Source organism: Heterocephalus glaber, unplaced genomic scaffold, assembly GCF_053883595.1.
Source record: "Heterocephalus glaber isolate CG9 unplaced genomic scaffold, H.glaber_assembly_v1.0 deba00000470, whole genome shotgun sequence".
Taxonomy (NCBI): domain Eukaryota; kingdom Metazoa; phylum Chordata; class Mammalia; order Rodentia; family Bathyergidae; genus Heterocephalus; species Heterocephalus glaber.
Genome location: NW_028258145.1, coordinates 27841327 through 27913415, shown reverse-complemented (window position 1 = coordinate 27913415; position 72089 = coordinate 27841327). Strand labels below are relative to the sequence as shown.

General features: G+C 39.8%; 1 protein-coding gene and 2 long non-coding RNA genes across 9 annotated transcripts; 2 read left to right on the top strand and 1 right to left on the bottom strand.

Annotated features, from left to right (window-relative positions):
* The first annotated feature begins 15471 nt into the window (after positions 1 to 15471).
* Positions 15472 to 21235, top strand: LOC110349101 (uncharacterized). Its single transcript, XR_015448556.1, has 3 exons — positions 15472 to 15661; positions 15952 to 16070; positions 20002 to 21235. It is a non-coding gene; the product is annotated as an uncharacterized LOC110349101 (long non-coding RNA).
* Positions 15904 to 38959, bottom strand: LOC110349100 (uncharacterized). 2 transcript variants are annotated; one of them, XR_002394857.2, is made up of 4 exons: positions 36817 to 38959; positions 36440 to 36632; positions 33949 to 34002; positions 15904 to 16038 (listed from the first exon to the last, which is right to left on the bottom strand). It is a non-coding gene; the product is annotated as an uncharacterized LOC110349100 (long non-coding RNA). The 2 variants fall into 2 exon arrangements; XR_002394858.2 differs by lacking the exons at positions 15904 to 16038; positions 33949 to 34002 and adding an exon at positions 34027 to 35257.
* Positions 38713 to 49978, top strand: Pole4 (DNA polymerase epsilon 4, accessory subunit). Of its 6 annotated transcripts, none has more exons than XR_015448553.1 (4): positions 38713 to 39670; positions 40142 to 40326; positions 40696 to 40737; positions 45125 to 49978. XR_015448553.1 is itself a non-coding variant. In XM_004844652.4 (4 exons), the coding sequence occupies exons 1-4, from the start codon at positions 39458 to 39460 to the stop codon at positions 45136 to 45138; spliced, it is 354 nt and encodes a 117-aa protein (XP_004844709.1). In that variant the 5' UTR covers positions 38713 to 39457; the 3' UTR covers positions 45139 to 49978. The 6 variants fall into 6 exon arrangements, 2 of the variants coding, with proteins under 2 accessions (XP_004844709.1, XP_087060452.1); XR_015448552.1 differs by having other exon boundaries at positions 40142 to 40350; XR_015448555.1 differs by having other exon boundaries at positions 38713 to 39678.
* The last annotated feature ends 22111 nt before the right edge of the window (positions 49979 to 72089 follow it).

Sequence of the window (72089 nt, the reverse complement as noted above, 5' to 3'; positions counted from 1 at the left end):
TCTCTGAGGTATCTCCATACTGATTTCCACAGTGGTTGCACCACTTTGCACTCCCACCAACAATGGAGAAGGGTTCCTTTCTCTCCACACCCCCACCAGCATTTGTTACTGGTTGATTTCTTGATAGCAGCCATTCTTTCTGGGGTGAGGTGAAATCTCAATGTTGTTTTCATCTGCATCTCTTGAATGACCAGTGATGTTGAACATTTTTTCATATATTTATTTGCTTATTTTATTCTTTGTCTGAGAAATGTCTGTTCATTTCGAATGCCCATTTTTGAATTGGGTCTTTGAATTTGGGAGGTCTGATTTTTTTCAATTCTTTTTATATTCTAGATAGTAGAAATTTGAAGTACAGCTGCTAAAAATTTCTTCCCACATTGTAGATTGTCTCTTAGCTCTGTTGGTAGTTTCTCTTGCAGTGCAGAAGCTTTTTAATATGATGAGATTCCAGTTGCTGATTCTTTGTGCTAGCAGCCGTGCTACTGAGGATTTTGTTCATAAAGTCTTTCCCTATGCCAGTGTCTTCAAGAGTTCTACCTAACTTATCTTCCAGCAAGTTTAGTGTATCTATCTTAATATTTAGATCTTTAATCCACTTCAATCTTAGTTTAGTGCATGGTGAGAGGTATGGGTCTAGTTTTAATCTTTGGCAGGTTGAAATCCAGTTTTTCCAACACCATTTGTTAAATAGGCTATCTTTCCTCCAATGAGGGTGGTTGGCTTGTCAAAGATGAGGTGGCTGAGTATGTCTGGAGTTGTTTCTGCATCTTCTCATCTATCCCACTGATCTTCAGGTCTGTTTCTTTGCCAGTACCATGCTGTTTTTAATCACAGTAGCTTTGTAGTAGAGTTTCAAGTTGGGGATTGTGATGCCCCCAGCCATGTCTCTGTTGCCTAGAATTGCTTTTGCTATTCTAGGTTTCTTCTGTTTCCAAATGAATTTTTGGATTGTGTTCTCTAGTTCTGTGAAGTATATTGTTGGAATTTCAATTGGCATTGCATTGAATCTATATAGTAGTTTTGGAAGTATGGCCATTTTCACTATATTGGTTCTTCCTACCCAGGAACAAGGAATATCTTTCCATTTTCTTATATCTTCTTCCATCTCCTTCTTCAGAGTGCTGTAGATTTCAGTGTAGAGGTCTTTTGCTTCCTTTGTTAGGTTGATTCCTAGATGTTTCTTTTTTTAGATGCTATTGTACAAGGAATTATTTCCTGAATTTCTCTCTCAATGGGTCTGCTATTTGCATGTAAAAAGGCTATTGTTTTTTGAGTGTTAACCTTGTATCCAGCTACTCTACTGAATCTGTCAATTAGGTCTAGAAGACTTTTGACTGAGTTTTTTGGCTCTTCTATGTAAAGTATCATATCATCAGCAAATAATGACAGTTTCACTTCTTCCTTTCCTATCTTTACTCCTTTTATTTCTTTCTCTTGTCTAATTGCTATGGCTAATGTTTCCAGAACAATATTGAACAGGAGTGGTGATAGTGGGCATCCTTGTCTTGTTCCTGATTCTAGTGTGAAAGTTTTAAGTTTTTGACCATTTAGTATGATGTTGGCTGTTGGTTTTTCATAAATAGCCTTAATCAGGTGGAGATAAAGACCTCCTATTCCAATTTCTGTAGCGTTTTTATCATGAATGGGTGTTGGATTTTGTCAAATGCCTTTTCTGCATCTATTGAGTTGATCGTGTGGTTTTTGTCCTTGACTCTGTTAATATAGTGTATTACATTTATTGATTTATGGATGTTGAACCATCCTTGCATCCCTGGGATAAATCTGACTTGGTCATGGTGTATGATCATCTTGATGACACTCTGTATTCTGTTTGCCAGTATCTTGTTGAGGATTTTTGCATCTATGTTCATTAGGGAGATTGGTCTGTAGTTCTCTTTTTGGGTTGGGTCTTTCCCTGGTTTTGGAATCAAAGCAACACTTGCTTCCAGGAATGGATTTGGAAGCCTTGCTTCCCTTTCAATTTCCTTGATGAGTTTAAATAGTAATGGTGATAGTTCTTCTTTAAATGTCTTGTAGAATTCAGCAGTGAAGCCATCAGGACCTGGGCTTTTTTTTGTTGGTAAGTTTTTTATTACATTTTCAATTTCACTTACTGTAATTGGGGTGTTTAGAATTTCTATATCTTCTTCATTTAATTTTGGCAATTCATATGTATCTAGGAATCTGTCCATTTCTTCTGTGTTTTCCATTTTATTAGAGTACAGGTTCTCAAAGTAGGTATTGATGATTCTCTGGATTTCTGCTGGATTTGTTATGGCTTCACCTTTTTCATTCTTAATTGCATGTATTTGAGCCTTTTCTTTCCTTTTTTTGATAAGGTTGGCTAAAGGTTTACCAATTTTATTTATTCTTTCAAAAAACCAACTCTTTGATTCATTGATTTTTTTGTATCATTCTCTTAGTCTCCATTGCATTGATTTCTGCTCAGATCTTTATCATTTTCTTTCTTGTACAAGCTTTGGGTTTGTTATGCTCTTCTTTTTCTAGGAGCTTGAGGTTCTGCATCAAGTTATTTAACTGAGATCTCTCTGTTGTCCTAATATGGGCATTCACTGCTATGAATTTTCCCTGTAGAACTGCTTTCATTGTGTCCCACAGATTCCTGTATGTTGTACTGGCATTTTCATTTACTTGTAGAAACTGTCTAATTTCTTCTTTAATTTCCTCTGGGACTCATTGGTTGTTTAGGAGGGTGTTGTTCAATTTCCATGTGTTTGTGGGAGTTTTGTGGTTTCTTATGTTATTGATCTCCAATTGTATTGCACTATGGTCTGATAATATACAGGGATAACTTTGATTCTTTTACATTTACTTAGATATGTCCTATGAGCTAGCATGTTATCTATTTTGGAGAATGACCTGTGTGCAGCTGAAAAGAATGTGTATTCTGATTTTGTGGGGTGGAACACTCTGAAAACATCTATTAAGTCCATTTGTTCAATAGGTTCGTTTAGTTCTAGAATTTCATTGCTAATTTTTTTCCTAGTTGATCTGTCTATTTGTAATAGAGGGGTGTTGAGGTCCCCTACTACAATTGTATTAGTGCTTATTTGGTTTTTCATGTCCATTAATATTTGTTTTGTATAGTTGGGGGCATTTGTATTTGGTGCATATATATTTAGGATTGTCATCTCTTCCTCTTGGATTGTTCCTTTCACAAGGATGTAGTGACCATCTTTGTCTCTCTTAATTAGTTTTGGTTTGAAATCTACTTTGTCTGCAAATAAGATTGCTATGCCTGCTTTTTTCTGGGTTCCTCTTGCGTGGAGAACTGTTTTCCATCCTTTTACTTTCAGTCTATGGATTTCCTTTTGAGCTAGGTGTGTTTCTTGTATACAGCATATTGCTGGGTTTTACTTCTTAATCCATTCTGCCAGTCTATTTCTTTTGATTGGTGAATTGAGGCCATTAACATTGATAGTTATAATTGATAGATATTGACTCATCCTTGTAATGATGTTTTACTGTTGTTGGCTCTTTTCTTATTTTCCCCCCTTTCACTTTAATGTCTTACCTTGCATGGTGCCTTCTCTCTGCTGGGCCTCATGGAGTTGTGACCTTCATTGTCTTTTTCTAGGATATTGCTTAAAATTGTTTGGAGTGCTGGTTTGGTGTTCATGAAATTTCTCAGGTGTTCTTTGTCATGGAATTATCTAATTTCCCCATTGATTTTGAAAGATAATTTTGCCAGATACAACAGTCTAGGTTGGAAGTTATTTTCTTTTAGGGCTTGAAATACTTCATAATCCAGGCTCTCCTTGATTTGAGGGTTTGTGTTGGGAAATCTGCCTTGATTCTGCTGGGCTTTCCTTTGTAGGTGATTTGTTTCTTTTCTCTAACTGCCTGTAGAATTTTGTTCTTCTGTTGGGTTTCTGGGATCTTGACTATTATATGTCTAGGTGTAGTTTTTTTGGTCATGGCTGGATGGAGTTGTATATGCCTCACTTATCTGTATGTCCAACTCTCTACCTCTGTCTGGGAAGTTATTTACTATTATTTCTGTGAACAGTTTTTTTATGTCTGTTGTACTTTCTCCTGTTTTTTCATGGACTCCTATCAGTCTATGTTACTCTTCTTTGCATCATCTAGCAGCTGTTGGATTGATTTCTCATGGTCCCTTACTATCTTTAAGAAATCTGTTTTCATGGTCCTTAATCGCAAACCTGTCTTCTATGTCTGATATTCTGTCTTCAGATTCTCTTAGTCTGCTCTGCATGTTTTCAATGGAGTTTTTAATCTCCTGAATATCTGTTTGAATCTGCTTCATGGATTCCATTTCTTTCTTATGTTGAGCGATCATGTTTTCCATTTCTTTCTTATGCTGGGCATTCATGGCTTCCAGCATGTTTCTGATCTCATCTATTTTCTTATCTGTTTCTGCTCTAGAGCTTCTAATCATGTCTTTCACTCTGCTCACCATCTCTGTATTTATCTGGGAGATTATTTGTTTTGGAATTTTCTAGAGCCTCATGCTTCTGCTTTGTTACTTCCTGTGCTATCAGTTCAGGGTGTCCAAGTAGTTGCTTATCAGAGTTTTCCACCTCATTTCCCCCAGAATTTCTTTTTGGTGGTGTGGAAGCCTGCATTTGTGCCTTGCTTAAGTGTCTTCTCATTTTTGTTTTTGGAACTGTCATTGATTTAATTCCTGGGTTGATATTTCAGGATTGCATAATGTAGGTATCTTTGTTGCTTGTGTTTAAAACCCTTGTGGAATGATTGCTTTTCAGAGGTGTCTTCTAGATATGGCTTGTGTTTGGGTTTTGAGACTCTAATGACTCTGGAGCTATTATATTTTTCTTATACCAGGAAGGAAAACTAATTAGATCAATCACAACATGTTAGCCCAAATGATATAGTCAGCAATACCTTAGCATCAAGCACAGCTTAGAAAATGACAATTTGTGGTGGTTATTAATCTATCACTTTTAATTTTGTGAGTTAAATTAAAACCAAGGACCAACCCAACATAGGTTTATAATGAATAAACTCTTCAGTATAGCATCTTTCCCCTTCAGGGTGGGGAGCTAAAAGGAGTTGGGGAGGGAGGGACAGGTAGAAAGAACAGGTAAGATTAGTGGTGAGGCTAGAAGACACAGAAAGATCACACAAACTCTAAGAAGTTGTTAAAGGCAAGAGAAAATGGCAGAATGAAAGAACAAAGATGTGAATAGAATCACCTAACAGCAACAGGGAGGCTAGATACCAAATTTACTTTCCTTTAAACCTAATGATAATCAAGAGAAGGAAAAAGAGAAGAAAAGAACAGTAAGGGAGAAATCCGAATTCAGTAGAGAAAGGAACAACTGGGGAGATGAGGGGCAATGTGGGACAGTGAGAGAGAGAGAGAGAGAGAGGGGGGGGGAGAGAGAAAAGATAAAGAAAAGAAAGAAAAGTAAAACGTTGAAGAGAAGAAAAAAGTAAAAATTAAGAATTAAAAATAAGAAAAAAATTTTTTTTTTCTGTTTTGCAAATAGCAATAGAAATTATGGGCCTCCTTCAGGGTATGTCCCTGCTGTCACAGTAGGCAATATAGGAATCCCTGTGCATATACAAGCCAATGAGTCTCAGCAAGCCAGCAGCAGACCAAGTACAGTGGTCTGATGTGCCTTTCTTGTAGAGGTTGTCTTTACTTTTCTGCTGAGCTTCAGTTTTCTTCCAGAAGCCTGAGAAGCCCTCTTTCTGTTACTAACTTCTGCTCTATCTTGTGGCGCTCAGGACAAGGGTCTTTATAATCTCCTGTGCCTCTGCAGTGTGGGACCAGTTGGCAGTAAATCCAGAAGGTAGGCGGTGCACGGGGGCGGGGGCGGGGGGACGGGGACGGGGAGCGACTGAGTGTTGGAGGTGCCCGCGCGGCTAAGCGGACCTCACCGTGCCGTGGGCGTGGCCCGGGACGGCCGCAGGAACCCCATGCTGCTTGCCTTGTCTCACCAGGGCCGGTCGCTGGTCGCCAGCTTTGAGAGCGTCGGGTGGGGGTTGAGGTTTTTTTTTTTTTTAAGATGGTATAATTATAGTACAGTTGTATATTTATGATTAAGTACAGACAAAAAATTGCTCATGCAGGTGAGAGACGGACCAGTTGATGAAGTACTACTGTCCTTGGGTAGGCACAGGACAGGACCCAGGGCACAAGCAGAGGGACTGTGCTAGGAACACAGCTTGTCCTTCCTAGCAGGAGGGGAGGCAGAGGGGTGAGCACAAATGGGCATGGGTAGAGTGTGGGTTGCTCCAGAAGGTCGAGAGTTTTCTCAGGTCTAAAAATTTATTAACTCAGAAACAAACTTTCATTATAATCTTGTCTTCAGCCCTTTCCTAGTCTTCATTTTGTGGACCCAGGTGCAGTCGCTTCCGCCTACTAAGGGGTCTTGTCTCTAGCGTCCCCTGGCTGTCTGACAGCGTTCTCAACTCATTCCTGCAGAAGGGCTCAGGCACAGCAGCCGGCACCCCGAGTTGGGACCCTCCAGCCTGAGTCTGGAGGGTACTTGATGGCTGCCTGTTTGGGGAGCTACTCGTGAGCAAGTGATTTAAAGCTGGTTGTTTCCATTAGGAAAATCAGGATAATGATGCTACTTACCCCCCCCCCCCATGCCCATTTAGAGAATTAACACCAATAACAGGTGCCAAGCACTCGGCACGTCAGGGCACACGAGTGTGAGTTGTCATTATTTTCACCTGTCCTAGCTCTGCGTTTCCGGATGAACGTTTCACACTGCGTCTCCGCTCTAGAACCCCAGTGGCTCCCTGCTGCCCTCCTGCTCAGACTCAAACGTCTTCACCTGTTAAATCAAGCTTTCCCCGTCTGGCCCCAAACTTCTCTCCCGTCTCAAGTCCTAGCTCGTCTCTTCCACGTTCCTTATTTCAGACGCAGAACTCTGCAACCCATACCGTTTTTTTTTTTGTTTCAACGATTTTTTAGAAAGCACTCCCACCCAAACCCCAGCCTGGCGAAATCCTACCCATTCTCCCAGGCTCAGCATAAGCACTAAGTTTCCCTGCAGCCCGTCCCCGACCTCGGCACCCAGGCTCCGATCCCGGCCGGCTCCTTGCTTCCAAGTGCAGGCTCCTGTTCGTCCTCCCACAGGGCTCGAGGCTGTTTGGGAGCAGGGGCTTCATTTAGTTCTTTCCTTTATTCTCGGTGCCTGAAACAGTAGCTGGCACAGATAAACGCCCGGAGGAATGACGAAGTTAGCTCTTCCCTCCGAGGCACCCATCTCCTACCCCACTCTTAGCCTTGAACATTGAAGTATCTGTTGATAATCGGTCTTCTCTACCACGCCATGAATGCCGCGGGAAAAGAAACGTTCTTTCTATTTCTCCTCACGGCACATAGCAGTGACGCAATAAATGTTTAAAGCTTTAAAAACAGAAGGAAGAGAGACCCTAATGAACGTGGAAACCCCGCCGATCTCGAGGTGGCCTCCAGGAGGCGCCCGCCGCCCACAGGTACCGGGAGCGCGGGGCCGCGGCTCAGCCTGGCCAACGACCGAGCAGAGCACCCCCAGGTGAGAGGTTCCTAGGCAGGGGGCGCTGGGGGTGGGAGGGGGCGCAGGATATCCGAGCCGCCTCCCTCAAGGACGCGCAACTTGCGTCAAGGATGCGTTTCCTTTCTGCTCTTGGGCCTCGCTGCAGATAAGTTAGGAATCTTAATAGAAGAGAGGAGAGGGGCTGCCCCTTGGGTGACCCCTAAGCCTCTGGTGCTAGCTGGTAAAGGAGGCACATCTCTGCTGGCGGCTGCGACAGCCCTAACATGTGCGTGTGCAAAATGTTCTTTATCTGTCATAATGATTGTAACAGCAAGTGCGATCCTAAATGCGCTCTGTGTATGGACTCAAAGGTACATAATAAGGTAAAAAATAAAAATCCCCATTGTACGGTGAGGAGACTCGGGACAGAGGTTGAATAATGCACTGAGTGGCTCATTAGTAGTAGCAGAGGCTTGCTATCTGTACCGGAGTCTGCAGGCTCCCTGCTATCCAGCCTCCCTCCGTCTCACTGACTGTGTTGCTTAATCTCCACTGACAATTTGACCTGATCAAGAGACTTCTAGAGAGGTGATTAGGTTGTGAGGGCACTGACTCACCATGGACTAACACCGCCCCCCACCCCCACGAGCTCATAGCTGAACTGCCTGTTAGACTGTAGGGCCAAGTTGGAAGAAGTGGGCGTGGTCACGTGGGGTGTGACCTTTGGAATTGTCTCTGGAGCCTGACCCCTTCCTCTCCAGGGATCTTCCCCTGAGCTCTGTTCCTTGATGCCTTGAGACAAGCAGCTTTCCTTCACCACACCCTCCGTCCATGCTGTTTCTGCCTGTGTGTTGCTTTTCTCTTGTTGCTGAGACAAAATACCTGACACCCAAAGTTAAAAGGGAAGAGGTTTATTTGGCTTACAGTTCATAGATGTTTCATCCATAATCAGCTGGCTCCAAGACAGAGATGGCACACAAGCATCACAGAGGAGAAACAACATGGCACACACAAACAAGGCAGCAAAGGTAATGAGAGAGAGTTTAACAGCATCTTTCTGCCTCTTTTATCTTATTTAGATTATCAGGGTTAGGGCATTTCCAACCTAATCATTCATGTGTAATGGCTTAGTAATCACATGCCCATAACCCCAGCATCACACATTCCAGATTCAACTACCTCTGAAATAGAAAGTCCCACCTCACCTGCATGAGGCTTTGGGGGGACATATAAACACAAACCATAACAGACTGGAAGCCAGTTGACCATGGACTGAAGTCTCTGAGTGTGAGCCAAGATAAACCTCTCCTCCTTTATGTTGCAGGAGATATGTATTTTGTCCCTGGAACAGGAAAGCTAACACCTGAGTGACTTCTAGCTGTCTAGCCAGCTAGTGCTCAGCCACCCTGATGCCCACTGTTATGATCTACTCTGTGTTGGGCTGAGCAGATGGAGGGAGAAAGCTGTCCCCAGCTGTCAGGTGAGACCACAGTTTTGGGAGGACAGTGTGGCAAGTGGGAATGATGAACAGAGTATATAGTAGCTTCCAAGGGGAGATATGGAAGGACATACTAGCCTCTTTTCTTTCCTCTTCCTTTTCTTGCCCACTTGGCTTATTTTGGATCCCATTCTTATTTGCCTTCCTTTTGGGCAGTCAATGCTCTGTCCTTAGTGCTGCACACCTGCTCAGGCCCCAGGCCCTGTAGGGCTCAGGTAACTCTCACTCCAGTCTTGTCCTTGAATTCCTGAACAGTGGATTGGACCTTTGTCTAGTGACCAACTTCTCTTGGGCCACCTATCTGCTTAGATTTCTGAATATTATGGAACATGCTCCATTTGCTTGTGGGACTGTCACCAATGAGACACCTCACCCCATCCTCCCATGTTTCCCATCCCCTTTCTGGCTCCACTACTAATAGTCATAGCTTGCTTGGTCCTCAACCAAGTCTGTGTCCAGCCCAGCCTTTCCATCTGCTCCACCTCTGGAACACTGCTCAAACAGCTACTAGACTGCTGGCTCGATCACACTTCTACCTCTACTCCAACTGCTGGTGTCTAGAAGACCTGCAGACTCCAGATTCTTTCCTTGTCTTTGGATCAGTCATTCTCCTGCTGGCTTTGGTTCTTTCCCCACCAATCCTGGATACCATATAGGCTGGTTACTTGAGACCCCGTTTTGTTTGCTAGCCCCTTGACTTTTCTGTCTCCTTATAAATATCTGCATTGAAGACCCCTCAGGTTGGATCAGCTGGGATCTGGTTTCTCTACCCTTCACCTGGGATGCTCAGGGATGATGCAGGAATTCATGCAGCTGGTGAGTTGGTATCAGGCAGGACCAATTACTTGATTTGTAAAGTGTAGAGTGAAATGAACATACAAGGCCCTTGCTAAAAAATTTTAAGAATTGCTATTCTGCTGTAAAGAAGGATAAATGTGAGTCATTTGTGGTGTGCCTTGAGACTACATTATTGAGAAACAAATCAGATATGTGGGCTTAAATATCACATAGTTTCTCTTTACTAGAAACCTAAACTGCAAAGAGCAAAATAAAAGATAGATAGGAAGTAGGGAGATAGATCTTTTTCAAATGGGAAGGGGTTCGAGAGATGGAGGGAGGAGAGAGGCAAGGGAGGGAAAGAGGATGGAAAAAGAGTTGAGATGTGTTGTGTATATGTACCAACTCAAGCAATGTAATCATTATGTAATGCAAGCATGTACTAATAAAAAATAAAAACTGAAAAAATTTTTCAATTTTTATCTATTGGGAGAAAGATGGTGACAACATGACATTAAAGCAAGTGAGGAGTCCTTCTAAGCATAAGCATGGTAGACAAGACAGAGAATCTCTTTTGCCAGTGATCCTTCCCAGGACTGGCGTCCTGAGCTATACATGGGATCAGATCTGGATTTCAATGGAGAAGATAGAGGATGGGGAAGGAACCAGCAGATTCCTTTCTGGTCCTGAATGATTAGGTATTTTACATGTTGTCTTAGTTTGCTTCTACTACTATAACCAAATACCTAAGATTGGGTAATTTATAAAGAACAAACATTTATTTTCTCACAGCTTTGAAAACTGGTAAGTTCAAGATCGATGCCTGGCAGATCTGGTGCCTGGTGAGGGCTCCTGTGTTTCCCTCATGTTGCATCCTCACATAGTGGAAGGGATAAAAAGGCAAAAGAGGTGAGCAAAGCCCTAGTACCTCTTTAATAAGGTTGGTAATCTTGTTCATGAGGGATTTGCTCTCAGAGCTTAATCATATTTGAAAGACCTCATCTTTTAATGCTATTATATGATATTGGCAATTAAGTTTCAGTATATAAATTTTGGGGGATACACCTTAACCACAGTGCACACATTCCTGGATCCTCTGGGCAGCTTTTATTTTCTCTATTATAAGAGATGAAGGAAAGGCTCAGTAAGGTTAAACAGCTTGTTCAAGGTCACACAGCTAGTGTGGGTGGTGGCAGGTATTAAGACTAGGTTGGTGTGAGGGCAAAGTTCCTTAAATTTCTTTTTCCCAAAGGAACAGAGCTAGGTAGTGATAGTTATTCACTAATCAATTTCAGCCCTCCCTGCTCCTCCCCTCCCCCTCCCCCCATGGCATCGATTATCTCCTGGGAAAATTTAATCTCATCCTTAGAACCTGCCAAGTGGACACATCTGTTCGACGATGAGAAAAACTACACAGTTTTTCAAGAAGCAAAAATTGCTCAGCTATTCTCTGACAAACTATATTGACTTGAGCCTCACCTTTCTATCTCTGGGGTAGCAGTGGGAAAAGATTCTTTCTCCCTTGCTCAGCACTTGCCCTTGGCTCCCATCACCCGTAGGCAACAGCCACCATTTCTTCCCCATTGAGACCTTTAACACCACTGGTCCTAGGCACAGCAGGGCTCATCTGTGTCCTGTCTCTTTTTTTGGCCCTTGGATTTTGCTTCTGCTGTTACTCCCTGATTTAGGAGATGTTTGGAGGTGAAGTCAGTAATGATATGAAGGCATTTTTATTTAGATGAGTTAAAGGCATTGAGATTATGTTTATATTTTAAGAATATTTTTTATAATTGTACTATGAAATATTAATCGATGAATCCAAAGGACATTTGAGATTTGCCTTCAAATAATATGGAAGGGAAGAAATAGGCGAGAGTTCAGATAAAAAAAGACTGAATGTGGATTCATTATTGCTGAGCCTTGGTAATGGGTATATGTGTGCTCGCTGTACTATTCTACCTACTGTTGCATTTATCTGAATCCTCCATTATAAAATAAAATTTTTAAAATAGCATTGAAACAAAGGATAGTAAACTCAAGAGCTCTGTGTATATGAGAGTGGGAACAGGTAGAGCTGGGAAGAGGTTTCAAATTGGTGAATGCAAGAAGGTAAAGTGGCATGACATTTCTGCTTTTCCAGACAATAACTCTTCCCTTTGCAGTGACAGTTAAGCCAGTAATAATGGGTTCCAGTTTCCAGCTGTTTCTACTCCGTGTTCCAGCCTCAGAGATTCTAGGCAGTTACTCCTCTTTGGCAGTCTGGGTCCCAGCTGTGCACAGCCCCTCTTCCAAGCTACTAAATTATTAAAACTCCAATCTCTTCCCTTTGTTCTCCAGCCCCAGAAGTGCTGCTTCCTACAGTCACTGGCTCTGTGTCTACTTGGTATTTCCTTCCCCTTTTAGCCTGTTAAGCTTCTAGTATCTGCTTAACAATTGCTTAGATGGGATTCTCTCTATTAAAATAACTGACATGGTTCTTGTTTTCCCAGCTGGGTCTGCCTGATACACATCTCTTGGAGGCTCTGTCTGAGAAGCACATCAGGGTGTAGCCTCACCTTGCTGGGCTGCTCTGAGAAACCCAATCTCAGAAACTCTGACATAACCCCAACAAGTCCACTTCTATTGCAGGGAATTCACTCATCATGGGAGAGTCTCTTAATCTAAAGCAATGTTTATAAGCATGGAAGGAAAGTTTAATTTGAGAAGGCCAGTAGGGATCCTAGATCTTTTCATCCCAATCAAAGCTGTCAGAGCCAGTTGGCATCAGAGCTTGTCAGGTGTCCCCAAAGCTGCCTTCTGCCCAGCAGCCTTCCTGTCAGCAAGGAAACCACACACGAGTGAACAGAGCCCCTAGAAACCAGCCTGAAACTCAGCTGCCTGACATGTTTGTCATTATCAACACTGCCAAAGTGCAGCATTTTTCGCAAGGATTATTCTAAGAAACTTTTCCTGTCCCAAGCCCCTGCTGTCTTTTGTTTCCCAAACAGAATACATCCATTTGTGAGAAAGACATGCACTAGCAGGCTTGACAAGCCCTAAAAGTAGTCACTTACTTACTCAACCACAAATAAGGTGGACTGTCTGCTGCATGGGTACCAGGACTAGCATCCTTGGTGCAGTCCCACTTACCTTTGCTAGACCTAATGTCTTCTGGTTCTCAAAGCCCTGACCAATGTTCACTGAGTCTGTCCACCTTCCCTGGGAAGCAGTACCAGGAAGCCTGCTCCATAGCTGTCCTTCCTGCTACCTGAATTGATGTTTGATATCATCACCATGCAAATATTAAATAAACTCCCATTTTATCACACAAATGTGATAAAAGGACTCATTCACTTATTCACTGAGTACCTGCTATGTGCCAGGCACTAGGGATTGAAGCTCATAATAATAATTCACTGGTGGTGGATGGAGCCAATGGGTACTCAGGTAGGATGTTCAGACAGGGCATTCTGAGGAGGGACACATCAGCTGTATTCCTGTTATTTATTGCTATGTAACAAACCACTCCATGACTTCCTGGCTTAAAACAATGACAACAATTATTTTGCTTGTGAAACTGCAACTTAGGGAGGCCTGGGAGAGGGGCAGCATGGTTCCAGTTTTCAATAAGATAAGTTCAAAGTCTTTGAGGACATGTTTTATGTTTTAAAGCCATCACCAGCTATGACCTATGGAAGAAATTAGGCGAAGGGCATTTCAGGAAGAGACCAGCATGTAAAGGCTCTGAGGGTGGAAAACAGTAGGTGTGTTTAAGGAAAGGAAAGGGCAGCAAGACTGGGGCACAGGAAGCAGGGTGGGGGCATGTCTGAGATGGGGTGAGAAGTGAATGGGAACCATATCAAGCTGTTACAGAATGGGTGCAGGAGGGTATTGGAAAACTGAAGATTTATATTCACATCTTTAAAGGACCACTCCAGACGCTATGCAAAGAATGGACTGAGTTGAGGTAGAAACAGAGAAAACCAATTAGGACATTACTGGAGTGATCCCAAAGAGAGATAATGATGGCTTGAACAAGAATGTTGACACTGGAGATGAAGAGAAGTAGATAGGGTTGAGAAATGATGGGGATAAATGATTTTACTAATAGACTGATGTGTGACTAAAGGAAAGAAAGGCAGCTAACAGAATGAAGGACTCCAGGCTTTAGGCTTGAGCATCTATGTGGATAGTAGAGCCATTTCTTTTTTCAGGAGACCGGAAGAGAACATGTTGATATAGTAAAAGGGGTAAAATTGAGCAGTTATTTTTAGACATGTCAAATTTAAGATATAATAGTGGAAAGGAATAGATGGATACATGAGCTTGAAACTCGGTGACTTTGGGGCTGGATATATATCTGGGAAGTATCCACTTAGGGATGACTTTTAAAGCCATTGTCCTGGATGAGATCACTTAGGAAGAAACTAAAGTGGACAACAGACTGTGAAAATTGAGCTTTGGAAAAGGCAACCTGCAAAGGAAACTGAGGAGTGGCCAAAAAAGATTAGAAGGGAACTAGGGTATTAGATGTTATAGAAACTAAGAAAGGAGGTTTAGATAAGAAGAATTGGTCCAAGTGATGCTTAAGGCTCCTTCAGATCTGAATTTCTGTAACTTTATAAACGTCTAAAATTCTTTCAAGCTAGGAAATTCTGTGACTCTATTGCATTTTTGGGAAAACAAACTTCCTGAAGAATCATTAGATCTTTAGAGACTATAAAAGTGACTTCGTAGCAACAAGGAATTTTGTTTTTTGGTCTAAAAGTAACCATGGTTAAGGTCAAGCCTAGAACAACAATAACAAAAAAAGTCAAGCCCAGAACAAAAACGAAGACCTCCGAGGGAAGCTAGGGTGACAATGTAAGTGGCAAAATATAAGTGGAGTATCTGATCTCTTTTACTAGGGCTGGCTCAGCCATAGCAGACCCAGACCAGGGGTTGGGGAACAAATAGCAGCACTGTCTCTAGACAGGGACATGTATGGACCCTAATCCTCATTTTCTGTATTCTTGGGCACTCTCAGAACCTCTACTGCATGTGTTGAATTGACCTGTGGTTTGAGAATGCCAAGATTTGGACCAAATGGAGTAATCTGAAGGCTTGGTGCTGGGCCCTGGTCCAGGGGGCCAGGCAGATGATATCATTCTTGCTGGTTAATGTGGATTGTGTAGGATGGCGGCAGGCCTCCTTTGTCCTTTATAGCCCTTGCTACTGATTCACAGGGTTGTCACCGCACACCCCCCCTCAGGCTCTATAGCACACATCAGGAGTTCTCCAGGGGCAGCTGTGTCTATTTCTGCTAAGGGCTTTTAAGACTGTTACTTTGCAGTGTCAACAGGGTCTTCTAACCAATGTCCTTTCTCCCCTCCCACTGACATGGGGATGCTGTGCTTTCCCAGGTCAGTCTTAGGCTGTGTCTCAGATGAAATGGGCATTCCTGTGTGAATGTGACTGTTTTGCTCTGCCCATGTCTTCTTGCCTTTTCTCCCCAGTGGAGGTGGTGTGCAGAAGCAGAGGTCCAGGCAATATTGAAAGATAACATTCTATGAATGCAGTGATTATGGCCCAAAGAATTCAGAAGAATATATGGTTGGGAGAAATGTTGCTCTATATTAACATCATACAGTTAAAAATGAAAAATGGATTATCATTAACATCTTCCTTCTGGGTAGGGGTTGTATGTTTTGGTCATCATGAATGAAGCACAGAAAAATCCTTTGAAGGAGTGATTGCAAGCCAGTTGCACAGGTGCCATGATGGCTGACACCACATCACGAGGAAACCAGTCTTAAGTGAATGACATTAAAGAACTGCAGAAGCAAAAAATAAAAGCATAACAAAAACAAAAAACGAAGACCTAAACCCAAGACTGTATTGTTCCAGTACAAACAGATGCCAAAGACCCATGGCATTGTGAGCAGTAAGTGTTGCTGTTGTCTCCTTGAGTGAGAGATAAAAAAATATGAGCAAGAACAGATGTTTCCTGCATCTTAACAGAGAGACTTGGTGTCTGGACTCTATGAAAAATTATCTCATAGAGTGATAGAACAATAAGCAAATGTGTAAGTACCTTTTCCCCACTGATTAATCTAAATCTTCATTGATAAATGTTAGCACCTTATAGGAGCCTGTACATTTCGAACTATATTTTAGAATCAAATTGTTTAGATAAAGTCCTTGCAAAAATGTTTTTTTCGGGGCTCTTTACAGCAGGATGGCCTGGATCATTGGTGATCTTGAAAACGCTGTCTGGTTTTCAAATGTCTTGAAAGCGCACTGGTGGTGATAAAGGCTTCACTGGAGAAAATAAGAGGAGTGAGATGAAAAAGGTGAGAGACAATGAAGGTAGGTGATTATTAAAAAAAACTTATGTATGAGAGCAAAGAAATGAGTCAGAAGTTGGAGGGGTGAGCAAGTCAAGAGTGTGATTACTTTAGATACATTCATGTATTGTGGTACCATAGGAATGGTCCACCAGAGGGGTGAAACTGATACTGTAGGAGAGATAGGGAGAGTACGTGGGTACAGACAGACACACACAGGTGTGTGGGTGTGGGGGTGAGAGCTCAAGGAACTCTCTTCCCAATGAGAGAGTTCTCAAGGAACTCTCTTCCCCTTTTTCTCTGTGGAATAGGAGCTAAGGTCATCAGCAGAGCTAGTGGGCAGATTGTGGAAGGGTTTACATATTTGAAGAGTGAGGAGAAAGTGTCATATAATCATCTGGGTGAGTAGGTGAGTGAACAGACCAGGGAAGGTGATGGGCCTCCCGGCCACCCTGATGCCCATTAGAGGTGAATGGCATAACCAGGCAGACTAGCTAGTTTTGTGGCTGTTGATATTGTTGTCTTTTTCTCTATCCATATATAACTGCTTAGATGACAGTGTATAGAAACTGCTTAGATGACAGATATAGAAAGTTTTATTAGTGCATATTACTTATACAGAATAACAGTGGGATTCCTTTTGGAGTATTTGTACATGCATATAACACTCTTTGATCATTCCTATTTTCCATTCCCAACCCCCTTCTTCTTTACTAACAGTCTCCTATTTTTGTCATTAAAAAAAACCCTTATTATTCTTTCTAGATCCCACATAGGAGAGAAAATCTGTGATATCTGACTTTCTGAGTCTGTCATACTTCACTTGGCATGATGATCTCTAGTTCCATTTATTTCCCTGCAAATGACATGATTTTATTTTTCTTTATAGCTGAATAATATTGATATATCTATATCTATCTATCACAGTTTCTTTATTCATTCATCTGTTGACAAGAATCCAAGCTGTTTCCATAGCTTAGCTATTATGAATCAAACTGCAGTAAACATGCATATGCAGGTGTTTCTATAGTATGCTGACTTTAATTCTGTTGGGAATTTACCAAGGAGTGGTATAGCAGGATCAAATAGCAGACTGAATAGAATTTAGGTTAAACTGAATAGAATTCAGTTTAACCTGGGTTAGTGTGTCAGTTATCAATGTACTGCCTCTCACCTCCAAATTCACCTTCATTGTTTGCTTGTGACACTGAACATTCTCCTTGGTCAGATGGCACATTATGCCTCATCAGGAGGAAACTGGAAGGAGGGACATCTCTAAGAAGAGTGTGCTTTTCTTGAGGCTTGATTTGGTAGTGTACAGTGGCCAGCAGTCTCCCTTCCCTTAGGCATCTTTTCCTAGGGCCCCAGATGAATCACCAGCAAGTCCTGTCGTCAGGCACCTCAATGACTTCACTACCCAGTGAGTCCCAGCTGTGTCCTCTCCAGCAGAGTCTGGGTCTCAGTCCTGCTGGAGGTTGTTCTTCCATTCATTCCACCCTTGCACTCTCTCCCTCAGCCTAGGGTATAGTGGCTGCCTCTTATTTGTGCTATTCTTTTATTTTTTTTATAGTTTTCACTCCTTGATAGCCAATTCCCCATTATAATTTATTATTTATATTAATCTTGCTTTTCTCATTTAATTATAGGGCAATTTGTGTCTCAATTGGGCCCTGACTGGTACAGTTGGGGTTATGAGAGAGAGGGAAGAATTATTGAAGTGATGTACATCATTTATTTCTTTTCTTTTCTTTTTTTTTTTTTTTGGTCCTGGGAATTGAACTCAGGACTTTGCGCTTGCCAGGCAGGAGTGGTGCCACTGAGCTAAATACCCAGTCCTCACTCCTGTATTTTTATTGTGTCTAGTAGTACATAAACATGTACAACTGTCTCTTATCTGAAAAACAAAATGAATGAACCTATATCCGGCCTTTTATTCTCCTTTAGTTACTGCTCAGTTTACTGTTCCTCAAAACAATGGACTCTAAACTTTATTGTAGTAGCATGAACTATTGTTCCCAACTCTCAATTTCCTCCTTGATAGAGGATGACACAATTCTGCCATCATGTGCTTGCTCATCCTCCTGGAAGGGTGGTGCACATGTCTGCTCCACTGACTGGAGTCTTGGCATTTGCTTTGATCCGTGGATCAATGGTGGAAATGACAGAGTATAAGATTTATGAGACAAGGCATATTTGCGTTCAACCTCTCAACCTTCTGCTCTCCACCATGTGAGGAGTGGGCTTCTCTGCATACCTGGGACCCAGAATAGGAGGACAGATGGGGCCAGCTGAGGTTCTGCTCTCTGAACATGGCTTTGATCACCCTTCCACTCTTTCCCCTGGCACCATTTTAGTTTCAGAAATAAAAGAAAGCAAAAAAAACCCCTCTAATATTTAATTATACCTTCAAATTTTGAGTTTCATTCATATTTAATCTTTAGATATAAGGAAATAATTTTTATGTAGACACCAAGATTTCAAAGAAATGACAGCTGTGGAGCAAGAGAAAGATGAGCCTTGGAAGGACTTCAAGAATCCTGGCATCTCAGGGAAGGTCATCAGGAGGCCTATTTATATGAGTAAAATTGGTAGAGAGGATGTTAATAATGAGGCTGGGCCCTAGTATACACTTGTACTCATTTACAAGAATGCCATAAAAATGTGCCATAAATGGGGCAGCTTAAACAACAGAAATTTGTTGTCTCGTAGTTCTAGAAGGAGACATCTGAAATTAAGGTGTTGGTATAGTTGGTTCCTTCTAAGGGTTGTGAGGGAAAGGTCTCTCCTTGGCTTGTAGATGGCTATCTTCTTGTTTATATGGCATTCTTCCTGTATGTGTGTCTATTTCCACATTTCTTCTATATAGGGACACCCAGTCATATTTGATTTAAGCTCATCCTAATGACTTCATTTTAACTTAATCACCTCTCTAAAGAACATTCAAATAAGGTTACATTCTGAGTACTGGGTGTTAGGACTTCAACATGAATTGGGGGGGGGCACAATTGAGTTCATAATAACTAGTATTAATGTTCCTAAGAAACGAGAGAACAAAGCCTCCTCCATATCTAAAGTGGAAAGAATCTTCTGAATATACAAGGAACTCTCTTTCTGTAGAAAAGAGTTGGAGTTCTTTCTACTCCAGGTCCTGAGGAAATTTATTCTAAGGTTCCGAAGTCAGGAGAAAAGATAGAATAAAAGCAAAAAAGTTATCACAGAAGGAGCTATGATTTGCCAGCTTCCAGCAGCAGCAAGAGCAGTGGGTACACAGGCCCCTGTGGCTGAGGTTGCTCTGGTTACCCTTTTCAGGGGTGGCAAGGGCACAGTAGAGGCATAGTGGATTCTGAAATCAGAAGTACACAGTCATCGTCTACTGGTGCTCATGCTGCATGGTTTTTACAATCTTGGCAACTGTGATCAAATTTTTATCCCAATTGGGGAGCTGACCTTGCCAGCTCAGGGGAGAGTTAAGTTCTGTAGGAAAGAAAAAAATTTAGAGAAATGCATTAAATAAGTTGGTGGGAGATGGTTTTGTTCATCTTGTGGTCTTTGACAATGGAGCACATAAAGAACTGGAGTGGGCAAAGAACTGGGTAGGAAATCTCATTTATTTCTCCCATTGGGGTTTTTGTTGGCTTCTTCCTTGCTAACCTGACCACCTTGTAATGTATTAATCACTTGCCATCATTGATGTTTTTGTACATGCATATGTTGAAGTTTTAATCCTCAGTGTGATTATATTTGGTGATAAGTTTTCTTTAAAATTTTATTATTTATAATTTTCTGTTTAAACTTCTGGTGACAAATTCTTAATGGAAGTGATTAAGGTTAAATGCAGTCATAAAGTTTGGCTCCAGATCCCCTAGGATCAGTGCTTTTATAAGAAGGGATACCAGAGAGCTCTGTTTCTGTCCTCATCTCTCTTTTCTTTGAGTAGGTATAAAGAAGAGGTCATGTTAAGACACAGTGGGAAGACAGCCATCTGTAAGCCAAGAAGAAAGCCCTTACCAGGAACCAAATTGGCAGCGACTTGATTTTGGATTTCCCAGCATGTAGAATTGTGAGCAATAAATTTCTGTTGCTGATGCCACCCAGTCTATAGAATTTTGTTATAGCAGCCCAAATGAACTAAAACAGCTTATTTAAATTATGTCTCCTCCATTAGAAGCAGAAACTATGCATCTCTGTTTCCCCAAATACTACAGTACCTGTCATGGTGGCTCTCACATGGCAGGCACTCAATCAATATTTGTTGAATGAATGAATGCCTGGTAAATCAATGACATGGTAGGTATTATTATGTTTATTTTACTTTATTTTTGGTGATGCTGGGGATTGAAACTATTACATTCATTTTAAAGTGGAGAAAATTGACAGTTATGAAAAGATATTTAATACTCAATCTATGGATACAAATAGCATTTCCTAGGTGAAAGCTAATTGAAAGTGGACCAGTATCAAATAACAGCTTCAGACACAAACTACATTGAGTTGCTTTAGCTGGTCAGTTAGGAGGGTTGTATTTCCTCTGATTTATGTCTAGTGTCCTCTCTGTAATTAGGATCAGAGATCTGTCAATCTGTATGTTTTTTACCTTGTAATTCAATACTGTCAGAGTGAGCGGACAAATACCAAGATAGAATAATTTTGTTGCCAAAGGCAACATGGGGTATTAGAGGACAAGTACTTGGCTGTCTCCAGTAGACCTCACAGGGTGGCACTACCTGTGAGCAGGGTCAGGTATTTGTCTTACAGGTGTAGAAACTGGGTCTTTCAGCACAGTGAGCACAGATTCATCTCTCAGCTTTAAATCTAATTAGATAGGCTCAGAGAGCTGATGCATGAAAATAGAATGCCAATTTATTGATTCATAGGAGGATTGGAACTGCCTGTGTCTGGAATACTTGTCTCTGCTTGCACATTCTTTCACTGAAGACAGACCTCCAAGGAAGGCAAATATCAGAAAGTTGCTTAGTGAGCATGGAATCTGAATGAAGACAGCTATATGAGTCAAACATTTTATGGCATTGAGTTGGAAAAGCCTGACACTGCCATTTTTATTTTAAGAAGTCTTTCCAATGATAAGAGTATGCATAGCTATTGGCTAAGGCACCATCTTCAGAGGTCAGTTCTTCAGAGGGCAGGGTTAATGTTCCTTGTCACCCTACTCCTTATTTTATGCTTTCATGTTAAACAACCCTGTTTGGCTCTTCTAATTGTTTTATTTGCTAAGCTTTCAGGCTTATTTTTTTTCTTTAAGATGACCTTTTTTCTTCTCTGAAACTGTATTGTGTAGCTGTAGAGCTTAATTCTCAGAAGATAGCCTTGTTTACTGTACACTTACCAAATTTTCCAACGGTCAGAGGGATAGGTGACTTCCTGTAGTTCTATCCTACTTTATTCAAGAGAGATATTTGAGAACATCTAACAAAGACCCTATGTCCTATCTCTGCACAATGTGAAAATTACTTATTTTCTCTATTTACAGATAATCTTCAACTTAATTACCACTTATTGATTTTTAAATCGTCTTATTCATTAGTCCTGAGGCATAAGATTCCATGAGGATAATGCAAATGGTAATCAGGAAAATGATGAGGCACAGTGCTTTTCTTTCCAGTGGTAAATCCTTATAAAGTTACCCTTAAGTTATACAGAGTCACCAAAAACTGTCTTGCTTGATCATCTGGCTATTTATTATCCAGTAAAAGATTAGTTTACTACTCGATGGTTTTAGAACACCCTTTCTCCCATTTGGAAATATTCTTCAGCTCTGAAAAGCCAAATCATACCCATTGTCCTGGGTCTAGTTCTCCACCCTGGCACTTTCTTTTTAAATTTTATTTTATTGGAATCCTGGCACTTTCATTGATGTCCACCTTCAGCTACTACATCACCTTTTCAGTATCTTTGCACAACTGACAGGTTGCATCATAGGGTCTGCTGCTTTGGCTTGCTTGCCAATTGTTCACTATAGGCTGTTCCTACCTTGGGAAACTTAAAGAGCCTGCAGGGCCAAGATCATTTTCCCTCTCCTTGTACCTCACAATCTGTCTTGGCTGGAGCAAACAGCCTGTGTGGGAGGTGTTGAAGTAGGAGTGGGTGAAGACCCCTGAGGCTAATCTGAGAACATTTCATTGAAAGGGAGAGTTTTAACCAGTGTTTTAAAGGTTCTAGAAAAGAATCTGCTCCTCAGGAAATTATACTTTTTTCTTAAGTATGTGAGGCCATTCATGTTTTGCTAAGCTAGATATATATGGAAGCTAAGTTATATTTTAAAAGCTTTCAGGTGACATGGAAACCACTGCATATTAGAAAAATCAGAGGAAATCTAGTCCCAACCATGTTTTCTTTATTTTTTTGGTTGGGGGAGGTTGAGACAAGATCTCACTATGTAGTTCAGGCTGGCCTCAAACTCACTATATAGCCCAGGCTGGCCTCAAACTCATGGTGATCCTCCTGCTTCAGTCTCTTGAGTGCTGGGATTACAGGTGTACACCACCACAGGTGTCTGTAACCCTATTTATTCTATAAACAATTGATTTCCTATTACAAAGCACCATGTTAGGGTTTGGAGATACAGAGAGGAATAAAGGAGTCCCTGCTTTCTAGGAGTTTGTGATTTCTTGCAAGGATCCCAAAGAAATGGCTCATGGGCCCACAGGGCCATATAAAAATGAGATGTTTTTCATGAAAACATCCAAATTTCCAGAATTTCTTGAGAAATTGGAAATTCTAGTAACCTGAAATTACATTCCCTATGGCTGCTTCATCATTTCTATCAGGAGCTGGCAAGCTTTTTCAGAAATGGACAGCTAGTAAATCTTTTTAGGTTTTTGTAATCCATGTGATCTCGGTCGTGATTACTTAATTGTGGCTTTGTAGGACAAAAGCAGCAATAGAAAACACATAAATGAATATATGTGGTGATGCTCCAATAAAACTTTGTGTACAAAGAGACAAAGAAAAAAGGCAGTGAACCATAGTTTGCTAGGCTCTGGTATGAATCATCAGTGTGGCCCAGGAAGGTGTAAGGATCCACAGTCTCTGGTTTAGGAGCAAACCTTATGGACATAGGTGGCAAGCTTAACAGTGAGATGTGCTGTCGGGAGGGGATTTTATATCTGCCTGGAAGATCAGACCTATGGCTTTAGTGAAGGTAAAACTTCGGTAATTTCTACTTTGCAGGGTAGGACACTGGGGTACAGTGAGGTGCTGTGACTTCTAAGCCCTCTGGAGAATGAGTTGCAGACCTGGACTAACGTCCTGTCAGTGGCTCCCTAGAGTAGCATTTTGTCACTTTCCATCTCTATATGTGGCCTCAAGGACTTCTATCAGGCCCACCCTAAATTTCTAATGCCATCCTAGCTTGAACCTTATTGCCAATTTTTTAAATCTTCCAGCTGAATCTTTTAATTTAGCAATAGGGATTCTACACATTTGGAATATTTAGAAGTTAGCTCTGCATGGCTGGTAAAAAAAAGTTTTGCCAAAAGTGACAAAACAATAACTGAAAGGGCTTCATTTTATTCTTTCAAGATTTCAAAATGTAAATCATTCTGGGTCACAATACTTACAAAGGTCACAAGAAGCAATATTCCAAATTAAGTAATGGCCTAGCACCTTGGGGTGCAAAATCTGTCCCTGCAGGGCAGTTGTCTGCATCTGGGAAGCAGAAGAAAGGGCTTTGCACAGGGCTCTCTCTTCCCTTCATTTTACTCAAACCTTATCCACACTCCTGGCCTTAGTCTCTGTCATTTAACAGTTTGTATCTTAGCCCTGATCATTCTTCCAAACTCCAGAGCTTTACCTTATCTCTATTTTTACTCCCATAGAGGCCTCAGATATACCTCAAGCCCAAATCCAGTCACTTTCTTTCTATTGAGAAATAACTGCATTCTTGTGTTCTCTTACCCAGACACCTGAGATTCTTAAGGCACTCTTCTTCTCTAACTCCCCACAGCCAATCATAACCTTGGTCACCCCAACAATTTTCTACACCTTTCCCTAACTTCCTATCTGCCTTAGTTGAGATCCTTATTACCTTTCACCTGGGTAACTGTACTTGCTTACTAATTGGATTTCTCATTTTATACTTTGCTCTCTGCTCATATGATAGAGCCTCCTGAAGTACAATTCTGTTTTGTCCATACTTAAAGTCACTGAGCCACTTTTCATAGCTATCCATTGATTCCTATTCTGAGTCTGTTGTTCATTAAATTTCCCATTCTAGAAGTGGAGCTGGAAGCATGTTCTTTTCCCTACCTGGTTCTTAAGACATGGGTGAACATGTTTTAAGGCACGTGATCATGCTGCCTTAAGAAACTGCAGAGACCTTGGCCAAGAGAGAAGTTAAGGGCTGCTGTTGTTTATTTCAGAAGAGGGCCATGATGAGTGGGCACACACTAATGGCAAAGAATCCATTGGGGGGCATTGCTGTAGTTAGTGAGGTTATAGGTAACTGACTCTTTGTCCAGCACTATCCCATCAGCAGGCATTGGTGGGCACTATAGCGCAGATGAGGGTGGCTTCTGTAGTCTCAGGCTGTCTTAGACCCTTTTTTAAATAGGCTGGCTGAGAGGAGTCTTAACTCTTTTTGAAGGAGACTGAGTAATCAGCAGATGGTCATCTGCTATAGTTTGGATCTTGAATGTCCTCCAAAAGCCCATGTGTTGAAGGCTGGATCCCCAGCCTGTGGCACTTCTGGGAGGTTGTGGAATCTTTAGGAGGTAGGGTCTAGAGAAAGGAAGTTAGGCACTGAGGGTGTGCTCTTGAGGGAATATTGGGACCCCAGAACCTTGCTGTCTTTCTTTGCTTCCCAGGCACCATGTGGGGAACAGGCCATGGTATACAGTGCCACCACAGTTCCAAGGCAACAAGGCTAAGTGATCATGGACTGAAAACTTTGAAAATGTGAGCCAAAGTAAATCTTTCCTCCTTTAACTTGATTATCTGAGGTACTTTCTCACAGTAATGGAAGCTAACAAATATACCATCCTTTAAAAATAGATACCTATAAGCCAGTCTCATACTTGTAACTCACATATGGACTGGAGTATTGTTCCAGCCAACTTTACATGAATGCTATAGAACTATCTCAGGATAGTATGATTATCAGAACTCTCCAGATTCTCCAGGATCTCTCATATAAAACAAATGGACTGACTTCAGTTTGATTTTGAGAAAGGGTCTTGCTATGTAGCCCAGGAAGCCTTGAATTCACTGTGTAGCCTAGGCTGGCCTTGAACTCATGGCAATCCTCCTGCCTCAGTCTCCTGAGTGTTGGGATTACAGCCATGAGCCACCACAACTGACAGGCTCAAAAGACTGTTTGTACACAAATTTTTACAAAAGAAAAGGCAGAGTCATCGGGTTAGAGTAACAAGATCTGGGTTTTAAAGTTGGCCTAGCCACTGGCTATATGTGTACAATTTCATTTGTTCAGTTATTTAATGAAAACAAGCAGCTGCCTGAGGCCAAGGGCTGGTCTAGGGACCTGGGAGATAAAAACCAAGTGAGACACAGATCTTTGCTGAGAAGTGAGTGGGGAGGGAGGTACAGAAGAATACAGAAACCAAAAATGGTTTAAAATATGTGATTCCAAAAGATCATACACTGTATTACTACATTTACATAAAGTCAAAACTATGTAGGAACTAACATATGGAATCAGGGTAATGGTTATGGAAGAAGGAAGGGCTCTGAGACAGGCTTTCTGAGACTCTTTGAGATTTCTTAAAGTGTGCCCTGATTACATAAGTGTATTTGATTTGTGAAAATTTATTGAAGTACTCAATAAATAAATCCATACACATATAATTCATGTGCTTTGCTAATGTACACTATCCTTCAATTAAAGCTTTTAAAATAAGAATAATCATGAAAAGTATTTTTATATAAGTAGGAAATTTTAGTGATTTATTTATATGTAATAAGATACTATGAAATTTAAAAAATATAATACAATAACATATAATACCCTATACTGTGAGGTATTCTACAAGATAGCTCATCAAATAAGCTCATCAATGTGATGAATAGTGCATTTGATAAACACCTCATCAATTTGATAAATAGTCCATTGATATCACTTTTTTTCTGTACATCTTCTCGATGATATTTAGTATATGTGCTGCCGAAGCAAGCACTTCTCAATGATATTTAAATGCTGTGCTTAAATTCTTTGTGGGCATGCTTAATGACTAGAGAATAATTTAATTCTAAGTTAATCAAACAACCAACTAGACAGTAAACATTTATTAAGCAAGTACTTTGAAACCATCTGTTAGGTGCTGTGTGAGCTCACCCAAAAGATATGATATCATCTCTGCCTCAGGAACTTCCTATTTTGGAGAACACCCAAGTGGAATTCAAACAGCAATCAAGGGAAAACCTAAGACATTGTAATCTGCTAGGCTTTTCACAAATGGAAAGAAAATTGAAAGTCACTTGATTGGGAGAAAACTGTGAAAGAGCTGGCATGAGCAAAGAGAAACTCAATTCCTGCTTATCAGTATTTGATATATATGTTTGTCCTTAATTATACTTGTTTGATTTCCCTTATCAAAGTATGAATGTCTTTTAAAAAGCAGGACAGTAAGGCAAGTCAGAAGGGGATATAAGTTGGGAGGGAAGTCAGGTACAGAAAGAGTTTAGGTGTACTCACAAGCGATAGTTGTACAGGTGGAGGTCAGGTGCAATGGGGTGACCATTATCAGTGACTCACGCAGGAGCCAGGGTGGAAATGTTATAAGTAGCTATTAAGAAGTTGTACCAGGAGTGAGGGCAGGGCCAAGGAAAGAGGTGAATTTAGATTTTGGGGTCCACTGAAGACTAGGTTCCGAGTCAAGCAGCAGCAAGGTTAACACCAAGGGAAGCCAAGTACTCCTAAAAAGAAATCTTTCCTAATGTTAATATCAGGGGCTGCTAGGTAAAGTCTATTCCCTCTGTGGCAGGACCCATCCTCATTTCTCTAGCTCTGCTCACTGATCATGTCTATGGGTGCTATGGGCTTCTGGCATTCACAGCTTCCTCAGGTTCACTGACTCTCTTTGTCCCGTAAGATATGAGGACCCACAGAATCTCCCCTCCTACCAGAAATTAGGTTTTTGGTCTAGGTCTCTGGATTGGACATTAAAACTCTAGATGTCTGCAGACTATTTAAAAAGAAGTAGTAATTATGATGTGAAAAAGTAGGGCAGAGTTTTATTAGAATTTTCATGATCTTGAACAATTTATTCCCTTACTTCCATGGGAAATCTTCTAAGGGATTTAAAAAAAAGGCAAATATGATTTTTGAAGACATATGGGGTATCTTAATGAGATATTTTAAAAGGTAGACTAGAATACGATTAATGCTCATGGAATTCCCTTTTCAATATATTTATTAATCATAATATTTATACTATTCATGCACACAGCTGTTTTTCTCTCACACACCCCTCCCTTGACCCTGTACAGAGAGTTTATGGTGCTTAATCCATTCAATGCTGTGGGTTCTGGTTTACAGAAGCATGAGGTAGCATCTTCAAGGATAGCAGAGATAATCTGCCTTCAAGATATTGTTCTTAGAACCTCAAAGGAATTTATACAGACCCCTGCCTGCTAAGGTAATTATCTCATTAATGTCTGGTAAGTTCAGGCCATATTTGCTCTTAGAGTGATAATGTGACATGTCAGCATCCTGCAGGACCTAGTCTAGTCTAGAAGAGAAAGAGATGTGTTTTATGTCTATGGTTTTTGAACTATGTGGGCATATTTATTTACTGAATTAGTCTGCTGGTATGCAAATGCAAATTCATACCCTCAGTCATTCTTTGTAACCAATTTCTTTGCAGTCTCATAGTGGGACAGTTTTCCTTTCTTCTTTACATTAATTTTATTACTATTTTAAATTGCAAGAGCAACATATATTAGAGAGAGAGAGAGAGAGAGAGAGAGAGAATGCCAAGGTCTGTAGAGAAAAACTTAATAATCTTTGCCTCTTCCAACCCTCTTTCTTTCCATCACTCTGAGATAATACTAACTCTTAATGGCCTGGTGAGTAACTACACATCTCCCTTCTTCTCTCTGCCTACTTAAACACACACACACACGCGCACACACACACACACACAGATTTTAGGGATGGGAAGTTACTGAAGGGATAGGGTCTTTATTATTAGAGTGAAGAAATGATAAAATAAACCAAGTTACCCTTAGGTTTCTGGCTCCAGGAATTTCAAGGTCTTCCATTTATACTTTTTCTACTCTTTTCTGTCCTGAGAACATATTACCTTAAACACAGTGAAGAAGTGAGAGGTCATCCCATGGCATTGGAGAAGGCTGTTCAGCAGAAGCTGGGGGATTCCCACTACACTGGCAAATGGACAGTGGCTCACCAGGAATTAAGCATGAATTAGCTGACAAATAGTATCAAATCTTTGCTTCTATTGCTACGGTAATAGAAAAAGAGTAAGGACCTGTATTTTGACCACAGGCCTGGAACCTACTACTTTGTCAATTAGCTGAGCAGCCCCAGTCCAACTTGGAGCAGCCCAGACCAGTGTCGGGGGTGGACACAATAAACAAGGATCACATGAGACTTCCTAGAATGGCCTCCTAGGCTAAACTACATAGTTAATAGATACTGGCAGGCATGTTCTCTGATTATGAGAAAACCATTCCACTTGGTTGTGGTTTTGTACATCTATAGGGGCTATGTTGGAAAGTCAGTTGGAGGAATTTTGTGTCCAACTGCAAAGCTTCTTAATTATGGAATAAGAGATATCCAAAGATGCCTGGTGGCTTTAGATGAATGGTGAGACCCTTGTTGCACTGGTATTTTCTGTGCTGCACTTTGCTGACTTGAGAGCTCCCCCAGAGAACAGGCCTTAGGGACTGCCTTCGGTGGCCTTAACCAAGTGGAAGATACACAGGATGCATGTCAGAAGACCCACCCAGTTTGCCCTATTCAAAGAAGTTGGTCATTGCACTCTATTTTTTACTACATTTAACTTTTCCTACTTTTATGACATGATTTTTAAAATTTCTAGTATATTATTTAACTAGTGTTGTTTTGTCTATTTTGTCTTTAAATGTATGCCTTTTAGTCTTTACACTTATTTATTCTTAGATTTATTCTGCTTCTCAATCTTTTTTCTGTTATTTTATCTTATTGCCATAATAATGATATAATTTTGTTGTTTGGTGAACTTTCTTTACTAACTTTATTTCCAATGTTTTATTCTGCTTTAGCCATAACACTGTAAGAGGACAGAGAAGTGACACTACAGATGGGAGGACTGTGAAGAAGGCTTTTGGCCAAGTACATAGGAAGGAACCTTTTTCCTTTAAGAGGTTTTTATGTCAACCTGGCTAATATACTCACTTTTTCAAAGTTGGATTTCTTTTCACTATCACCCCTTGAATTTGTTACCCAGTAGAACTTCAGGCCTAGGAAACTAATATCTATGTTCAATAATGACTTAGCTAAACCACTGGAACTTTCTGCAACATCTTGTTTCATAGTTGGGTGGAGGTGGGGTGAGAAGTAAGGGGGAAGAGGCTGAGAAGAGAGAACACAGACCGTGAGAGGCAAGTTGGGCGGGACTGGCATAGTCATATCCAGCAATTAGTGGAGGTAATCGTGTTTCTAATTCTTGAGCTAATGGTATAACAAACCTGTGAATTTGTTCATAATTAAAGCTTGCAAGAGAATTTTTACACAAGGCAAAGAAACAGTGAATACCAAAGGAGGGAGCCCTAACAGGGACTGTATGGAATATGAATCCTGTGCCACCGCACATATGTGAAAATGAAAATGATCCTGTTGAGACCACTGGGTAACCTAAGTAAAGGCTTCCTCTGAAGGGCAGAATCAACTTTTGCATCGGCTTTTGGGGAAGTCAGTTCTTGCAGACAAAGGGATGAGAAATGCCCCCAGCTGGGTCCTGACATGCCTGTGAGGCTCAAGTTGAGGTGAGAGCAGAAGAAAACTGGAAGTTGTTTAAACTGAAGATGGATGAACAGGTTTTTGTAAACCCTATTACTCAGCTTTATTACCCTGAAATTGTTGTGTCCTCCACATCTGTAACTTTATGTGGCATCAAGTAGCCACTTTCCAATTTTATGAATGGGAGATACCACATTTATATAGAGCAAGAGTACCTACTCTGTCCAGCGCTTGAAGCTGAACACTGTTTTGGTGTGCCAGAGGGTGACTGGCTGATGCTATGAGCTGCCTATAGTTTCTCCATGTGCAGGTCAGTTGCTGGGTGGTAGTTTTCTGATACATAGGTGCAAGCCACCAGTACTGTGGAGTGTATTCTTTTGGATACACTGGTGAGTGATAAGGCAGATGTATTATCTGCTCAATGGGAAACAGATGTAGACTTGGGCTAGGCTTGTTCAATAAATTCTCCCTGACCCTGTCTATGGGTGATGAGTAGAAGGCAGGTAAATTGGGAAATGAGGAGGCTCTGAATAATACCTTCTAGAGAAGGTATTAGGATCTAGGGTTTTCTATGCTATGTTCTTGTTCTATGTTCTCATAACAATCTATAGTTTTCTTTTATTACCTGTAAATTTGTAATGACATATTTGTGCACTTATTTGATTAATATCTGTCATGTGTCTTATATTTTAAGCTACACAAGGTCAGGAATTATATGTACTTTTACTTACTAGTGGATTCCAATGACTAGCACAAAGCCTAAGAGAGTGGGTTTTCCTTTTTTTTTTTGGTACTGGAGATCGAACTTGGAACCTTGCACTTGTGAAGCAGGCAGCGGAACCACTGAGCTAAATCCCTGGCCCTGAGAGTGGATTTTCAACAAATTCTTTAAGACTAAATGAATGACTGCTACTTCTGGTTATAACTATTAGTTATCTATTGCTGTATAACAGATTACCCCAAAATGTAGCAGTTTTAAACAACAAACATTAACTATCTTGCAGTTTCTATGGGTGAGTAATTTGGGAGTAGTTTAGCTGGGTAGTTCAGTTCAGAGTCCCTCATGAGATTTCAGTAAAGATCTTAGTCAACACATTCATCTGAAAGCTTGACTAGGCTTGAAGAATATACATGGTTGTTAGCTGAATGTTTCAGTTCTTTTGCTATTGATGGAAGGGCTCGATTTGTTACCATATGTATAACATATGTATGGCCTTTTGACATGGCAAGTAGTTTCTCCTAGAGTGAATGACAGAAGAGGGAGGGAGGAAAAGATGACGAGAAGGCAGAAGAGAGAAGGTGGAAGGGAGGGAGGGTGGGTAGGAGGGATGGAAAGAGATAAGGAGAGATTTGCAGCAGTGACTTTTAAAAAATAAGTTCTAAAAAAGTAAGACAATTTACATACCACAACATTCATCTTTCTGAGGTGCATAATCAGTCATTCTTTTCATCAGGTTGAGCAACAATCATTACTAATTCCAAAATATTTTCATCATTCCCTAAAGAAACTCCATACTCACTAGCAGCAACTTCCCATTTTTCCCTCTCCACAGATTCCCATAACAACTAATCTATTTTCTGTCTTTATGAATTTTTGTATTCTAGGCATTTCTTATAAATGGAATCATATAATACATAGTCTTTTGTGTCTGGCTTCTTTCAATTAGCATGTTTTCAAGGTTCATGCGTGTAACAGCATGTATCAGTACTTCATTATTATTTAAGGTCAAACAGTACTGCACTGTGTGGATAGATCACAGTTTGTTTATGCATTCATAAACTTATAAAAATGTGAGTTGTTTCCAGCCTTTTGTATATTATAAATAATGTTTCTAAGGCTATTTATATACAAGTTTTTATGTGGACATGTTTTCAATTCTTTTGGCTATATACCTAGGAGTGGAATTGTTGGGTCAATTGGTAACTGTACATTTAACTTTTTAAGGAACTTTGAATCTGTTTCCCAAAGTGGCTGCAGCACTTACATTCTAACCAGAAATGTATGGGGCTCCAATTTCTCCACATCCTTCCTTGCCAATACTTTCTCTCTCTTTTCTTTCTCTCTCTTTCTTCTTTCATCTTTTTTTATTATAGCCATCCTAGTGCGAAGTAGTATTTCACTGTGGTTTTGATTTATATTTTTATTTGCTAATGAATAATGATATTCAATATCTTTTAATGTGCTATTTGGCCATTTCTATTCTTTTTTTGAGAAATATCTGTACAAATCCTATACCCATTTTTAAGCTGGGCTATTTGTTATTGTAATAGTTCCTTATTCTAGGCACAAGTCCTTTATCAGATACATAACTTGCAAATATTTTGTCTTTTCACCCTTTTGATAGTCTTTTGAAGCACAAAAATTTTGATGAAATCCAATTTATCTTTTTCTTTTTGTTCATGCCTTTGCTATCCCATCTAAGAATTCTTTGCCAGATCCCAAATCATAAAAATTTGTACCTATGTTTTCTTCAGTGAATTTTATAGTTTTGCTCTTTTAGCTCTTTGATCCATTTTGAGCTTGTGTATATGGTGTAAGACAGGGATCCAATTTCTTTCATGTGTAGCTATTCAGTTGTCTTAGTGTAGTTTGTTGGAAAGACTGTCTTGACTATCACATTGTCTTAGGATCCTTGTAGAAAGCCACTTACCATACATTCGTATGTTTATTTCTTGGACTTTCAAAATTTCATTGATCTTTGTCTTCCCTTAAGCCAGTATCACTCAGTCTTGATTATTGTAGATCTGTAATTTTTGTTAAGTTTTGAAATTGGGATGTATGTGTCCTCTAACTTTGTACTTCCTTCCCAAAATTGCTTTAGTTTTCCAAGGTCTCTTTTGTGTCTATGTGAATTTTAGGATCAGACTATCAATTTCTGCAAAAAAGCAATATGGCATTTTGAAAGAGATTGTATCAAAATTTAGATCAGTTTAGAGAATATTGTTGTCTTAACAACACTGTTCTAATCCATGAACAGTGGATGTCTTCCTACTATTTTGGTGTTCTTTAATATTCTTCAATGATTGTTTATAGATTTGAGAGTACAAATTTTGTGCTTTTGTTAAATTTCTCAAATTTTATTATTTCGATGTGATTATACTTTCTTCATTTAAATTTTGTACTGTTCATTGCTATTGTAAAGAAATACAGCTGATTTTTATATATTAATCTTGTATTCTGGAATCTTGGCAAACATATATTAGCTCTTATAGTCTTTTTGTCTTATATTTTTTTTAATAGCTCTATAGTCTTTTTTTTCTTATAGTCTATTTATGATTTAATCTAGAAGGTCTTACAGTGTTACTTCTGCCATATTATATTAATTGGAAATGAGTTATTGAGTCCAGTCTCCACTTAAGGGGAGGAGATTTAGGCTTCACTTCTTAAAGGAGGAACATCAAAGAATTTATAGACATATTTTAAAATATACTATAGTTTGTTGATTGCCTAATATCAGGTTGCTATTCCTTCCTTCCTTGCTCCCTTACTCCTCTCCTCCCTTTCTGTCTTCTATTTCTTTCTCTTTTTCTGAAAAGTACTTATCCCAACCTATTCAGTCACTAGGCTATAAGCTGGTCCTCATCTTTAACTCCTTAGGTTTTCTGCTGAGGTACTTGGCTTTCATGATTAGTGACTACCTCATGACCTTTAATAGCATGGCTTTATCCCATCAAACATAGTGGTTAGCACTGTTTCGGTAACACTGACCTTTCTGTTTCACCAAAGATCTAAGCATGATTAAAATTTGTGGTGAATGTTTAAAATTTAAAAAGTACAGTAAAAGACAACATTGCCATTAATCTCCCTCAAAATACTCCTCCTCTCTTCAAATACACTTATCCTATTGCTTTTGCTACTTTTTGAAGAAGTTCTGGAAGTCCTCTTTCATGTCTTTAGTCACACTGTTGTGGTGGCTGCCTCAATGTCCTGAATCAATTCAAAATGTTTACCTTTTGTGGTCATTTTGACTTTGGGGAAGAGCCAGACGTCGCATAATACCATATCTAGAAAAAAGGGAGATAAAGACCCACTGTAATGCTTTTATTTCACAGAAATTGCCATAAATGTTTGGCATAGATTTAGGACACTGAGACAACCACAAATAGACATTCATGAAAGAGAACTTCAGAACTGGTTCAGAAAGTTAACAGACGCATTGGCATTAATCTCCCTCAAAATACTCCCTGTCTCTTTAAAAATACTTATCCTATTGTTCTTGCTACTTTCTGGTCCTCCTCCACCTTGTTCACTAGATCTCACACCATGTGACTTCTACCCTTCCATCTATCTTTACATACTTTGTTTTATTTGCTGGAGAGGAAAGTACAAAGCAAGCAAGAAAGGTAACTATCTTTTATAACCGTAAAGAGCCTGAAAATAAGATAATACTTGTAATAACACTTTTGGCTCATCTCCTTCATTTGTTTTTTTTCTTGTTGTATTTGCTTAAATTCTTTTATTGGTACATTTTAGGTATACAATATGTTTACATTTATCATTGGGTGCTTGTACCTGCACATGATGTATCTTGGTTCATATTTTTTCCCCATTACCTGTGCGCCCTTCACCCCTCCACCCTTCCCTATTTACATAGACTTTGTTTCCATTTTTTTTTCCTTTTCTCATAGTTTTTCCTTTCTATTCTTTCCTTTCCCCATCTCCTCCCACCACCCCTACCCCTTTGGGCCTTTTCCTATTTCAAAGTATTAATTATTAGTTATTAATCCTTTTAATCCTTATTTACACTCTCAGTTTCTCACACTAGAGAAACTATTCGGTATTTACACATGTGTGTCCTATTTATTTCACTTAAGAGTATGGCCTCAATATGCATCCATTTAGCTATAAATGACTCTAGTTTCTTGTTCTTTATGCCTGAGTAGTACTCCATTTTATAAAAAAAACACATCTTCTTTATCCAGTTTCCAGTTGATGGGCACTTGGGTTGTTTCCAAGCTTTAGCTATTACACACTGTGCTGCGATAAACATGGGTGCACATATATCTCTGTGGTATGATTCTTTTAATTCTTTTGGGAAAATACCTAGCAGGGGAATAGCTGGGTCAAATGGGACCTCCAGCCCTAGTTCTTGGAGGTATCTCCACACTGATTTCCATAGTGGTCGCACCAGTCTGCACTCTCTCCAACAATGGAGAAGGGTTCCTTTCTCTCCATACCCCTGCCAGCATTTGTTATTGGTTGATTTCTTGATAGCAGCCACTCTTTCTGGGGTGTCATCTCCTTCATTTGTTCAGCCTTCTGTACATGAACAACACAGTTGCACTTTTCAGCAAGTCAGATCTCAACTTGCCCTACACTTCAATCTGTGGAGTCTGATTGTCCTTGGAATGGTTTATGAGCCAGTAAGAGTAGCAATCATGAAGAGCCAAACACTGTCCTAAATCATTTCCAACAGATTCCTTTTTAGTTCAGTGGTCCAGAGGATTAGAATTTATTCTCAAGAAGGAATGGAATGATTGTGAACTATATATAGTCTTAAAGAAGTACTCAAAGGAGAGGTGAGCCTAAGAATTAAGTCTTTGTAATACATGGATGTAAACTGCCATGATCTTTCAGTTATGAATTGAACTTGTGTAATTATTTACTCAGTAAAGACATAGTTAAAGATTATTATCCCACCACTGCTTGTAATTAGAAACACTTTTTATATTATGCTTATTCCAAGAGAATATTTAGGTTATTATAATTACTTTTCATCTAGTTTAATTTTGAAATTGTTCTTGTAGAACACACCTACACAAGCTCCTTTACCCCTTCATGGACATGCTGAAGGACCCTAGTTAGCAAGACAAACTCCATATTGCTGCTTGACTCACCTGCCTGTCCTTTAGATGAACTCAGAAGGAGGAAGCTTAGAAACCTCCTCCCCTTAAAAGATCCCTTTAGAAATAACAATCAACTATTGTTTTACAAATGTTCTAACAGCAGGATGTTCTGCTTCTGTACCTTTTGCTTGCTTTGCTAGTTCTATCCCACAGGGGGCCCTAGAAACTGTTGGCCTCAAAGGTGTACAAAACACGTTTGCGTCCCCCCACCCCCCCCAATCAGGGCTCCAGTCCAATGCTTGGCTCAGGTCCCAGCTGGTAATAAACTCCTGTGTGGATTTCATATCGGTCTCTGGTTGGTTCTCTCTCACTGGGTCTAACAATGCCATTTAGAATAAGATAGGCTGTGAAATTCAGGACTATGTGAGAGATAGCCACGGCCATCTTGACTAGCACTGGTAGACCCCAAGAAGCTGAGATAATGTTGGTGGCATATGTCACACAAGGTCAGTTTTCACAAATATCACTCTGGTCTCTTTGGGAAGAGGAATATGAAGTTTTACCACCTGAATAACCAGAACTTCTGTGTGTCAGTGCAAGGTATGATCAAAAAATAGGGTGAACATTTGAATAAAAAGTTATAAAAGATAATTACCTTTCATGCTTTGAATTTTCCTTTCCATCAAATAAACAACTGGTTTGCAAAAAGAAACATTTGGCAAAATTTTGTTTTTGTTTTCCAACTCTGCATCAGGTGACAGACTGTGGCCTTCTTTCCTGCATGAACATGCACATGGCCATCTTTTCCAGAATCATGGAATGAATTAAGTTCATGAACCGAGGTAACACTGTAAGTATACAAAGATGGAGGGACAGACCAACCCATAATAATTACTAGAAACACTTGGTAAGCATTTTTAAATGTTTTTTTCCCCCCGATTCTGAAATGCCTTCTTAGACTTTGAGGAAGAGCAACAAGTTGTGCCATTTTTAATGGTTTATTCATTCAGTAAAAAATTATTGAGCACCTACCATGTGCTAGGAACTGTATCAGTTTGGAAACTCAGTGAACAAAATCAGGCATACAGCTTCCTCATGGAGTTTCAATCTGGAGAAGGCGAGAGAGGAGGAGTCAAACATTGATCAAATAACCACACAGGGAAATCAGTACTATGAAGGACAGGTGTTAATAGTTGGAGTGATTTCATAACAACTGTGGAAGGGTGGGGCAGTGTGGAGGATCTTCCACACACATGAGGCTGTGATTTGAAGGAAGGCATGAGGGACAAAACCAACTTGAGAAGGAGGGGAAATGGCACAAAATGCAGTTGTGTTGTTGGATAGCTCCTTCTAAAAGTGGCTCACCACATAAATGTTACCGGGTTCTGGGTTGCTTGCCTTTTCTTCTGGAGTTGGAGTCCAGGTTTTTCTTGTCTCAAACAAACAATTCAAGTAAATGAGCAAAAAGCAGTGGCAAAGTTTACTTGAAAAAGTAAAAGTGAAGAGGGAGGGAGAAACTGGCTCTGCAGCATAAGCTTGGGCCAAGTAAAAGAGGAAAAAGCAAGAAAAAAGAACACCCTGGAGAAAGCAGGGCAGGCTATCATGAGGAAAGCCATGATAGTGGGCTCCTTGTGGTATCTGTGTCTTTATATGTTGTCGAAATCTCAAGGAAACCCATAAGAACTTTTACATAGGCGTCCTGAGAGATGGTGCTGGGATCCCATGCCTCAAGCTGACTTCAGGTCTAGGTCATCCTATTGAAAACCTGCTTGAGTTCCCCTAAGAAGTCCACGTGCAGGGCTTAGGGAACTTTTCTGCCTGTGTGTCTGGGATCCTGTAATTAACAGTTCATCTACCTCTCCAGCCAGCTTTTCCAAGCCCTAATCTCCTATCTCAGCTGGAGAGGTTGGAAGGAGCCCAGTTGTGGAAAATCTTGTAGACTACATTGAGTTTTTATTGTTTCAATCAAAGTTGAGGGTGAAAAGATCAGAAATCACTGCTTAAACCATATCTTTAAACACTGAATTGATTAAGAGCAAACTTCTCTTTTGTACCTTTAGTCTTTTCCTTTTTTTCCCCCCTCAATGTAAATTGAAGAAGACTCATGACATCAGCATTGGTTAAGTGTTCCGTGATGCATACCACTTCCTCTGAAGATTTTAATTGCTGGCTGAGACTCTTATTCTGCTCTGATGCAATCTCTCTGTGCTAATCCAGTTCCACAATTTTGGAACTGAATGATTTCAGATGTCATCTAATTCAACTGTATCTCTACATAAATTTAAAGCATTTTGAACCATATACATAGTTAATACTTTAAAAAGTGAGCTTTTGTTACAATTGATTTAGAATTTGTGTGTGCATGTGTGTGGTACTGGGATCAAACTCAGGGCCTCAGCACTGAGCTATGTTCCAAACCCTTTTAATTCTTTGAGACAGAGTCTCGCTAAATTGCCCAGACCAGCCTCAAATTTGAGATCCTTCTGCCTCAGCCTTGAAAGTAGGTGGGATTACAGGTGTATGCCACCACACCCAGCAGATTAGACCTTTTGTTGTGTAAATTAATTTCCTCTATGCCAGAGCTCCAAGTATCAGACTCCCTGGTGGTTGGGAAAGGAATTTCTTGGAGATCTTTTTTAGGGATCTGTAAGGTCAAAACTTTTTTTTGGAAACATGGTCTCCCTATGGCCTTGAACTCATTATGTAGCCCAGGCTGGCCATACATCACCATGCCTGGCAAAGCTATTTTCTTAATACTAAGAGGTAACTTGCTTTTTTATTCTCATCATCCCAAGTTGATGGTGTGAAGTTTTCCTGAGCTATGTGAAAAGGGATAACATTAATATACAGAAGCAGCTAGACAATCCAGTTGCCTTCTATTAAACGTGGCATCACATTTCTCTCACTACATTTTTTTTTTTTAGCTTTGAAAAGTTATTTTCATAAAAACGCTACTTTGACATTTAATGTACTAGTGTATTTAAAACATTAATACTAATAAATGCTGACATAACTCACGGAAATAAAAGAATTCTTAATTTCTCAGGGTGTAAAAGGATCCACTGATGGGATGCAATCGTATTTGAATAAACGTAGACTCCTGGTGCCTGACCTAGTTTCCAGCTTTCCAACCTCCAGACCTTTTTATTGCGCAGTGGTTTCCTCTGCCCAGACTAAAGTTTAAATTTCTGCCTGTCAAAATTCCAACCCCTTTCAGGAGTGTTTAAACTTGAAGTTAGTCTACTCTCATCCGTGATGAAGAACATGCTGGCCTCCCTTGAACCCTTGACCTTTGGTCATCACAGAGTTGAGACTAAGAAGCCGGCTATGCGCATTTCCCGACCAGGGAGCACCTCCCAGCACCAACCCGTCACAGACACCATCTTCCCGGACTAAGAAGCAGTACTTGAGCTTAACTTGGCCAGTCGGGGTCAAAGGGCAATCGGGAACCGGGACGGAGAAGACACAACGAGGATCAGGGGCTGTAGATAGATGCAACACAAGCAAGGGCAGCATGCACACCCGCCGGGGCAATCCGGCACCACCCTTAACCCCGCGTAGGGGCGGAGCCACGCGTCTGCAGAGGGCGTAGCCTCCAGCCCAAGCGGGAAGAGGGCCGTCGCCGCATGCGCGCGCTCAGTCAGCGGCCGCGCGCAGTTTGCTTAGTGTGGGGATGGCGGCGGCGGCGCCGGCTGGAAGCGGGACGCCCCGCGAGGAGGAGGGCCCCGGAGGGGAGGCAGGTGCCGCGCAGCCCCAAGCCCCGACGAGTGGGCCCGGGGCTCGTCTCTCGAGGCTGCCTCTGGCACGAGTGAAGGCCTTAGTGAAGGCCGACCCCGACGTGACGCTGGCGGGACAGGAAGCCATCTTCGTTCTGGCGCGAGCCGCGGTGCGGCGGTAGCGCGAGGGCTCTCGGGGAAGGGAGAGCGTCGCCTTTCTGAGGGGCGGGGCTTCCAGGGGGTGGGGTTTGCTAAGGCCTAGGAAGTGAGAGGTGCTAGGGCCGCACTCTGAGGGCTGTGCTGACAAAAAAATCTAAGGACGAGGGGCCTCACACCTATAGGAGTTGTGTGGGTTAATCACCTGGCTCTTTTTGAGGGCTCGTTAACGTCTCTCGTATATCCCGTGGCTCACACATCTTGTTGGAATGCAGTGATTTACAAGTAGCTCAGGAGGGAGTTGTCGTTCTATCTTAGGGGGAATGCGTAGCCGAATGACCTTCATGAAGCCCAGGGCAACCTTAGCTTACAGAACCTCTCAGTGTGCCTGAATCCACTTCTTCCTTTCACTACTCAGTGCATTAGTGCTCACCTCTCAGTGGCCGAGAGCCCACTGACCATTCCTTTGCTTGTTTGCTTTACAGGAACTGTTTGTGGAGACCATTGCAAGAGATGCCTACTGCTGTGCACAACAAGGAAAGAGGAAAACCCTCCAGAGGAGAGATTTGGGTAGTGTCCCTGTGATATCTGGGGGTAGACAAGGAGGCCAACTGGGCCAGGCTTACCCTTTGTTGGCTGAGAAGGCATCACTGTGAAAATTGAAAGTTTGGTTTGTGACCTTTTTGTCTAGCCGGTAATGTTTGCACATGTGGAAACTTTGATATACTATATCCCACGCACCCTGCTATGTTGTCAAACTCTTCTGTGATGTTCAGAGCAAAGAGAATAATTGAATTTAGGTGTAAAACAGGATTGTAGGAGGTTCCAGTTTTCCCTGTAATTGAACAGGTTGCCTGGGTTTTTCTTACACGTCTAGAGAAACAACAAATATATAGGAGGTGGAGTGGAAATAGATCTGTAGGCAACAAGGGACATATTTGAGATAGCCCCATGCCCTTCATTGTGTGGATTGTGGTGTTTGGGGGCTGATACTCAGATGACCAGTGTTAGTAAGGTTTGTCCTTACCTTGTTTTTCAGATAATGCAATAGAAGCTGTGGATGAATTTGCTTTTCTGGAAGGTAAGTTCTCTATCTGGGCAATTACTTCCACTGGTCCTTTTCATGTTGATGATGCGAATTCAAAAACAGATGTCTGGTTTTCTCTTGTTTGTGTAGGGATAATTCTCTCTGCTTTCTATTAGGATAGAAAAAACTGATTTGCTTAACCTAGTGAGATTATTTCCATTCTTGGGGAATTAGAACTTCTGGAAAATTGCTAACCATAAAGAAATGGAAGGGAATATAAAAATACTGGTGGAGTTAGTTGGATTCAAAAGTTTGACTCCTACTTAGGTATTCATCCCTACATATAAATTTTATATCATCATTGTAGAGTTAGAGACCAGAAACTATTGTCAGCATTTAAAATGACACCTCTTTTTTTTTTTCTCTTCTTTTTCAGTAGTCCATGTAAAGTGATTATGTTGCTGTAGGGAGATAATCCATTTGCCTACATCTGTTTCTTCTTAGGAATTTTGGATTGATTTGGGTTCTAACTGAATCTTGTTGAAATAGCAAATATTTGAAACACTCCCTTAACTACTTTCTCTCAGAGCTATTTCTGCTGCTTAATTCCTAAATCTTACTCTTCAGTATGTATATACTGATTGAGCAGCTTTTCAAAAGCCATGTGCCCTCAGTTCATTCTCACCTTCACCCTAACAGGATGTTCTCATTATCTCCTTTAAGCATCATTACCATTCTTAGTCTCTTTTTCAATTATTTCATTTTTTTTACTCCTCTATTTTGTGTCTCTGTATCAACCTAGGCATGTGGTACTTTTGAGATATTCTTGTAAATATCTTTTAAGATACATTCCCATGGTAGGCTCCAAGCCTAGATTATTGAGGATTCTCTTCTTTGTAGATCTTTGTTTAGCCGTAGTACCTACTAATTTTTCTTAAAAATAACTTCTGTTATTGCCTCTTTGTTTTATAGGCAAGTGTGTAGTCAGTCTTGATAATGTTCTATGTGTGTTTGAAGAAGTTCATTCTGTAGTTGTTGGGTACAGTGTCACATTTCATTATTGTTCAGATTTTTGTGTTGCTGAATTTCTTTTTGTCTACTTATTTTATCAGTTACTGAGAGCAGTATGTTAAAAGTCTCCCACTTTGACCAAAAATTACTGTATTTTGATTTACATTTCTGGGTCTTTCATTATATAAGACCATGTGATTAGGTGTATATAAATTTAATATTATATATTGTTCATGATTGAGTGTTTAATATTTATAAGTTGGCTATTATTTCTAGTAGTGCTTTTTGCCTGAAGGCCTATTTTGTCTAATATTTAAAGCTTACTAGCTTTTATTAATGTTTAAGTGGTATTTTTTCTCATCTTTTTGTTTTTACACTTACATATCTTTGTAAACAGTATATAATTGGGTTGTTTTGTAAATTTAGACAGCCTTTACCTTTAACTGGAGCACTAGTTCATTTATGTCTAATGTGGCTAGTGATATCTGTGGGTTTAAATCTTTCATTTTGCTTTAGTTTCTGTTTGTCCGGCCTCTTTTTCCTTTCTTTTTTTTTTGGTATTGGGGATCGTTTCCTTTCATTTTTTACCTTTTGGATTATTTTTTTCCTCTTCTGTCGGTTTGGAAGTTATATACTCTGCTTCTATCCTTTTAGTGGTTAATCTGTTCATTGCATGCATTCTTAATTTATCAAAATCTAATGTTAGAATCTTTACCTTTATCATCAGCAAAATGGAATCTTAGAATCCATTAACTCTATTTAAAAGTCCTTCATTCCCCAACGTGACATACTGTTACTGTTACGTGTCTTTGTCAGTTCACATAAGGCATTGTTAATGTTATATAATGCGGCCAGTGACATGGATTTATCCACTTATTTACTGTAATCTTTGATCTTTCTTTTATGTATTATCTATTTGTAATCATTTTCTTCTTGAAATGAATCTGCTAGAACTTTGTGTGCTGGTAACTGATTGTCTGTTTGGCTTTTTTGGTATGAAAATGCCTTTATTTTACTTTGATTCTTGAAAGATAGTTTGCTGATTTTGAATTCTAGGTGGAAAGTTATTTTCATGTAGAACAGTGAAGCTGTTATTCTACCATTTTGTGGCTTCCATTGTTTCTGTTGGGAAATTGCCTGTTGGTGTAGGTCTTTTGAAGGTAATTTGTCCCTTTTTAAGATTTTGTTTGCCTTTGATTTTCTTTAGTTTCACTTTGATGTAGGAAAATGTAGATTTCTTTTTATGTAGTTGGCTTGGGCTTTTGAATTTGTAGTCTGATGTCTTTCATATGCCTTGGAAAATTCTTAGCCAGTATCTCTTCAGATATTGGGTCTACTTGGTTCTTGCCTTCTCCTTTCTCTGGGATTCCTATTAAACATATATGGATTCAAACATACATAAAGATTCAAATTTTGCTTCTCCATGACGTGTTCTCTAATTTTCTGACATTCAGTTTAATTCTGACTTTAGTTCTTTTATCTTGTTTAAACTTTTTTTGTTTTTTTAGTTTCAGTTGTATTTTTCACTAGTATGAGTTCTATTTAAAAATCTGTTTTGTTTTTAAATTTTCTACAGCTCCTTTGAAACTTTGATTTCTTTAAACAGTAAGCATAGTTGATTTTAGTGTGTGTCTGGTCTAATATCTAATATCCATAGTGTTTTGAAGCTTTTGTAGTCTGTCCAATTCAGTATTCGGTCTTTTGAATTTATCTGTTTTTCTTTGTACTGTCTTTGTATTCTGGTCGTTACATTTGAAAAAAATTATCTGTTGGCTAATTTGAGGCTTGTGTGGTGAAATCTTTTTTTTTTTTTTTTTCTCAGTGATACCTTTTGCTAGGGAAGATTTCATTTGCTCCTGCAATCTACCTAGGGGCATTGTCAGTCTCCTTAACCATGGTGGTACAAACCCAGAGTTCAGGTCTGTGAGGCATCTGAGTTAATTTTGGTTCAGCCTTACTCTGAGGGTGTAAACTTTTGTAACTCCAGCATGAAAAGGGGGTGATTATCAGACTTCCCCACTAGGGCAGACTCTGAAGTTTGATTCTTGGTTCCCTCATCTTGCCAAATTCACATGGCACTCTATCAGTGCTCTCTTTCAGATGGGCAGATGCCCTTAGGGCAAAGGGAGCTTTGGAGACTGGGCTTATTTTTGTCTGTGCCATCTCTAGATTTTAGGTTTGCCTTTTTTTATTACTACTTCATTGACTGAAAGATTTTCTTTTCTTGTTTGTTTCTGTTTAGCTTTGTCAGTTGATCTCAGGAACTTGCCATTATTGAATGTGGAGGCAATTTTTTTTTTTTTTTTATAAATTAGAGATGTTTCTGGTTTGTTTTTCTTTCTCCTGAATTATGTTTTATTCTAGGACTTTTAAATCAATTTTTATTTTCATTCTGTTTATAATGAGACAGAAGGCTTTTTGGAAGTTGTATGTTTGTGTGTGTGCACGTGTACATGTGTGTGTGTAGTCTAGTAGTAGTAGTGGTGGTGGTAGTAGTAGTAGTAGTAGTTGCAGAAGTGGTTGTTGCCTGGCCCCTTTAGTTTAGGGTGAACAGGAATGGGATGTCTTACTGGGGCTCCCAAAGACCAGAATGCAGAATGATTTAGTGCAGGAGTGGTGTCGTCAGAAGCTGCTCTCATCTGATGATTCATTGGGCTCTTCAGTAGACAGCCCTGAGCTTTTTTAATTTTCACAAATTAGGTTTTGCACAGAGGGAGGGTTGTGAGGAGAATGTGTGGGCAGCTGTTTGCTGTACAGAAACATGGGTCATCAATCCATTTTCATCTTAAATTTCTTTGTGTCACTTCCTGGTGGCTGAGTCTAGAGTCTTCCTGTGGTTCTTCTAGGCAGATGGGCTCCCTCTTCTGCTGCAGCCCACTTTGTGTTCATTCCAGGCTCACTTTTCCTCTGTTTTATTTATAAACCTGCTTCAGATTTTGGTAATTCAGATTTTTTAAAAAAAATCTCTTAGTTACTGATGGCTCTCCTATTCTTTGTTGGAGATTTATACCATTTAAAAACCTGTTTTCCTTATGAATATAAATTTGGATGGGATGGCATACAAAATTTTGGGCCCAGTTCCTATCTTAACTGGAACTTTCTGAAAAGAATATAAGCTCTTTGCTTAGATTATCTTATTTATTTTGTATCACTCACCCAGAGTATGGTCTTTGAATGCTTACCAACTAATACAAGAACTCCTTAGCCCTTTTCCCACCTCTAATCCAAATTTCTGGATTGGTATGCTTAATCCTCAACTGCTTGCACTTAGTAATGTCCTGATTTTCCAGAGGTATTTTTTAGATAGCTGTTCTTCAGAAATAGAACTGCTGCCAGTTCCAACACCCCTTCTGTTTTAACTTTGGCGATTTGTTACAATAATCCAGTTGTTGAAACACCTTGCTTTACACATTGCTCTTTGTATTTTTAGGTACTTTGGATTGATTGCTGAGCTGGGCAGTTTCATGAGTTTTCTTTGCATCCTTCTGCTCGCCCCTCTCTGCAGACCTCAGCTTTGAAGAACAGAGTCTGTGCACACATATATACTCTTCCTGTTCTACTTTTACCTGAGCTGGGATAAGCTGAGATTGCATCTGACAGCTTTTCTCTATAAGGTCTTCCATTTGTGTCTGTCTTCCACTCATATGTCTGCCTGGATGCCGCTGCTGCTTGGGGCAGAAATTGTTCTACATAGGTGGCTTAATGAATGATGAGGACCAGAATAAAGGTCTCTGATCACCTTCATTCTAGTGTATTTTATAATTGCCTTTGTTCTTCCCCTACTATGCCCAAGTGCAGACCTTCCCAGTTGTCCCTGCCAGCCTTCTAAATCACAGTCTTGTCATTAATTTTGTTCATTTTTCTCTCGTCACCAGAATATGGTTCCAGAATTTATGGAATGACTTTTTTTCTTAATAGTCAAATAAATGTTATACACTGAAAAGCAGTTTATTCATATACCATAGAATTTGCCATTTTAAAGTGAACATGTCAATATTTAGTATATTCATGGATATGTGCAACTCTCACAGTGAATTTTTTGAACATTTTCTTATGAATGGAATCACATAAAATGTCTTGGGTCTGGCTTTTTTCACTTAATTTTTTTTAGGTTTATTCATGCTATAGCATGTATAGGCACCCCTTTTTAAAAAATTGTGGTAAAAGGTATAATTTACTGTTTCAGCCATTTTTAGGTTTATACCTTAGTGATATTAAGTATATTCATATTGCTGTGCAATCGTCACCATCATCTGTCTCTAGATTTGAAAAATCTTCCCAAACTCCATTCTGGTCATATAGTAGTTCTTTTTCCCTTCTCCTTCAGCCCCAGGCTAAATTCTGATTTTAGTGAGAAGGTGTGAGTGAAATAGGAAGAAGGCAGAGTTCTTAGGAAGCAGTGGTTAAGGAAAGTACAAGAGTTCTTGAACAGTGGTTCTTAAGAATTTTTGGATTATAGACCACTTTTGAGATATAAAGTCCGCAGGATCTTCTCCCTAGAATAATGTACAGATGCTCAGTCTTGTAACATTTAAAAATAAACTTTATTTGAAAATAATGCTAGATCTACAGAAAAGTTACAGAGCCTCCTTATATTTTATTTACTTAGTTTCCCCATTGCTAACACCACTGTCAAGTACGTTTGTCAAGATTCAGAAACTGGCATTTATAGGTTACTATTAACTACACTTCAGACTTTTTTGGATTTCACTAATTGCTCTATTAATAGCTTCTTTTCTGTTCCATGATCCAATCCAGTATACTACATTGCGCTTACTTATGTGTTCCCAGTCTCCTCTGATTTGTGACAGTTTCTCAGTCTTTCCTTTTTTTTCTTTTTTTTGGTACCGGGGATTGAACTTGGGACCTTGCGCTTGCGAGGCAGGAGGCGCAACCACTGAGCTAAATCCCCAGCCCCTTTCCTCATTTTTTAATTACCTTGATAGTCTTGACTAATACTGGCTAAGTTATCATATAGAATGTTCCCCAGCCAGGATATATTTTTCTTGGGATTAGTGTCATAACTTTGCATATAATTTTGGGTGTTACACAGGCCCTGGAGTTCCTTTCATAGACTATTAGTATTAAAAACGAATTAAAAAGGCATGATGGCCTTTTGTCAAAATTATAGGTTGCAGCTGGTAAGTGGGATGTGAAATAAATGTGTTGTCACCAAAATTTTTAATATAACAAAGTGACTATAGTTAATGGTATACTGTATTTTTGCAAAGAGAAAGGATGTTAGACTTATTATTATTTCAAAACATGTGCATGATTAAAAACATTTGTCAATTTAAAAAAGTAACAGTGTTGAATTCTATAAATATTTTAATTTTTGTTTCATTTATATGTTTCTGTACTAGGTTACTGTGTAAAATGTATGTGCTAGGCAGTTTTGGCTCCCATGATTTTCACCTCCCCCAAGTGTCACTTCTATAAAAAAAAGACATGGATATGAGTACAGTTACTAATTGGTTAACTTTAAGATAGATTGTACTGATTGTCTGGAAGGGCCCAAAGTAATCACATGGTCATTCCTTGAAAGCAGAAATTTCTTCTGGATAGAAAAGTATGTCAAATCCAAACATGAAAAGGCTGTTACCTGCTGTCTCTGGCTCTGAAGGCACCAGTGAGCAGTGAGCTAAGACATGAGCAGCTTGTAGAAGCCAAGAACGATGATGGCCTGTATAGAAACAGACTAAGTCTCACAACTGTATGGAACTGAATTCTGCTAGTCACTTGTATGGTGTTGGAAATGGATTTTCCTATGGAGTGTCAGATACAAAAGAGCCCAGACCAGCTGACATCTTCATTTTGACCTTCCAGACCTCTGACCTGTGGAACTATGAGACAGTAAATGAGTAGTAAGCTGCTAAACTTGTGGTAATTTATTATGTCAGAAATGGAAAACTGATAGGACGTATTTCTTACTTAGAGTCAAGTCTAAAAATTGTTTGGTATGGAAAATCCTGGATGGCATTCAGGAGGCTTCAGTCTTATCCTGCTATTCTGATTACTTAAGATGATGCATAAATCACTTGCCCTTCCTGAGATTTCGTGAGTTTGAATGGGTTATCCTAAAGTTTCTTCCATATGACATCTTTTACAAACTTTTTTTTTAGCAAAATACATCCCCTTTATTATATAGTTGAGTTTTAATAAATACATGTGATCATTTTTATAATCAAGGTGTATGATGTGTGATCAAAAATCTGGTGAATGTTTAAAAATTATTACAATAAAAGATACATTGCTATTAATCCCCTTCAAAATACTGCTCCTTGTTTTGAACACACATTCTGTCATTTTTGCCACTTCCTGAAGCAGTTCTGGAAGTCTTTGTGAGTATCTTTAGTTGTGCTGTCGTGACTATCTCAATGTCCCAAATCAATTCAAAACCTTTACCTTCTATGGTCATTTTGACTTTGGGGAAAAATCCCATGGTGTCAGACCTGAATAAAGTAGAAGAGGACATGTTATAATATTTTGTTTGACAGATTTGCTATAAACATTTTGAATCTATTCAGAACATTGAAGCAGGTACAAAAAGATACAGAAGAGGACTTCCAGAACTGCTTCAGAAAGTGGCAAGAATAATGAGATAAGTGTGTTTGAAGTGAGGGGGGCGGTATTTTGAGGAGGATTAATGGCAGTGTGTCTTAACCGTAGTAAAATTTTAAACATTTGTCATAGTTTTTTATTACACCAAGTAGACTACTTCATGGTTTATCTGAGAAGCCCAAAATATGAATAAAGAGCAAAAGAAAAGATGAATAATAGGAAGTAGGGAGGTAGATCTCAAATGGGAAGGGAATTAGATGATGGGAGAAGAGGGGAAAGGGATGAAAAAAGGAATTAAAATGAGTTATGTACTTGTACCAATCCCCGCAAGGAATATAAACATTAGCTACTGCTGACAAGCACTACTGAAAAAACCCACAAAACTAAAGAAAAAGGAGAATGGGTAATCACCATAAAAATTCCTTCATGCAAGCACAAGGACCGGAGTTCAATCCCTGGTACCAAAAAAAAAAAAAAAAATTCCTTCATGCAGTGCCTTTGTAGTCAAGCCCTCCCTCTAACCTTACCCCTGGGATCAGTGATCTATGTATTGTCTCTAGTTTTACCTTTCCAGAATTTCATATAAACTGAGTCAAATAGCATTTAGCCTTTTTATTCTGGCTTCTTTAGCATAATGCATTTGAGATTCATCCATGTTGTGTCAGTAGTTTGCTCCTTTTATTTGTTGAGTAGCATTTCATTGTATGGGATGTGTGAACCACAGTCTATTCACTCCCCAACTGAAGGACATTTGGGTAATTTTCAGCTTTTGGTAACTATGAATAAAATTCTTGTAAACATCTGCATACAGGATTTTGTGTAAACAGGTTTGCTGCTTCTTTTGGGTAAATATATAGGAGTGGGGTTGGATCTTGTAAAAATTGAACTTTCTAAACACAGGAATGTCTAAGTGTTTTTCGAAGAAGCTGTATTATTTTCCACTTAGACAAAGTTTGAGAATTTCAGTTATCCTTATCATCACTTGGTATTAACTTTATTAAAATTTAGCCACTGTAGTGGTTAATGGTTTAATTTGCACTTATCAGATATGCAAAATTTTCTCTCCATCCTACAACATGTTAAAAAAAATCTTAAAAATTGTTCTTAGCTGCACTCACTTTTGTTGGTGAGATGATTTAACTGCAGCATCTGGGGCTTCCTGGGGACTCCTTGTGTGAGACCAAAGCAACTCCATTTTGCTAAAATGCACCACTCCCCTGGTCTCTCACAAATTAATGGTTAAAATGTGCATGCTCTGGGACAAAAGACACAGTCTGTACTGAAGCAAAGTTCCTAAGTTAATTACTCAACCATCTGTTTGCCTAGGAAAAGAATGTTCTGGGCCCCCTATCCATAGAACAATCTGTAGATGTGCTGACTGTCAGTACGAAATGGTTGTGACTAATAGTCAGTGTGTCTGCTGACCATCAGTACGTGACAGTCGACCACCAACCTTTGCCCCTCATTTCCCTTGTAAAACCTACATGTAACCGCCCCTCAACCCCCTATGAACCTAGCCAATCAGAAATGTACACTTCATGCTTGCTAAATGCTAACCAATCATGTAACCGCTAAGTGAAAAATCTCCAAACCTTGCTGTAATCTCTATAAAAACCCCTGGTGTTTTAGAGTTGGGGCTCTCAATCCTGATCCGCTGCGCCGGTGACGGTTGTGAGTCCCTGCTCAAGCTTGAATAAACAACCCTCGTGCGTTTACATCGGAATCGGCTCCTTGGTGTTCTTTGGGGACTTCGCGATCTGGGCACAACACTTGCTTTTCCACATTTTCTTGTAAGGCCTGTGGAGGAGCAGGCCTTCCTTTGTGGCCTCCTGCCTTACTCACTGGGTGTCAGTGATGGGCTAATGTGACAGAAAGTAGCCCTGCATTCCCAGTATATCTGGCTAGAGTGCAGTTTCCTGGTAGTGTCAATCGTATTTGATATGGAGAAAGGCAAGCTACTGAAACCTGATGTTAATAGTATGGAGACTGATACTTAAAAATAAATCATGCCAAAGAATAGAAAAAATTAAAATTTCTCCTTATTCCTTTTTGTATCTGAACCAGGAAGCTGATGTTTCCCACTTAAGGCTAACTAGCTCCAAACATCAGTAGTTAAAGCATTTTTTTCTTTATTTTTGTCTAATTAGTTGGTCCAGAGTATCTCTAACTCATCTTGGATTTAAGTAATACTCTTTAGGGTTTATGTTTTTTCTTCCATTTTTTTCTCATAAGAATCTAGTTTTTCTGGTCAGGTGTATAAAATTTAGGTGAGTTGAGCTCTTCAAGAAACAATGTACATTGAACTGTGGTTACACATACTGTACATAGTTCAGAATAGTTTGTGATACCTCACATAGAGTCTCTTTTCTCTAATGCCGAATTTAAAAAATGAACAGTTTCCTCCACCAAGTTTGAATTAATTAGCAAAATATTTTACTTCAGTAATGAAACAAGGAGTAGAACAGATTGCTGTGCCACACACTTCAAAGAGTGGTGAATAAGAATGACATACAGAAGATTCTACAATTGAGAAGTGCATCACAGATATTTATTATAGTGACAGAAAGCTGACTAACACAACATTGTTACTGTGGTTTTGTTACCAATCATCTTGGCTTTCAGCAGTGCTTACTGAGCATTCCAGACTTTCCTATTCTGAATGTGGGTCGCCTATGGTAACAAAAGATAAGAGATGAGGGCTGTCTTGAGCACTCATAAGGCAAACACTGTAAATGGCAACATGTCTGCACATCAGACACTGAGCTTGGCTAATGAGTGTTCATTTCTGAGAAAAAGGTTCATTTTGATGCACTAACAATCCTAGGTTTCTTAGCCTGAGCAATATTCACTGAGGTTTTTAATGTGACCATGAAGGGCCTCTTTGGAGACAGCTGGAGAGCTTTTACCAAAGATAGACAACATATCCTGGCACTCCCCACTCCCAAATAGAGCCCAGTATTACAAATGGAAAAAGATACCCTTTTTTAAAAAAAAGTCTATGCTTTCAAAACAAGCTCATGGCGTTTTCCTTAGGAGCTGATAATGAGCAAATCTCTGCCTTATTAACAAGACAAATGGAGGCTGACCAGGTTGCTCCAGGGCAGAGGCAATTGTAGAAACCAGCTGTCCTCATCTCAGAGATGTCACACCAGAGTGTCATGAAGCAGAGATCAACATTTGGCTTTTAAAATTATAGGAGTAAATCTAATGAATTCTCTAAAGATTCTCAATATGTCTTAAACACCCACCATTTCAGAATAAGCAAAGGTGAAACTATTTCAAAACAATGGGTGACAGTATGTTTTACTTACCTTGCCTGCTACAAGAAACTGTGCCTTCAGTGTTTTGAAATAACAAAATACTCACTGGGTGAATGCTGGATAAAACTTTCAGGGGCTCAATAGGGCCTAGACTGGCTGAAGAGACAGGTCCTCAGGGGATCACTCAGACCATTCAGGAGACTTAAATGAAGGGACAGTTTTAAAAAAATTTTTAAAATTATTATTATTATTTTTTTGGTACTGGGGATTGAACTTGGGTCCTTGCGCTTGCAAGGCAGGCGACAGAACCACTGAGCTAAATCCTGGCCCTGAAGGGACAGTTTTTTTGAGGTAGACAGGAGAGTTGGGATTTGGACATACCCAGAGGACACCAACTGCGGACATCATTTCTTTCTTAGGTCTGAAGGGGCAAGAAAGGGAACATTAGACATGAGTCCAGTGGGAGCTGGAGCTTGGAGGAGAAGTGTAGTTGGAAGAAACCCCACCCAGAGCTGGGAGAATGGCAGGTCCAGGGATCCCTTTCTGTGCTCCCTCTTTTCATGTCTGCAGTGCCTCCCACTGGCTGAATTCAGCCAGGACTCAGAAGCCAGGAAATAGCAAGGTCAGATGTCTGGGGATCAGGAAAGGGCAGAGAAAGGCACAGTGGATGGGGGAGGGCAGCAGGGTTGCAGGGCAAAGCCAGGATGCCTGGCATAGCACTAATGGGTGTGCCCTGAGAAACTGTGCCCATGCCTTTCCAGATCCAGCTCCTAGAGACAAAGGCTGTCATCTATTCTTGCCCTCATTATTTATTTCCATATTTCTAAACATATTTATGTTGCCATTGTTCCATTCCCATCATAATTATGTATTTTGGTTGTGCTTGTTAAATCAATAGCATTTACATTATTATGACTGTGACACATTGCAAGGCCAAAGGGTTTATGACAAGGATTGAGTCTCTTTTCATTTAAAATTCCTCACCTTTTTCTGGAGTAATAAGCACATTGCTTCTTCGTTTAGCTAGGTTTTTACGAACTTCTTGCTAAGCTTATCCAAACACTCTTAACATCTGTGTACCAGTAATATTGCCAGTAATATCTTCCATATGCCCAAACATAAGTATTCTTTTATTTATTTTAAAGAATTTTTTCATAAGTTTTCTTTTCTTTTTTTTTTTTGGTACTGCGGATCAAACTCGGGTCCTTGTACTCATAGGTATTCTTTATATTCCTACTCAGCCTGGATTGGCTGGCCGAAGACTTGCTACCTGCTATGATCTGGACATTTCCCTTTGCTGTGGTGGTAGGCAGAATTCTAGAGATGTTCCTTAGGGTTCTCATCTACTGGTAATTCAGTCAAACACTAATGTAAGTACTACTATGGAGGACTTTGCAGATGTTATTACAATTACTAATTGGATAACATTAAAATAGGGAACCTATTCTGGAGAGTCCAATGTAATCACAAGCAGAAAAGTGAGTCAGATGTGGCAAGAGAGGGAAGGAAAGAGACATTTGAAGCATGGGAACTACTGACCTACTCTGCTATTGCTGGCTCTGAAGCTGGAGGAGGGGAGCCATCTGCCAAGGACTGGGATGTTCTCTAGAAGCTGTGATGAACCCCAAAGAAACAGGGACCTCCATCCTACAACTATAAGGAACCGAAATTTGCCAACAACCTGAATGATCTCAGAAGCATATTCACCCCCAGAGCCTCCAGAAAGGAAGTGTCTCGACAACATCTTGACTTTAGTCTTATGAGACTCTAAGCACAATAGACAGCTAGATGCTTATACCTGTTACAATGTATTATTTTAGTTGAAGTATATGGAAGAAATCTGGTTTCACACAGACATGTTATGGGGAATTCCTCATACATGCCTGAAGGGATTGCCTGGGCTCCTAGAGGTCCCTTGGTCACAGATTGAAAACTGCTACTGTAGTATTCCACTGTTTAGAGTATGGTTCAGGGGCCAGCGGCATCAGAATCACACAAGATCTGTTAGAAAAGTAGAGCTGAAATGTACAGTTTCATAAGATCCCCATCTATTCCTCTGCTCATGTATGTTTGAGAGGCACTTCTCCAGCAAGTTTTAGGGATCGCTGTCAGAACAGTACATTCTGGAGTTCTTACATGTCTTGAATATTTCCTTATTCTAGTCCAATATTGGCTTGATAATATAGCTGGTTAGAAGGTAGATGTTAGGTTGAAATCCTTTTAGTTTTTAATTTCTTTTTCTCCAGTGAATAAATCATGGTGGGGGTGTAGGAGACATTATTTACCTTGGTAGGGTTAGGGCAGGAAGCCGGGGTTTCTAATTGGCCTCTACATGGACTCTCAACCAGTCTCCCTGATTTCAGCCCTCATCTTCTCCTTGTCTTCCTCAGGATATTGTTCCTCTGTGTCCTGAGTCTACCCTGCGTTCATGGGGGCAAACCACTCCTCACTTTTGTAGAATTGTTCTCTAGTCAAAAAAGGTGCCCAATTGTGCTTCATCTGTCCCTCCCATTCACTTTGGATCTTTGGTTTACACTTTTATTACTTCACTATCTTTTTAGTGGTGTTTAAGTGGTTGTGTTTGCCCAGAAGTTCCCTAAATAATTTTAACTATCAGCAAAGTATTCTGCTCTCTGGTGGAGCTAAAGGAGTTTTCCATCTTTCATTTTATTTTTTCACATGGTCTTTATAATCAGCTTGCCTAACCCCATATCCATTGGCATTTTTATTGAGATCTTATTAAATTTATAGTTTAATTTTGGGAGAATTGACAGTTAAAAATTATTGAAATTTTCAGCAACTGTGTGTGCTCTTCGATTTACTCAATTTTTTTTATGTTCCTCAGCAGAATTTTATAGTTTACTTCTTGTAGATTTTGCCCATGTCTTAAATTTTATTTCTTTTGTTGCTATTTTAAATAAGATCATTCCTTCTAATATACTTTATAACTATTTGAGGTTTTATTTACCACTGTGTCAATAAGTTCTTTTGATCTTGATGTGTATAAATCTCTTCCATATCTTAAAATGTATGAACTAGATTTTAATTTAGTTTAAAGGTAATACATAACATTATAAAAATAGTTTAAACAATTATAGAATGAAAATCAAAATTTCCTCTCCTCCAGATCCCCCAGTTCACCCTATAGTCTATTACTTTGGGTTGTTTCTTATATAATCCTTCCAGAACTTTTTTTTGCTTATACATGGACATATGTACAGGAATCAAGATGTTAAAATGGCATTCTCTCTCCCCCTTGGGTGAGGCTCAGAGGCCTGGAACAACACAGTAGGTGCTTGGTACTTCTGTGGGTTCAGCCTTCTTCACAGGCTCTGTTCACAGGTTGTGAGTGAGGATTGTGGCATTAGCAGCCCTCCATTGGCCAATAAGAGTAAGGGGGTGTAGCGGCTCAGGGATTTTTTGGAGAGTGCTGTTGATGTACTTGGACAAATGAGAAGGGCCTCAAGGTGATCTTCTGGAGAGCTGAACCCTGCAGCCTGGAGTTTCTTAGAAATAGACATGGAATCTCTTTCCACCATGCCATTTTGGAGCTGTCTTCTTGGGAGTTGAGTGAAGAATGGAGGCTGCCCTGGACTGGTGCATATGTTAGGGGGGCCAGACATGGATTCTGCAGGGCTGGTAGTGTATTGGATTTTCTTGGGTTGCACAAGAGGGATTTCCTGATGGGATCATGAGATCCCAACAGGTTGAATCTGAAGGTCTGAGGGGCCAGCTGAACATGACTAGACACGAGGCAACTCCTGTGTCAAGGGAGCCATAGCATAGGTCCCAACTGGGAGAAGCTTCAAAGATAAAAAGAAGAAAGCCCTAAACCTACAGCAGCTCCCTGTCAAACATTTACAGACTCTACCTCTGTCAGTTTGAGAAAGGCCCACTCAGTTAGCTGTGCCCTAGTCACAGAAGACCACCTTCTGCTTCTAGCTACTCTCTCTTGCATCCCAAGGCAGGCTGGGTGGGTGAGAAAGCAGAACCAGCACGCACAGGGGGAGGTGAAGGGGGAGGAGAGAAGCCAGTGTTGTCTCACCACAACCCCCCTCAAGAGCAGCAGCCTGCAGACATCTCAGCCCACAATGAGGCTGGATAGACAGAGAGGAAAGAAGTTTTACATTGGACCAGACTGGAGTTTTCAATATTATGCTGGGTGGAATGTCACATTATTAAAATGAGGTTTTTATTATAATTAAATGTGATTGGGAGACCTGTAAATTCTCTGAGGGTGGCTGGAAAAATGATAAGATCTGCTTACCTTGCCAGCTGGGAGCAAGAAAAAAACAAATCCCCAGGGTTAAGAAGTGGTGCAAGAGAATGAAAGTACTTGTTTCTTGGATTCTATTTCAGCTGATTCTGGCTTCATCTCCCTCTTTTATTCCCTTGAAGCTATACATACAAATATGACTTAAAAAGCAAAAACCTCCATGACTAGTAGAATACCATAGTTACTGTTCTGTACCTTGCCTTTTACCTAATAAATCTTGAAGATGTTTTATTACCAGAACACATATCTTTATCTATTTTTAACTGTTTTATATTATTTCACTGGAAGTACAAAGTGACTTATTTATCAAATCCTGTATTGATAAACAATTGTGATTTTTCTCAAGCCTTGCTTTTATATGCAGTGTTGCAATAATATCCATGTTCAGATTTTTGCTTGCGTGTGGGAGTATATCTATAGAATGAATTCCCGGAGGGAAAAGTGCTAAATTAACAGGAATGTAAATTTTAAATTTATAGGTCAGCAAAGAAATTATACCAATATATATCCCTACCAACAGTTTACTCCATAACATTGTATTGCCAAATGTTTTAATGTTTGCCAATACAAGAGGTGAAAAAGAATAAACTTTTATAATTTGTAATTCATAAATTATAAGTAAATTGAGCATCTGTTTTTAAGTCATTTTTATTTCTTTTTCTATAAATTGTTGGTTTATGTCTTTTAAAATTGTGTTGTTAGCTTTTTTATGTGGTAGTAATGAGGACTGAATCCAGGGCCTTCACACTGAGCTACATTCCCAGAATCCCCTCACCCCACCCCCTTTTAAAATTTGAGACAGGATCTCTTGCTAAGTTGCTAAATTGCCTAGGGTGGGCTCAAACTTGTGATCCTCTTGCCTTTGCCTACCACAGTGCTGGGATTATAGGCATGTGCTACTGTGCCTGGCTTTAGCTCTGTTTTTTTAAAAATTAATTTTATTGGTACATTTTAGGTATGCAATATAATGACATTCATCATTGGAAATTTGCACCTTTACATAATCTCTCTTGGTTCTTATTTTGTCCCCATTCCCCTGCCCTCCCTTCAACACCTCCATCCCTCCCTATTTATAAAGACTTTGTTTCAATTTTTTCATTGTCTCATATTAATTCCATTCCCTTTTTTCCTGTTTTTGAGTGAGAAGTCAGACAATGAGCCTGTGAGACAGAGCTTGAGAAAGGGAAAGAAAGGGAGGGAGAGAAGGAATGAGGGAGGAGCTCTACCCAGTGCCAGGGTATTAGAATGTGACCAGGATAATCTGCCTTGCTCAATTTTTAATCTGCTTCCTTCCCTTCCTTTCTTTGGGTTTGTGTCTTGATGTCTGGGTTTGATGTGCTGCAGGGCCTAGATCACCTTGGCTCCTCTTTCCTTCCTGTGTGTGTCACCAGCACTCTGGGAGTGTATTGGCCAGCACAATGAGTAAGTGATTCCAGCTGGGAGGGGCAAGGGCATCATGGCAGTTATCATCCATTCTCTATCCTTCTGCCTGCTGCTTTGTGCCCTGGGGAAGCTGACCTGTATGCCCTGCATCAGGGTTCCTTGCCCTCCAGTTGCTGGTTGGGTGCAGTCCATGGGGAGCCCCTCAGCATATAGGAGGGGAGGAGGAGAGTGAAGCCAACTTATTTCCTTCCTTCCTGCAGGATCACTACAGGCTACTTTGTTTCTTGACCAAAGGACTTGGCCCTTGGCAGCCCCCTGTGAGCCTTGCTTTCCCATTTTTGAATTCCCTTCACCACACTCTCTGTCAGCCCTTCAGGCCTGGGGGTTATATGGAGGCTGACATTGGTATAATGCACTATCCTTTGTGAGTTCCCTACTCCTCACCCAAACCTCTGTGAATAACCCCATTAATAAACTGCCTTTAAATTATTGCAAGTTGTGTGTGCCATAGCAGTTTATTTCTGGCCTCCTGACTAATATACGTGTCATGTGCCTAGCTGTGCCCAGTGAGTCCTAAACAGGAAGAAAACTGACCTATACTGCATCCATGGTGGGTTTGGAGCCTTTCAGCCAAGCCCAAAGGGGTGACTTAAAGTGGTAGCAGCGACTAGTCAGCACACTTTGGGCTGTACAGCAGTGATGCTAAGGGTGGCTTATTTTTGTTTTTGTGTTACTGGAGCTTGAATGGAGGGCCTCGTGCATGCTAGGCAATTGTTCTAACACTGAGCTACATTCCCAGCCCTTTTAAATTTTATTTTGATACAAAGTTTCAATAAGTTGTCCAGGCTGGCCTCAAACTTGTGATCCTCCTGCCTCAGCCTCCCTAGTACCTGGGATTATAGGCATGTGCCATCACCAAACCCGGCTTGAGATTATATTTTGAAAATAAGGGAAATCCAAGGCCAGATAGAGACAGATGATGACATTTGGCAGTGATGGTTTCCTGAAGGTGCTGTAGCCCCTAGTAAGCAACAGAGCTGAGAAGGTTGTGCAGGAGGAGCTCTGAGCCAGCAGGGGAGGCACTGGGCTTGAGGGAGATGGTGACAATCACTGCAGAATGCTGTGGTCTTTCCTGGAGTTTGAGTAAAGCCAGCCTCAGGGGATCCCAGGAGTGAAAGTGGGCTTGGTGGGCAATGGGATGTGGGCTGGGCTGGGCTAGGGGAAGGAAGAAAGTTTCAGCTGCAGGAGGACAGGCACTATTCTGCCAGCACCACCATACAAGTGGAGTGCCCCACTGAGAGGTCTCATAGGACACTGAGAGGTCTCATAGGACACTGGAGTTCCAGAAAGGGTTAGGATGGTAGTCAGTGGCACAGCCTTTAAGGCCTGCCTCCCAGCCTGTGGGTGGTGAGATGTCCAGCCCAGGAGAGAGAATTTCATCCCTTGTAGTTTCCCAGAGGTCCCAGGCATGCTTGTGTATTCTTTTCTCTTTCATTTCCACCCCTAACCTCAGCCAGTCTTTGGCCCCTGTGCAAAGCTACCACCACAGTCCATGCTTCTCATTCTGTTTCTCCAGGTGCTTGCCGTGCTCTCTTTTAAGTCACAAGCAATGATTGAGTCACTGTTTCTCCCCGAAGAACAGCTTCAAGCAGATTTTAGCTGAAGGCTGGTTGAGAACAGGCAGGAAGTACAATGTGGAAAGGAAAGTTCAGACTGGATAGTGGAAACCCTCTCTCTCGGAGCTCTTTCAGTTTTCTTTCTCCCTCAGCCTCTGTCTTCAGCCCCTTGGCTAGGCCACCTTTTAATCTTTAATTAGTTAAATAGTTAAAAACTGTATAAAATAGAACATAAATCTTAGCATTTAACCATATTCAAATGTACAACTTGGTGATGTTAATTACATCCACAGTGTTGTGGAATCATCACCACCACCCATTTCCAGACTGCTTTCATTATTCCTAACAGAAATTCTGTTCCCATTAAACAGTAAGCTCCATCCTTCCTGTTCCCCCAGCTGCTGGCAACCAGGGTCAACACTGTGCAGGATCCAGTTCCTTCTCTCCTGAGGACAAGAGTTCTCCAGATGCAGCCAGAATCTCTTCCCACTCCAAGTGTTGAGGAAAACAGCTTCTTCTTTGTTTCTTCAAACAAACACCCCAAATCAAAAGCCAAACAAACAAAAATCCCCCAAAACCCAACCCAAAGAGGCCTTAGCACATAAACCAGTGTCTATAACTTCTAAATTGCCATATATTATAAACCTGTGTCTTTTTTTTTTTTTTGGTACTGGGGCTCGAACTCAGGACCTTGCACTTGCGATCAGTCGCCAGAACCACTGAGCTAAATCCCCGGCCCTTATAAACTTGTGTCTTAAGCAGCAGAAACTGGACACAATTTAATCATTTTGTGCATTAATTACCCAAAGTCACGGTTATAAATTAGAGCAGTCTCACACTATACCAAATGGCCTCAAGTTGTGCTTATGAATTGATCTCATGCCTGCTTATTTTAAATTTTGATCTTTTTAATTATTTTTGTTAATCATTTGCTTTGGACCAGTAAACCAGGTAGTCAAGCTTGTCCCTGTGGGTATAAAATAAAATCAATAAACCCCAAAGGAAGGATTGAAGACTAATCCCATAAGAAGAGTACATTAACCTGCACGTCATTATTCTGGTTGCTGAGAGGCCATTCTGCTTGTCTTTTCTAACTTGGTTTTCAGTTATATTCCAGATAGGCCAAGTTATATCACAGTCTAGTTTTAGGCTGGGGATTTCTGCTGCCCACTCTCAAAGGGGATCAACAAAGATGGATCGCAAGAAAGGGAAACAGCTACTAGTAGGGAATGGCGGGAGATGAAATAAAAGCCCTGAATGCAGTTTCTGGCCTTGTTGATTGTCTCTATTAGGTCCAAGATGTGATTAACTGTCGTGGCCAAAAGACTGTGTAGCCACTAGACTTAGAAGTGACATTGTGCAGATGATCCAGTTACAGTGCTGGGGTTCTGTGGTCCTTGCTTGGTGCCCTCCTTGGTACTTAGATTACTCATTTCTGATTTCCACCCACTGTGTTTCATCCTTTGTCCTGACCCTGGTTGCTTACTCAAATCTATTTCTGAATCATATTTATGGTTCCTGGTTCATACCTTCGAGGTCCATTCTGATTCCAATCTTCTTAGTAATGTTGCAAACAGATTGTTACTTTTGGCTCTGATGTCTTGACATTTGCTTTGATCTGGTGGACTCAAGAGTTCTCTGGGTTGGAATAAAATCACATGGGACAGCCAACAGCTTTGGTCTTCTTTCCTTTTTCAGAGAGAAGCAAACCTGTACCTGTGGGAGGACAGGATCACATCTAGAGGAAGCTTCTGCCATAGCCCAGGGGAGTTCAAGCTTCAGGGGCAGGCCAAATCCAGAGACTGCAAGTGCAGCATCTTCCTTGAAAGCTGCTTTTGCTCTTTATCAGTATTGAAAAATGGCCTTACCAGACCATTAAGGAGGGAGTCAGGATGTGTAGGTGGTAGTGGGGAAGCAAGATTGTAGAGATTCTGAAAGGACTTTTGAATTTCATTTTTGTTGCCTAAAAAAGGGAACAATGTCCCTCCAGTGTACCAGGTAGGTTCCTTTTTTAGCGACTCACCCTCCTGTGAGCCAGTGCTGTCCTATGGGCCAATTCAGGGCCTTCCTGCAGGAGCTGTGCAAGCAGCTCTGTTAGCTACACCAGAGAAGGACCTGGTCAGTCACTAGGCCTTCAAGGCCCAGGTGATGAGGGGGTCCCTGTTATCATCTACTGCTAGATATTTTCAAACATTATCTAGACATATATTATCCAGTAGAACTTTCTACAAAATTGAAAAATTTCTCTATCTGCCACCAAGTACTTTTCCATGTATTTTATAATCTAGGATTTGGGAACCATAAGTGGGTGCTGGCTAGTGTACTTCAATTTTTTAAAAAAGTAAACCCCATTTTTCTCGGAATCTGATGGCTGAATCTTTAGAACGAGACTTCCTCTGCCCTGCTGGCTCTGAGGTCAATGGGCTGATATGGCTCCATATAATGATGGCCTTCAACTCATTCCTGGTGCCTCTGTCACAATTTATATCCTGAACTATTTTGTCCTGTGCTGCTTGGCTCCTACTTCTTGCCCAGTGAGTCCCTGACCTCCTCCATTTCTAACTAAGGTCTGATGTAAGCCCATTGAGAGGAGCCTTTGTAAAGCTGTATTTTATAATGTGTGCTATGGCTAATGGGTCCATGTGTTGGAAGCTTGATCATTTGTGTGGTGGTGTTGAGGTTTTGGGACCTTTAAGAGGTGAAACCTAGTGGGAGGTCATTAATGGCTGTCCTTAGAAGGGATGAAGTTGTTCTCTTGCAACCTCAGTCCTTCTAAGAATGAGTTTTTATAAAAAGAGCAAGACTGGGCCCTTTTCCCCTCTGGCTCCCTGTCTTAACATGCAGCCTCTTCTCTTGCTCCTGGTCCCACTATGATGCCATCCACAATGAGGCCTTACCCAGAGCCAAACAGATTGAACCTTCAGAACTGCAAGGTGAGTAAACCTCTTGTCTTTTATATTACCCAGTCTCAGATATTTTAAATTTTTATTTAAATTATTAAAAAATTTTAATTATTAGGACATATTAATTGGACAATATAATGGGTTTCTTTGTAGCATTTTAATCCACGCATATAACATACTTTCTTTGTATCCACCCTCCTTATCACTCTCTCTTACTCCCTTTCCTCCTGATTCCTTTACCTTTTCCTAATAGTCTCTTCTACTTTCATGACTTTTAGCCCTAGATTCTACATATGAAAGAAAACATGTGACACTTGTCTTTCTGACTCTGGATCATTTTGCTTAACATGAGGATCTCCAGTTCCATCCATTTTCCCATAAATGATATGATTTCTTTCTGCCTTATGGCTAAATAATATTCCATTATGTATGTATACCACAATATCTTCATCTATTCATTCATTGATGGACATCTAGGTTGATTTCATAGCTTGACAATTGTGACTAGTGACAAGATAAACATGGATATGTGGGCATCTCCATTGTATACTGACTTTGATTATTTCAGGTATATATGCAGGACTGGTATAGTTGGATCATACGGTATTTATATTTTTAGTTCTTTGAAGAATCTCTGCACTGTTTTCTCTGTATTAATTCACATTCCCACCAAAAGTGTATAAGGATTCCCTTTCCCCCTGGATATTCCTTAGCATTTGTTATTTTTTGTTTTTTTGATTGTAGCTATTCTGACTGGGGTAAGATGGAAGCTCAGTGTAGTTTTGATTTACATTTTCCCAACAGCTAATTGTCTTGAGCATTTTTTCCATGTAATTATTGGCCATTTGTACTTATTTTGGGGAAGTGTCCATTCAGCTCAGTCGACCATTTATTGGTTGGATTACCTATTCTTTTGGTGTTTAACTTTTTGAGTTCTTTACACATTCTAGATATTAATTTTTTGTCAGATGAATAACCCAGCCTCAGGTATTTTGTTATTGGGCCAATATAACATGTAAAACAGAAACACCAACCAGAATTGTCTCTGAGGATAAAGTCACTAGGAACATTAGGTGATTTTCCAGGCTTTTCTGGCCTTGACTTTGGCCTCCATTAAACAGAAATAAAAGATGGAAAAATAAAAATAATATAGAAACAACCATGCCGTCTAGATGAACACAAAGAAATAATACATGTAAAATTGCCTTGAAAAGTAAGAAATATCATACAAAATGTTATAGCTATCAAATCTTTGCTTTTTCTCTTGGTCAGACCAACAAAAAATGTTACTTACTTTATGTATCCTTCCCGCTTTTTATTTTCTCTTTTGTCTGTTTTGTAGGCCAAGTAAAATATAGCTGATCAAAATATGCCTTAGATTGAATGAACTTCCTTCTTATGGCTTCTTTGTCATCTTCTTTTGTCTGAGTCACTCATAAATACTTGGCTTTCTAGCTGGTTTGGAAAAAACAATTTAAAATAGCTTGACAGAATAAAAAAATTAAGGCTCTGAAAACTCACAAAGCTTTGTGCATCCTGTTGGTTTTTTTAAATAGTAACTTCTGAGGGAGGGTTATGAATTTGATGACAATAAAGGATGCAGTAAACACATTCACTAAAGTAGTAAAGAACTTGGAGTGCTGAGAGTGTTTTAATATCACTCAGTGCTTCAGACAAAAAAATTTGAGAGGAGAAACTTATAAGGATTTTTATTCTGAGTATCACGAGACATTCTCTTTAAAAAGACAATTTTCTTTTTCATATTTTATAATACAGAGTAAAAATTACTTTTGGTGAGCAAACACTGAGGGTGAAAACATAAAGGGAATGTTTCATAACTCATTTATCTTGATGTACCTAGAGGAGTAGAATGACAGTTACCAATGAAAGCCCTTCTAAGTTTCTTATTTCCTGTAGTATTTTAAATGAGGAAATGTATTTCTGGGAATATTTACATATCAATAATAAAGTGGTATTCAACTTTGGATGACAAAACCCATAGTTGATGAAAATATTAAAAAAAATAAATTGGATTTGAAAGTTTTGTTTAGATATTATCTATTCTATATTGTCATTTGCCATAGTTTTGATCTTAGATATCTTCCAAAGGCCCATATGTTAAAGACTTAGTCCTCCGCTTGGTGCTACTAGGGGGTGGGAGACACTTTGAGAGACCTTGGTAGAAGTCTTCTGGTCATTGAAGGCATACCCTTGAAGGGAAAACTGGGACCCCAGCCACTCTTCTCTCCTTTTTTGGTTGCTGGATGTGAACAACCTCAAAAGAAACAGGGCCAAAAGAAACAGGACCAAGGACCAACCATGGACTGAAACCCCCAAAACTGTGAACCACAATAAACCCTTTCTTTTTATAAGCTGATTAGCTCAGAAATTTGTTATGGTAAGGAAAGCTGACCAGCACAATATTCATGAGGACAGAAGTGAGGATGAGAGGGAGGAAGGGATCAAGGTTCTCAGGGCCCTAGAGTTTCATCATGTCCACTGTTGGGTCTTTTATTTGTGTGTCAGAAATTTAAAGGTAGTCTCATAAAATTCAAATTCACAGGAGACTTATGCATGTAGATATTCCATGCAGGAAGGGGCACCTAGGAGATGACCCCTGCCTGGGGTGGTGGATGAACAGCAGGCTCAGACCTGCTATGGTTCTTGGTTTTTTCTTCCCATCCCTGTCCGTCCATGACTTCTGTGACTGGGCCATCTGAAAGATCTGTCTTTTCTACATTATCTCAAACTTCTGTAGCCATCATTGCTTCTCCTTTACCATGATGCCCTTCCTTGGAGCTATCTGACTATGGCCTGAACCTCTACAAAGTGTGAGCCAAAATAAACCTGTCCTTTAAGTTGTGGGTGTTGGGTATTGTGTCTCAGCAACAACAATGTAACTAGACACACCATCTGTCCATCTATCCACCCATCCATCCATCCATCCATCCATCGATTGAGAGAAGTGACCCTCATTTTGTCTAGGGCTACATAATTGATCTTGTTCTAGACTTGAATTCCAGCTGAGTGCATACTCCCTTCTCAGCTTGAGGCTAAGATCCCTGCTAAATCATCTACTTTTCAGTCACGGAAGGAGCCGATCAGCTTTTCCCTCCCTGGCAGACAAGATATCAACAGGGTGCAGGACCTTCCTAATTAGTCAAAGAAATCCAGCAATTCCTTGAAGGGCTTTGTGAAAATTTGCTAGTGTTTGTTCTTCACTTTTTTGTCTGCTCTTAAACCAACATCTTCAAGAAGAAAAAATCATGGGAAGTGGGTTGGGTTCTGCATTTGGAGAATTTTAATTGCTGAAGTGGCTGAAAGCATTATATCCTGGTATCCCTGATACTACTTAGGCTTATGTGGTCAAGGCCAACATTCATAGCATAGCATTGAGAGCCATACTATCAAAAGGGATCTGGCAATATTTATTCTGTATTGGACCTCATTCTGATGTAGGCCAGTCATGTAGTTTGGGGATGAGAGTTCCTCATTACTAAGTGTTATTTTATCTTTCAGAGTCTACCTTGAGAGCCCTTGAACCATGACCACTGGGAGAGCCATGCTGATCTAGAAGCCCAGCTCAGGCCAGTCATGTGGGTCATAATTTTTACTTTCTTGAATTAACATTATATTGTGTGTGTATATACATATTTATATGTAAAAAATATAATATATACATAAAATATTATATATATATTTGGGTGATGAGGTCACATGGGCAAATGCAGGTGTATGCTATGTATATGTTATCTAGAAGTCAGGGATATGTAATCTTAATTTTTAAATTCATGAATTCAGACTATTATTTATTAAATGATTATAAACACTGTAAGAATGAAGATGAGGCATGGGGCACAGGGAGGTAAAAACAGACATGTACCCTTTCTTAATGGAGTTCAGAATCTTTGGGAGACATAAGCATGTAATTTTCCAGATTTTCTAATTAAAAATTATAGCAAAAATTATGACAACAATTAAGTGTCAAAAGAGAAGTATAAACCAAGGAATATGGATGCTCTGATGAGAAAAGGATAAATTCTGTCTGTAAGGATTAGAGACCATATTTTTCAGGAGGTGACCTCTGAGGTGCCCTTGAAGGATTAATAGAATTTCACTTAAATAGTTACAAAAATATTAGTCTTGACTATGACACTCTTTTTAAAAAATGTTTTAACCTTTCTTTCTTTTCTTTTTTTCCTCATTAAGTTTATTGGTACATTTTAGGTATAAAGTACAGCTACACTCATCATTGGGATCTTGTACCATTACATGAGTGGCTTGGTTCTTATTTTTTTTCCCCTTCCCCTGCCTTCCCTTCACCCCCTCCACCCTTCCCTATTTGCAAAGACTTTGTTTCCATTTTTTTCTTTTCTCATATTTTTTCTTTTCCCTTCTTTCCTTTCCCCTACCCCTACCACTTCCCCTGCTCCTTTAGACCTTTTCTTCCTATTACACAATATCAATTATACACTTTTAAAATTACAATATCAAGATCTAGGAGACATTACCACAGATTTTACAGAATTTAAAAGGATATAGAAAGCATATTACAAAAATCTTTTTTGAAATAAATTTGACAATTTCTAAGAAGTACCTTGGAAGACAAATTATGAAATTAACTCTGGAGGAAATATAAAATTTGAATAGCACCTATTAAATAAGTATATTCCTAGCTTGAAAATATACCTATATGACAACAGGCTCATATACCTTTTAACTGATCAATTATATCAAACATTTAAAGTGGAAAAAAGAAGGAACACTTCTCCCCTCATTTTAGGAAATCAACATTATGCTAATCCTAGAATTGGATAAAGATAATAGAAGAAAAAAGTATGAACATAGATAGAAATTTGTTTAACAAAACAAACTATTAGAAGTCAGATCTGGCAGGATGTAGAAAGTGGTTTTGTTATAGGGATGGCAGTGTTGGTTCAGCATTGGAAGATCCACCCCCAAAAGTCATCATTTTAACAGAGGAAAGGAGAAAGCCATATGATCCTGTCACTAGTTGGAGAAAGAGTATTGGACTAAACTCTACAGCTGTTCATGGTAAAAGCTATCAGGAGACTAGAAGTAGAACAGAACCTTCTCAACAGATCAAAGATATGTACTCCATACTTCCAACAAAAACTCCTTCTATGAATGGAGATGATACAATGCTTTCTCTCTAAAGTGGGGAACAAGGGCATATATGCCTATTCTTCATCTGTCCATTAGACTTTGAAACATAGGTCTAAATCAAAATAGTCTGGTAATAAAATGACACAATTAGGATAGGATTGGGAAGGTAGAAGTAAAATCTTTATAAGTAGATGAAATGATCATGTACAGAGAAAATACTAAGAAATGTCTAGGAGCCCCTAGAACTTGTATTTGAATTTAGCAGTATTAGAAAACACAAGGTATATATAAAAATTCAGGTCTATGTATACTTGCTATAAATGAAGAACTGGGTATTGAAATTTAAAAGTTATGTAGGAGTACAAAGGATCTAGAAAAGTAAAAAGAAAAAGAAAAAAAAAACAGTGTTGGAAGACATTTAATACTTAATTTTAAGACTTCCTCTAAAGCTACAGTAATCAAGGCAGTGTTGGTGTAAGGAAAGACATATAGATCACTGGAATAAAACATAGAATCTAGAAATAGAACCACACATATATGGTCCACTGAATTTTGAAGGGTTATTTAACATTAACATTTTATAGAACATAAACTCAATTCAAGAGCAGAGGAAAAGTGTGTTTTCAGCAAATGGCACTAGAACACCTGGTATCTGTATATAAAAAGTTAACCTCAACCCTTTATTTTCATACATGAAAATAACTTGAAAGGATCTATGAACCTAAATATGAAAGACTAAAACTATAAAACTTTAAGAAGAAATTACAAGGGAAAATGTTCATGAATTTAGGGTAGGCAAGAATTTCCTAGGATATAAAAAACATGATGTATAAAAGAAAAAATTTGATAAATGAGATTCCATCAAAAATTTAGAACTTTAAATGACATCATTAAGAAAATGAAAAGTAGTCCTTAAACAGACCATATTTATAATGCATATAACCTATGACCAGAATATATAAAGAACTCTTACAGCTCATTAATAGACAACCCAATTAAAAAGTAGACACAAGAAGATGATAAATAGCCAGTACAGCTCAAGGAAAGGTGTGCAACACTAGAATCAGAAAAATACTAATCAGTAGAATAACAAGATTGAATTATACACTCATTAGGGAGATGAAGTTAAAAGTTTTAAAAGAACAAATGTCAGGTTAGGTGTGAACCAGTTAGAACTTTCTAATACTGCTAATGTGAATGTAAATGATAAAACCATTTTGGAAAACCATATAGAAATTTCTTGTTATTACTGTTAAGAACCAACAGTCCTGTTCTTAAGTTTTTACTTGAGAGGAATGAAAATACATGTTCACAATAGATTTGTACATACAAGTTGAGTATCCCTTATCTGAGATTCTTGGGACCAGAGTGTTTTAGATTTTCTTTTGAAATCCACTTGATCTGCAAAGAGGATAGCTACTCCTGCTTTTCTTTATGGGGGGTTCCTGTCACATGGAGTATTGTTTTCCACCCTTTAACTTTCAATCTATGAGTTTCTTTTTGAATTAAATGTGTTTCTTGTATGCAGCATATTGTTGGATCTTGCTTCTTGATGCATTTTGCCAGTTTATTTCTTTTGATTGGTGAGTTGAGACCATTGCCATTGATGGCTATAACTCAGACATACTGACTTATCATTGTCATGACTTTTTCTGTTTGTTGGATTCTCCTCCTTTGCGTTTAATTTCTTGTTGCACCCAGCAGATTCATTCTGCTGGGCTTCCTGGGATTGTGATATTTGTTGTCTTTTCCTAGGATATTGTCTAAAATGTTTTGGAGTGATGGCTTGGTATTCATGAAGTTCTTAAGGTGCTCTTTGTCATGAAAGTATCTTATTTCTCCATCAATTTTGAAAGATAATTTTGCAGGGTACATCAGTGTGGGTTGGAGGCTGTTTTCTTTTAGGGCTTGAAATATATCACTCCAAGCTCTTCTTGCCTTGAGGGTTTGCATTGAGAAGTCTGCTGTGATTCTGATGGGCTTTCGTTTGTATGTGACACTGCCCACATTCCTTGGCTTGGAGGTGCATCACTCTAATTTCTGCTTTGATTATGCTATCTCTGTCCAATTTACCCCTCCTGCCTTCCTTTTACAAAGACCCTTGTGATTATATTGGACCTACTAGGGTAAACCTATATGATTTCCTTATCTCAAAATCCTTAACTTAGTCACATCTGCAAAGATTTTTTTCCCCTGTGAGGTAACACTTCACAGGTTCTAGAGGGCTAGGAAATGGACTTTTTTGGGGGTGGCCTATTTAAGAGAGACCCCGTTATTCTCACCACATCAGAGTTAAAGCAGAGGACCTGGTCTGAAACAGGTGGCTTGGGAAACCACCTTGCTGTCACACAATAAAAGATGGATATAATGGATGTAGGTTAACTTCCTGCTATTGTTTGGATAATGTTTGAGTGTACCCCCAAAGGTTCACGTGTTGAAAGCTTGGTCTTCATGGTGGCAGTACTGAGAAATGCTGTGGAACTGCTAAGGTGGTGCTTGGTGGGTGGTCCTTAGAGGAGTTGGAGTCATATCCCCAAAGGGATTAACGTACTTATCACAGGACCCTGTTTAGTTCTTTTTTTTCCATTTTTTTATGAGTATATGTCTGTAGTACATAATGATTACATTCCTCTTGGGGAGTGGGTATGTGTAACAGTACATCTTGATTCTTTTCTCATGCTTTCCCCTAACCCCCTTCCACTTTCCTCTCCCCTGCCTCCATCTCTTGGTTCCCTTCCCTTAGAGGGTTATAATAAATGCCTGAGGCTGGCCCCACCCAGCCTTTCTCTGACTTCTTGTCTGGAGATATGACTGCTAGCTGGCTCCCACCAATAGGCCTCCCATTGCCATGGGATGTAACCCTCACCAGAACTGGGAAATGCTATGCCCTTGAACCTCCAGAAAATGTGGGCTAAACAAATCTCTTTTCTTTATAAGGAGTCTGCCTCAGGTATTTTGTTATAGCGATGAAAAGCTGACAAACACACTTACTATCTAATTGCAATGAGATTTTGTCTTACAAAATCCAGCTTTTCATTCATAGTTGTTATGGCTTATATCCACATGTCCCCCTGAAGTCTCATGTGCTCATAGCTATAGCTTTTGGGAGGTGACTGGAACATGGGTATGTAATACTGGATTAATCCACTGGTGGGTTTATAGTTGGTTGTGAGGTTGGGAGCTAAAGTCTGGTGGGAAGAGGTGGGTCACCATGGGTGTGGTCCTCCCTTCATGGCTGGATGCTTCCTGCCTGCCATGCCTCTCTGCCATGCTGCTCTGCCTTGGAACTAGCCAACTACAGACTAAAACCTCTACAAACTGCGAGCCAAAATAAACTTTCTTCCTTTAAATTGTGGATGTTGGGTATTGTGTCTTAATGATGAGAAAATAACTAAGACAATGGTGATCAATGCAATTTGAGATCACCTATTTAATGGGTATTTCTTGCCTGTCATCTTTAGTAAGCTCCAAGAAGGCAGAGACAAAATCTGGCTTGTTCATCATTGTATCTCTTGAGCCTTGCTGAGGCAAACAGTGAGGGTAGCCTCCCATCAGGTACCTCTTCTTTAAGGATTGAATCTCATTTTTGTTCTCAAAGTGTTGTGCCCATATCTGAGGGGTGAGCCATAACTGGATAATCCTATGAAATAGTCCTTTTCTTTTTCATTTTTGCCAGTGATTAATGTATAGCCATGTGATCTAGTCTTGGTCTTCTGGAGGCTTCTAGAACAATCTATCTCCTTAGTGAAAAGAGAAATCTGTGCAAGGCCAAACATTTTTGCCTCTCCTCCTTTTGTTTCTCCTTAGAAAGTTTTGAATAAAGTTCTACAGTTTGGGGCCATGGAGCCATTTTGAATACATAAAGGTAGCAGAGGAGGAGAGATAGGAAGATCCTGGATTCCTGCTGGAATAGTTGAATTGCTGCACCAATCCTGGCACTGCCTATATCCAGATTCTGGTGCTGTCAGATAATTCAATGTCTTCATCACTTACACCACTATTAGTTAGAGATTTTGTTCCTTGCAACCAAACACACTTGAACTGATATCACACTGTTTAGGACTTGGCAGAAATGTCTACTGAATAAATCCATCAGTTGATAGATATGCCCACACTACAACCTCAGAATTAAAAAAAAAAGAGGCTCTTGAGGAACCCTGCTCCACTGCTGGTGGGAGTGTAGACTGGTGTAACCACTGTGGAAATCAGTATGGAGATACCTCAAAGAACTAGGACCGCAAGTCCCATTTGACCCTGCTATTCCACTGCTGGGGATCTTCCCCAAAGAATTAAAAGAATCATACCACAGTGATATATGTGTGCCCATGTTCATAGCAGCACAGTTTGTAATAGCTAAAACCTGGAAACAGCCCAAATGCCCATCAACTGGAGACTGGATAAAGAAAATGTGGTTTTTTTAAAAAAATAAAATGGAGCACTACTCAGCCATAAAAAATGAGAAATTAGAGACATTTATAGCTAAGTGGATGCACATTGAGGTGATACTCTTAAGTGAAATAAATAGGACACACATGTATAAATACCGAATAGTTTCTCTGGTGTGAGAAACTGAAAGTGTAAATAAGGACTAAATGTATAATAGGTCATGTGAAATAAGAAGAAAAGGGGCAAAGGGGAAGGAAGTGGGAGGGCTAGGGGAAAGGATAGAAGGGAATGGGATTAATATGAAAAAATGGAAAAATAGGAACAAAATCTTTGTAAATAGGGAGGAATGGAGGGTTTGAAGGGAGGGCTGGGCAAGGGTGAAAAATAAGAACCAAGAGAGACTATGTAAAGGTGCAAATTTCCAATGATGAATGTCATTATATTGTATACCTAAAATGTACCAATGATTAGGATGAATAATCGATAATGCAAAATAGGAAGAAAAGGTCCAAAGGGGTAGGGGTAGTGGGAGGGGCAGGGGAAAGGAAAGAAGGGAAAGGAAAAATGATGAGAAATGGAAAAAATGGAAATAAAGTCTTTGTAAATAGGGGAGGGTGGAGGGCGTGAAGGGAGGGCTAGGAATGGGGAAAAAATAAGAACCAAGATGCATTATGTAAAGGTACAATTCCCAATGAGAAATGTAATTGTGTTGTATACCTACAATGTACCAATAAAAGAATTTAAAAATAAAAAATAAATAAACAGTTAAAAAAATAAACAGTTAAAAAAGAGGCTCTAGCTTACAAACAGCCATGCTAAGCCTCTGCATTCTAGAAAGAAGTCCCTGAGGACTGGGAATAGCTGAGAAAAGTCCCTGTTGCTT

Coding starts and splice junctions, on each gene's coding strand:
- Pole4 (XM_004844652.4), top strand. CDS start 39,458: ATGGCGGCGGCGGCGCCGGCTGGAAGCGGGACGCCCCGCGAGGAGGAG. Junction 39,671..40,141: donor TCGTTCTGGCGCGAGCCGCG/GTGCGGCGGTAG, acceptor TTTGCTTTACAG/GAACTGTTTGTGGAGACCAT. Junction 40,227..40,695: donor CCTCCAGAGGAGAGATTTGG/GTAGTGTCCCTG, acceptor CTTGTTTTTCAG/ATAATGCAATAGAAGCTGTG.